Raw genomic sequence first — 72,089 nt, forward strand, 5'->3', positions numbered from 1 at the left:
AATAGTATGCATTCCACACTTGTTAAAATGTTAAAATTGCCATAATTTTATCCAGTAATATGTTCTGTCTCTGATCAAACAAAACAACTTTTATTAAAAATTTTACACAAGATTCTTTCATAAAGACAAAATTATCAAACACCGAGTCTGACTCAAGTTTTAGCAACCTCATTGTTGACAATAAAAATTATCCACAAGGAACTCACCTAAAATAACTATAAAATAAACTTAAATATTTATGTTAGTTAATTATTTCTTTTAAATTTCACATAACATTTTATGTAGTAGTATTTATTTGGGTATAAAACAATAATTAAGTGAAGTTAAAACAAAATATTTCTAAAACAATCAAATAAATCCTAAAATAATTTCATAACATCTATAACTATATATAAAGATAGTCTATAAATTTTGATTTACTGTAGAATTATGCAATGTAATTAAAACAAATTGGATGATAAATTTGGGAAAAAAAAAGTTAAAGGTTCTCCAGAATCTTCTTCACTTTTAATGTCTCATCAGCTGCTTTCATCTTCCACACTTCATCTTCCACACTTCATCTTCACTTAAGTTTTCTTCAAAGTTGTTGCTTCTATCAATGTGTTTTTCTCTAAAAACATCATTTCCTCCCAAAATTCTCAGTACTTTTTTCATTTTGCTACTTCATTTTTTGTTTATTTTAAAATACCCATTTCTATAATAATTTTTTTATTTGGTTGCAAGAATTTATGCTTTGTCTAGCAAAGATATCAAAGTGGATACAAACTTTGAAGTTAATGGAGCTTTTTGGCAAGTTTTGGGTACATTTTCTATTTATGTTTGCAATTATCATTTATTTTTTTTGTTTTTGTTGGCTACTGCATTGTGTTCATTTTTTAAGAAATTGATTGATTTTTTTTTTTATTTTGTTCTCTTTAGACAGGGCTTTCCACCAGTACCACATCAACATCTGACCAAAAAGGCAATTTTAGGACATGGTTAAAGATGTGGGGTAGCCTTTGGAGCTTTTTATGTGACCCACCAGTCAACAAGGTCTTAGTATGGGACTTTGTGGTTCTTGAATTCATCTCATATTGGATGGTGATGTTCTTTTCTTGGGCATTGGGTGGATTCTCATGATGTTTTTTGGTATTTGGGATTTGGGTTTTTTGTTTTTATTGCAAAGATTTGATGTTTTTAAGGTGAATTCTGAACAAGTGAAAACAATAGACAATGCTTGGAACAAGATTAATAACAAGAAGAAAGATGCTTTGTTGAAGAAAAGTGAACAAATTTGGAAACGAATCAAAATCTTGATAAAATTATGGAGTGGAAAAGATGAAATCATAAAGCAATGGTGTCAATTTAAAAAAAAAATTCCTTTTTTTTAGGAAGATTTTGATAAAGAAACCCTAAAACTAGAACAGAAAGAATTATTTAAAAATAATTTCTTCTTTGAGTGTTGAAAAAGATAATTAGATTTTGTGATTTCCAACTTTCTTTTTTTTTAGAATGGGAATATTTGTTTGAATGGGTAAAAAAAAATAAAGGTTGTCACTGAAAATTTTAATGTCAATGAAAATTTTAAAATCTACCTACATAAATATGTACCCGTAACCATATTATTAGTTTAATCAGGTTGATGTAAGACCATTTAGATATTTAAATTTTATTATGTCCAAAATACTAATTGCAAATGTTTTTGAAATTTTCATTGCATGCTAAAACTTGATTGATGGGGACAAATAAAAATTCTATTTAGATTTTTTTTTTAATTCCTTCCATCATAAGTATTGTCGATGAAATTTAAGTTTTTGATCATGCTATTAACAACTCATAAGTATTTTCTAATCAATTTAACTAATGATGTCGATTTCTTTCCCATGTCACTTACAACATTGCATAAATGTGGAGCATATACTCGGTTGATGAATGAGAAGGGTAAGGAGAACATGAAATGGCTTAAAGTATTCAAGTGTCATCTTCCCTATTCAATTTGAAATGGCTTTTTTTTTTACAATTGTTTTAAAAAAAATTAACTCATAGACTTGCTTTTCATAAAATCTTGACAGCAAATATGACCTCTACAATAAGAGCAAAGTTTTGGTTGATGTTGAAAAGGTCAAGCTATATTATGAATCCTTTATTATCAAGGTAACCTTCTTTTCTTTTTTTCCTTACTAGTTATCAACACTTACCTTTTCAAAGTTGATTAATTAATTTTTTTGATTGAAAATAAAAAAGCAATATTTCATTGCAAAGCTAAAATGGTGAACCTTTCAAAGCCTTAAGACAATAATACTATAGCTGCAATATTAATAGTCTTGACTTCTAATTTGATAAGAGATCATTAAGATGATTAGAGGAAATAAAATGTCAATTTAAGAATTATTTTAGTTTTAACTACTTTGTTTATTCAATTATTATTTTTTCTCATTTTCAATATATTTTCTACTATTTAAATAATTTTTTTCCTTTTTTTTTTATTATTAGTGTAACTAATAGGCCAATCCTTCCGAGATGCTCCATCTTCATGATGTTACACTTTTTTTACTTCAAATGAGGTAAAACTTTAATTCAAATACTATCAATTTGTATTATTTGCTTCATACTACCAAGCTTGAATCTGCCATCAGTTTTATTAATGGCTTCCTATTTATTTGTTTTTTTACATTTTATAGGCTTATATAAAGACTTTAGTTTTTAGATAAAGGTCATCACAAATTTTAGTGATTGTTAATTTTGGACGTAGTTAGAAATTACCCACTATCTATCAATGTATGAAATGTGGTTGATTGTTTTGGTTATTTGTTTGTATTTAGTCTTTCTAATGTGAAATTTTGACTTTTCTTTCTGTGAAATTTTGGCTCTTTGAAGAGTTTCTTCATTTGAAACCTAGAAAGAGGGCTACATTTGTGAGGACCAAAATGTGCAATTATATTAGATTTGATTTTTTTTTTCATTTTCAAAATTCTTTTGACAAAAAAGAAGAAAGAAGTGGAGCTTGCATCGACAATGGCAATGGCAAAAATATCGGACATTGTAGTGAGATAGTTTTGGTTTTGGTTTGGTTTTCTCCACTTGCTTGAATTTTTTTCTCTCTTTTAGTCTTGGTTTTTATGTGGGTTTGTTATTTCTCATTGTATTTTATCATTCATTTTCACTTTAGTTGCTAATATTATTTTAGTTGAGTTATAATCTGTTATCAATTATGACAATCTTCTATTGAAATTAGGTGATTTTAAATCTAACATTTGGTATTTATTTAAATAATGGCTTTTGCAGTTGCTGCTAATGAATCTGGCAAGTCAAACCTTTTTCATGGTAATTGTACTTTAATTATGGTACTTTTTTTCTATTTATTGACTAGTGTTTCTTGAAAACAAGTGACATTAAACTTTTTTTCAATTTTTATTGTAACTATTCATTTTGTTTTGAGTGACCTCTTTCAGAATCTGTGTAGTGAAAATAGGCATGCACTATTACAAGTATATTTCATAATACATTTCTTTTAAACTATTTTGATGTGGATCTTTTATTCTTTAATTTTAATATATGTCATAATCAAACAAGAAGGTGTAAGACACCAAGTTTTATTTACATTTGTAAAGATTATTTTTGATAATTTTGACAATTATATTTTGGTAATAATTTGCTACTTCTCATTTTTTTTCTTTAGTAGAGGAAAGTTATATGACACTACTTTAATTTTTTTTATGCATATGAATGTCTGTGATGTTCTCACATTCTATTTATTATCGTTAATGTTTATTTTATTTGGTTGTTAGAAAAGTTTGTGATCAAGATTATTGTTTCTTTTGCTTTCTTTTAATGATAGGACCACTTTATTTTCTTTTTCTTTTTTTTTGCCGTCATTCTATCGAATAACAATGCTCCATTGTTTGGACATCAAGATAAAGTGTTCTCTTTTTTGCAAAGAAAGACATTAATATTTTGAAAAATGATTAAATCTTTTAGATCATGATAATGACTAATGCTTTTGATTTATGTGTTGCCTATTTGGTTTTATTTCTAGAAAGAATTAAAGAGCATGAGAAAATAAAAATGGTTTATAGGGCTTAATGATGGAAATAATTGGTATATATATAAAAGTGGGAAGCTGGGCTACCTTTTCTCTTTTATTCTAAGAAGCTTAAACTTTTCAAGCAATACGATCTCTTACATAGTAAATTCATATGTTGCTTATATCTTAACAGTATCTAAAGGACTATTATACCAATAATGGTAATCCAAACAAATTGGCTTCCGTATCCTCTTTTTTTTCCTATTTTGTTTGTTTTGTTTGTCCAGGTGAGTTGCTTTTTTTCTTCATAGCTTAGCAATGAAATTACTTTTAAGCTTTGGTTTTTGTTTCTTCTATTCTTCTCGCTTTTTTTTTTAATGATTTTCAATGTTTTTTAACTTTGTTTGTTTTTTTTATTTAGGTAAGTTTCTTCTCTTCTTCTCATGTTTAGTTTTTTGATTTTTTTTTTGTTTTTTCATGTGGGTGGTTTTTTTTTTTGTCAATGTGTTTATGTTGGTGTTTTGATGTTGTTGTTTCTATGCCTGCTTGTTGTTTGATTAATTGTTTCTATTTCTTTTACATTATGTAAATTGTTCTTTTTATGTGGTTATAGGTTTTTTGGGTATGTGTTTTGTATTTGAATTTTTTTTTATGCATGGTTTTTTTTTTTCAAGTTAGGTTTATTTGTTTTGGGTTAGTAATTATGGATTGTGTATTAATGGAAGCTATTAGTTTTATGTTTAACTATTTTTTTTCTTGCATGTTATTTTGTGTGTTTTGAATTGATATTCTTGTGGTTGTTAACATTGTAATAGTTATTTGATTGTTTTTTGTTTGTGCATGTTGTTTTTAGGGTTTTGGGCTTTTTATATGATGCCACATATTTGGTATTTGAGTTTGTAATTACAATTTTGTTTTGATTTTATTCATGTTTTCTTGTGGTTTGTAAGAATTTGTTGATCTTGAAGTCATTTTGAAATTCTTAAGGTGAACATTGAAGTTAAGGTTCAATCATTCGTTGTTTGAATTTATCTTAGCTTTTAAGTCCATATTATTCTGGTTTTGACTTTGTTGTATTAAATTGTTAATGTTGTGTTTATTCTTTTTTTATTATTATTTGGCTTTGTCTTTATTGTTAATTAGGTAAACTTTTGGTTCCAATATCATTTTGATTAAATTAAAAACATTCCAAGTGATTTTAGTAAAATTTGAGCTTTATGTAGAAATAGTATTACACAGCATGGTTAGTTAATAGCTTTTATTTTGGTTTTCTTCTTTATTTATTTGTTAACCATACTAAAGTTATGCCTTGCTGAAATATTGTGCTTTGGTTTTTAATTACTTTGTTTTGTATTTTAACTATCTTGATCTTACATGGTTTGGACAATCTATATATTATTTATCTTTATTTCATGAGAATTTATCATAAAAAATAAGGTGGTTTGGTTGAATTTAGTAAACAAAAGAAATGATGGACTGATTTCTTACATTTACAAATTAATAGTGTGAGCTCTATTCATTCTTGATATGTAACCCTTGCTAATGTTTTTTGCATTTACAAATTAATAATTGAACTCTATTGAATCTTGATTTGTGATTAGACTTTGTATACATCAGTCACTTTAAAAAATACTTATATCTTGAAATTTGTTTTTCCTTTTATAATACTCACCTATCTGTTTGCTAAATTGTTAACTTAAAAATATTCTAATTGATTATGTCCTAATTGATAATTAATCTATATTGTAGTATACATTAATAAATGTGTACTACTATGATGTTTGGATTAAATCTTTGTTGTGCCTTACAAGAGAGTGTTGTATGTATCACATAAAAATAAGTGATGATATTTGTAAATTAAATAATGAAAAGGAACAAAATCCTTAATTACCTACTCTTTTATCTTACACTTCCACTTCCAACAAATCCACTTATTTGTAGGATGATAAGGAAATTTTGCATGAACAAATATAGGTACTTTAGTCCCAACACCAAAAGTGTTGGAATATCATTTTAAATGATTTATAGGGACTTCGTGAAGAAATAATTTCATGTTCTCTGTACTTTCTTAATTTTCATTTCATGATTCACCAAATCTAAGTAAAGTTGCCATTCTGTCTTCTCTTGAACACAAGTTATAAATGGTTTTGAAATGCATTTTTGGGTGAGGTGCAATATTTTATATAGTGGTGTTACTTTTCTGGAACTGTTACTTCATGATTAGTAGGCGTTTGAGTTCACCTATTTCACATAATGTTTTTATGGATAGCATAACAAGATATATGATTTTTTTTTTCAATTGATCTTGACGGATAGACTCAGATTGTTATTGAGGAAGCACTTGGCAAGGATTTGGACTTTGCAGAGCAATTGAGTTCCCAAATTGGAAAGTTGTTTGATGAACCAAAAAGTTCAGACAAATTCTATCAAGTAGCTTGATGATTAATTTGTGTAAAGTGTTCACAAATTCAAACGTAATATCTCATTTTTGCACATATCAAAGCAAGCATTTATGAAACCATGCATTAAATATTATAAATCATAGGCACATAGCATATATTTAATACAATTACCTCTATCCTTATCAAGCTATGTTGTTGTACTCACTGTAGTTGAGTGAGGCATTGAATCCTTCATTCTACATCATTTGAGCTAGTCTTTTATGTATTTGGGTTTGATTAATGAAAATGACATGCTTTGCTTGTTATACTTGAAATTTCAAAAATGTAGGTTCATTCATGCTCATTTCAAATTCTCTTAGTATAGACTTAGAAAAATTTCTTGATAAAGTATTTTCATTAGAAGCATTAAGAAAATCAATTAATAAAAATTATACCAATTATTAGAAAATAATTCCAAATTCTAAGTCATTATAGGCAAAAGAAAATTTATTCACTAAACACAAATTGTTAATTGCAAAGGAAATATATACTTAAGCTAGAGATCATATATTAATTTAAACATCAAATAGCACAAGAATGGCACTAAAGCAAAAATTCTCATATAATGTGCAAAAATCAAACATTTTTTATCATTCATGAACACATAATAGACATATTCAATAGTCATATATATTTAATAAATCACCAAGGAATACGTCAAAATGAATTTTAGGTCATATGAAAACTAAAAACTCCAAGAAAATATATTTATCATCAAAAACATATTCAAGAAAATTTTAGCACAAAAGCATAAATATGTCTACACAAATTATAGGCCATAATCAATAATAACTTGAACTAAAAATAAGCATCATAAGAAATTCATTTATTTAAGTCATGTTGCAACCATGTCAAGTCAAGAAAAATAACATTTATCATATATACACACACTTAACAAGAACAATCGATGAACCAATAACACATATCATTTACAAGCAAGTAGTTCATCATATTTAAAATCACAAATAAAGAGATATATCAATTAAGCACAAGATTCAAAATATTTCACAAAAAATAATAAAACATTTAAGCACAAAAATAAGTATATTTCACAAAAGTATTTCAAAAATTACAAAAAAAAGATAATTTAAGCACTTTCAAATCATAAGTATTAAGGTCAAGTTGAACCAATCATCATGTGAGCACATACCTTGACCAAAAACATAAATGAACAAAGAATCAACATATATATCACTTAAGCACAAGATGTTCATCAATTCACAAATCAAGAGTTATAAAAATTTAGAATATAACAATTAAGTTTAAAAAAAAATTCACACTATCCAAGTATTGAGAACAAATTGAGTAACTTTAATCAACATCGTCATATAAAGATGTTCAATAATTACAAATCAATATGTATAAAAATCACAAAAATCATTTTCATCATGCTAAAATCATTCAAATAAGTATATTTATGCAAAATACCATAGGATAAATCATTCAAAGCTTAATAGGTCTAGGATTTTGATTTTTGCACTTTAAAACTCATTTTTGCTTGAAAAATACCTTAATAAATCTCAAAACTAGTCATGCTCATTTTTAACCAACTTGAACCATTCCAACAAATTTCATATGACAAAACAAAGTTGTTCAAGTTATCATTTGGCATTAGAAACAAGGAAATCAAAAAGTCCACTTTTAATTCCATATTTTCTTTAAAAAGGCTATTAAGATGGGCAAATATGTTTAGACACACATTTAAGCTCTTCAAACCATTTAGAAATGTTTTATATCACACATTAAAAAAGTTCAAATGGTTTTTATGCCTATAAATGTTCAAAAACAAGATTTGATCTTTTAAGCTCTAAAATCCTTTAAACTTGCATGTAGCACTTATGAAAAATTAAAACCAATGCAAGTTCTCAAGTTTTCTTTGTTTGAGCAAGTTTAAATCATTGAATTCAAGATATTCAAATTCATTTTACAATAAAAAGCTTGCTAAAACAAAATTTCATATTTTAAGGCTTGACTTTAACAAAAATCATTTTCATAGCAAACATAAAGTCTCAAAATCATTAAGCTTTGAATGCTCCCCCTAAGTTTGTGCATAAATATAAAAATAATTTAGCACACAATTAATCACATAAAGCATCAATAACAATTTCACAAAGCATGTATGATATCATCAATAACCAAAATTCACGTACACAATCATTTACAAGCACAAGTTCTCAATAATGTCAATTTCAAAAATAATATTAAAATATCAAAAGCACATGTAATCCCACAAATTCATTAGAGCATTCATGAATTCTTTTAAAAACGCATCTCAAGCAAATAAATATTAAACACAATATTAACAAGCATGAGGAATATATTAAAATCATACATTTAAGAGAAAAAAAATGCATACTCAATTCAAGCTCACATATATAAAATAAAATTGATATATTTAAGATATATCAACAAAGCATATACCAATATCCATTAAGCATTCTATGTCTAACAAGAATAGGCAACCAAATTTTGCATAATCAATCAAGCATTAAAATTTCATCAAGAATAAATAACCAAATTCAAATCCTCTTCAAATAAAAGTTTAGAGGTTACCCATCTCCATTGTGTATCTAGAGTATTCAATCTTCAATCTTACATTGTAGCTCTTTGCTCTAGCACATCTACAAGAGACAATTTCATTTATTTTTAGTACCCAAATTACTTTGGGTCCTTGAGAGTTGGCTACTAAGTCTCTTGTTCCTTTTGGAACTTATACTTGCCTAATTTTAAGTAGGACTTTTGTTCTAATAAGACAAGTATGTATAGTATGACCATGAAATTTACAAAAATTGTATTTAATCATTTTATACTTAATGAACTCTTTAAAAGCTTTTTTTTCTCACTCATCAATTCATCAAATTTCTTTTTCAAATCAAAATTTTCTTTTTCTAAAAATTTATTTCTACTTTGAATGGTTTTTAAATCTATTTTCAACTTTTCATTTTCTTTTTCTAAAACATTTTTTGCATTCATCAAAAGATCATTTTCAACATTCAATTTTGAAATCATTTTCTTATGTTTCAAATACATATTTTCAAACTCAATTACTAAATCATTGTAAGCATCTTGTAACTCATCAAAAATATAAGAGTTTGAATTACAAGAGTTAGAGGTTACCTTTGGTTCCTCAATAGCCATGAGATATGATGGATGTTGGTTGAAAATTTATCTTTTATGTAGTTCATCCAACTTTCTTCATATCTCATTTGAGGTTGAGTATTTTGAGACCAAATTGAAGTTGTAATCGTCTAAAGCTCCATAGAGAATGCACTTGGCCTTTGCATAATCTATTATTTGCTTCATATATTTTGCATCTTTGGAATAATATTAAGCCATTTTTTCATCATATTCCATACTCCAAAATCTTGAGTCATAATGAACACTTTTATCATTATTTTTCATTCACAAAATTCAAATTTATCAACCATAGGAGCTTTGAGGACTTCTTCACCATCTTTGAAGCAAATTAAGCCATAGGATCTTTACTCAAAGTGGTTAAACCTACAAAAAAAAGACCAAAGCTTTGATACCAATTGTTAGCTTTTTAGGTGAGATGGTGATCCAAGAGGGGGTGAATTGGATCTCTCCAAATTCTTCTCAAACAAATTATTTCAATAAAATTGAATGAAAATTAAAACAATAAGCACTTTTATTGAAAATTTAATGCAAACAATAACAATTAATAAACCTAAAATCAAATATAAACAACAATAAATTGTAAGGAGATAGGGATAGGGAAATCAAACATAACGATTTATAGAGGTTCAGTCCTTCTCCACAAGGCACTTACATTCTCTCTTTTTGATTATCCACACCAAGGCTTCAATTCACTATTCTTGAATTGAAAATACAATCTATCTTTTTCTTTTTAAGGTTTAAGATAGAAACCTTTACCCTTTGTAGTATTTTACCTAATCTCACTACAAAGCTCTCAAGAGAATACCTCACATTTTGTTCTCTTTTACCCTTATATATCAAAGGTAATTTTGCAAACAATTAAACAATCTCTTTAAGGCTAAGTGTTTGCTAAGTTTAAGCACAAGAAAATGATGAATGAACAACAAATATGATTTTGGACACAATAAATACAAAGGTATAGACTTTAAAGCTCTAAAACTCTTGAGAGAATGAATATATGACTTGTTTGATCTTGTTTTCTTGATTCATCAACCTTTTTAGTGTTTTAGAGTGGCCAATATATAGAGAAATTAAATAACTAGTTGTTGGGGTAGGTTTGGAAGAAGAAATAGCTGTTGGAAGCATGAAAAACTAGCTATTGGAGAGTTTTTGCCTAGACCCAATCGATCCCTTCCATGAGGGGATCGATTGGTTCATGTTTTAAACCAATTCATATTTGAAAATAGCCTACCCGATCGATCCCTTTATGTAGGGGATCAATTGGTTAAGGAGGTGATTGATTCCTTCTTCATGTTTTTGACCCAAGGAGCTTTCTATATAAAAAAATCAATCGATCCCTTCTAGAGGGGATCGATCCTAACCATGTTGGGTAGTAGTCTCCCATTTTGTACTCTACTTATTAATTTGATCATATCTTGAGTTATACAAATCCAAATCACAAACTGTTTGAAGATTTAGAAACTAGACTTAAAAGGCTTTCTATCCATATAAAATTCATCACCTAATTCATTGTGTACGAATTAGTGAATTTTCAAAACTACCCCTTATGCAGTTTTTAGATAACTGCAAAGTGTCTAGTAAAAATTCAAAATCTTTTCTTAGAAAATTTGGATTTTTATTTTGTTTGATCCATTAGAAAGTAGACTTAAAGAGCTTTCCAACCATATAAAATTCAAATATTAAAACTTTGTGAATTAATACAAAAAAATAAAACAAGTTCAATATTTGGAAATTTGTTTTTGTAAAACAACTTTCTTAAGTTAATATATTTCGCAAAACTAATATTATTAAAATTGTATTAAGTCCAAAATGAATAAATTCACTTTAAAAGCAACAATAAGGCTTTCATTTAAGCTCAAATATAATCTTTAAAGATAGATTTGGTTTGAGAATTATGAAACCAAGAAAGGTTTGTTTAAACTTTGAAAATCATATTATTTATTTAGTACCAAAATACAAAACTTAAGAATATGAACTAAATAAATCTTTTTTAAAATCTTGATCAAGCTTATTTAGCTTAATGTTTTGTCATTTGAAAACAAAGATCAATTTAAAGCTAACACAATCCCAATCCGAAGTTTCTTACATTATTGGAATACATTTAATTAAGCATTTCTCATTTCTTAGTCTCAAGAAGTAAAAGCAAAATTGCTGGAACAATAGGTTTGAGGTAGCATAGGATACCTCACCTTCATTATAATAAAAAAAAAATGCCATCAAAAAAAATTTTCAAATGCTACGTAATCTTTACTTTTAATGATTCAATATACTATTTTTCACCAAAATCATTGTAAGGTTTTAAAGAAACCTGCAAAGGGGATTATTTCTTCCTCAATATCGCGAACCATAGCAACCACTTCATTTTTACAACAATGATGGGATGAACGGCATGTGCCTTTCTTATAGTTTCAGGGCTAGCTTCAGATAAACCAATGTACATTATTTTCCCTTCTTCCACCAACTTCTTAAGTTCTCTCATCTAAGATAAAAAGAATAAACACATATAGCTTAATTCTAGGTTCAAGCAACTAAACATCATAATACCACAATGAGCATTTAAACCAAGAAAATGTAGGATACTTTTTACTATAACACTTACAATATCTTATATTGGTATTATGGTGTCGACCTTGTGTTGATTAGGGGTGTAAATGATATATTAGTACTCGTAAGTTACTCGAGTTCGATTCGAATAAAACTCGAATTCGATTTGATTATTATCGAGTCGAGCTTGAGCTCAAGTAGCTCGAGTATTCTTATACCCGGCTCGAGTAACTCGTGAGCCTAATCAAGCTTTTATATTTAAATTTTTTTATTATTTTAATTAATAAAATATCTCGAATTTGAGTTTAAGCTCAAGCATAAATAATCGAGCTCTTGTCGAGTATAAGAATCAAGCTTATTTTAACATATTAATCGAGCTTAATCAAACGAGTTCAAGTAGGTCGATTTTGATCATGAATCGAGCTCGAACTAGAAAAATAAAATTCGATCGAGTTCGAACCGAGTATCGAGCTTCGAGTTGGAAACTGAGCTCGAGCTTCTCACTGTATCGACTCGACTCGGCTCGATTACACCCCTAGTGTCGATAGTAGATATCAATGTATTCGACATCAAGACGCTTCAAGCTAGCCTCCACAGAGGCACAAACATATTCAAGTGTACCATTTATTACTAAACTAGTATAATCTATTTTTGTAATACCAAAATTTGTGGCTAAGTGTACTTTCTCTCATGCTAACTACTTTAATGCCTAAAAATATTGGTTTTTCGAATCATGTTTTGCTTTTACAAAAAGCCATTTGTTTAAACTCATTTAAAAGCAAAACCAAGAAGCCATGGAAACTTGGAATTCATCTTGAAAGTTTACAACAAAACTTTATTTGCAAGCATGTTATTTTTCTAACCATTATTTCATTAGTTTTGGGTCCATAAATGTTTGATATATATAAAAAAAAATGATTTATTTGTCGAATGCATGCTTAATGATTGATAAACCAACATCTTTAAAGATAGGATCACTATGTATTCCTGTAAATGCCATACAGTCAAACCCTAACTTGAAAACCTACAAAATGATAGAGTTTACAACATAAATAAGTAAGAAGATATTATTTTGGGCACGAAAATAATGTAAATTTGATTGAAAGTTAAATTTTGATTGAGTTAAAAATCTTTATAAGAAAAATACAAAAAAAAAAAAAGATTAGAAACAGCTACAAAAGTTATCATAATTGAAAGCCTATCAACTCATAAACATTGCCATGCAACCTCCTATTGACTACTCTCAGAAGAACAAAATCTAACCTCAAATCTTTGGTTATTGAATGAATGCTTCACTTAATGCATAGTAACTGAAAGCTGTAGGAGACAAATAAATGTAATTGATCTTTGTGGTGTATATACTTAAAAAAACTTAAGACAAAAAATCAATCAAAAACAAAATGACAACTTCATTCAAATAGCATGCAAAACAAAATACTCCTTAAAAAAACACAAATTATGCATTGCAAATCTATGTTTCTATAAACAACAATCCGATTTTCATCCAACATTAGAACATGCAAAGAGAAATTATTCTAAAAGACATACAGTTGCAACAACATGCAAACCTAAAAACCACAAAATCCAAACCCCAATAGCAAAATCATCCTAAATAAACCCAAAAAAAAAAAATGCAGATTCAATAAACAATGAAAAATAGCCACAAATTTTACCCAAAAATAGTTGCAAAAAAAAAATAGAAAAAAAAATGAGAAACCTCACTTTCACACCAAAAACTCTACTCTCTAAAGCAGCAATAAAAACTTTTAAAAAAACCTTTAAAATTGCAGTTAAAACATAGGTGTCAAAGACAAAACAACAAAAGAAGACATAAATTATGTATTGCAAAACTATGTTTCTATAAATAACAATTTTATTTTCATCCACCATCACAACATGCGAAGAGAAATTCTTCCAAAAAAAGATACATTCACAACAACATGCAAACCTCATAACCACAAAACCCAAACACATTTTACAATCCAACTCCATTAAACAAAATGAAAATGTAACAACAAAATCATTCCAAGGAAACCCAAAAAATAAAATCCACATTCAATTAAACAATAAAAAATAACTACAGATTTTACCCAAAAACAGCTTAAAAAAAAATGAAAAAACTAGAGAAACCTTTCTTTCACACCAAAAACTCCACTCTCTAAACTAGTAATAAAAAAAAAACCCAAAAAAACTTCAAAATTACAGTTAAAAACATAGGTGTCAAAGACGAAGACACATGTATCCTCTTAAAGAACTTTCTAACTAGCAAAACCATAACTTGGTCCCAATGAGATAACAAAAAACTATAAAAAAACTAAAACAAAAAAGAACATGTGGCACTCCCAGATCCCTTAGGGAATTTTTTTATAAGGATTTATTGATTTGATCCTTTTTACGTACAACTACAAAGGATACCATGGACTTGCATCTCAAAATTCTAGAATTTACAATCTGTAACCAAAATTATACCTTGAACATTTCATTGCTTGTATGAGAAATGATCAATTTCTTGATCCATTAGTTGTAGGAGAGCTATATTAGAGTCAATCTTACATTTCCTCATCTAAATCACCAAGAATTCATCAAGATTCAATTTTTCTTTAACTTTTCCTACACATTGACAACATCAGTACATTAGGGGTGAAAATGAAATTTACTTTTTTTTAAGAACAATGCTAAATTCATATAATTAAACACTAAAAAGAACTTTATTTTATAGAATTATCATCAATTAAAATTTATTATGCAATTTATTAAATTATTAATTAATAACTATAATGATGGGGTAATAAAATTTTTGGATTTTTAATTATATATATTCACTTTTTAAAGAAATTTTCAAAGTTTTTGAATTTTTTGGATTTTTTAATTAAAATTTTGATTTTTTAAATTTTTTGCAAATTTGCTTTAATGTTGATGTGGTAATGGACCCATCAATGATGTGATATTTTATTGAATATTCATATCACATCAACAACTGTATGACAGAATAAAAATTTGGATATTTAATTGTAACTTTTATTTTTTAAGTATCAAACTAACAAAAATATATATAATACAAGAGCCAAATAAATATTTAACCTTAATATAAAAAAACCATAATTTTTTTATTCACATGATTTTAACTATTAATTAATATATTTATTAAAGTGAGGCAAATTTAAAAAATCATAAAATTTTATTGAAAATTAAAAAATTTTCTAAAAATTAAAATAATTAATTAATTAAAACAAATCCTTATATTTAAAAAATTGAAAAATTAAAAAAAATTTCCAAAAAATTCAAAACATCTAAAAAACATGTAAGAAATTAAAAAATGATTTAAAAAATGAGAAAGATAATTAAATCTAAAAAATAAAAAATCAATACATAAAAAATTAAAAATAAATTGTTAAAAAATACCCAAATTTCCCTTTTTTATTTTTTTATCCAGAATTTTTTCCTTTTTAAATATTTTTTCCTTTTATAATTCTTTTATTTTTTCTTTTCTAAAATTATTTTTGGATTTTTTAAATTTTTTTTTTTCATTTTTATGGGAGTTTTTTATTATCTTATTTTTTTAATTTTGAGGATTTTTTAAAATTTTTCATTTTTTTTTTGCATCTTCATTTTTTCTTATTGTTTTAATTTTTCACATTTTTTTCAAGTTTAAAATTTCAAGAATTTTTTAATCTTACTATTTTTCAATTTTTTTGAATTTTTAGCATTTTTTAAACAACTAAGACAAGAAAACAAAAGATATTGAAATTTATCACTTTACTTATTTGGAAACAAATCAAAGAAAAATAACTTGTTTGGGTACAATTAAAAGGATAGGGGCTTATATAAGAAAAATGAAATAATTTAAAGAATTTTTAGATACTTTAGCCAATTTAAAATTGTTTCAGATTTTTTTTTCATTTTTTAATATTTTTTTAATATTTTAAGATTTTTTAATTTTTCATATTTTTAAATTTTCAATTTTTTCCAATTTTTTTTAGATTTTATATATTTTTATTAATTTTTTGAATTTTTTAATTTCTTATAAATTCTTTTAATGCTAATGTAGCAATATATGATGTGACGATAATTGAATATTTTTTACACATACTTAGATTTTATTGAATGTTAATATCGTGTTAACAATTTAACTAATAGTGCTATGTGCTAAAATGCTCACGAAATACAAGTATGTAATTGTGATTTTTTTTATTTTTTGGGTATCAAACTAATAAAAAGCATAGGATAGAAAGATCAAATAAATATTTAACCCTTTTATGTCAACATGAATACTAAAATTAAGTTTTGATAACTTTTTTATAGGATTGAATTAAATCGATATGTATAACATGTTAATTACTTTTTATATCTTAATAATACAAGAATTTTAAAATACATATTACTTGTATTTTTAGCTTTAAATTTTTAAATTTTTTAATCTTAACAAATATTAAAAATTTGTAGAATTTTTTCTTTATACTACGACATCGCTGTTGTCATGGGCTTGTGAAAGTTAAAGTTAGAGTCACTAACGAGAAAATCTTTAAGAATTTTTCTATTAATCTATAAAAATCTAGAAAATTTTCCATTCCAAAATATTTAAAAATTCATCAGAGAAATAAAGAGTTTACACTATCCTTTTAAAATATATTTTAAAAAGTATAAATATAATAAAATAATGACATAACAATCTTCTAATCAGTTTAATTATGAAATTTAAAAACTTAATCGACAATATATAAAATGATAGTCTTTTCTTTATCAAAATTGGATTTTTAACATCAAAATAATTTTTTTAACATAATATCACCATTTAGTCGAAGCGATTGATTGGATTGATTGAATTGAAACTAACAACAATGATTTTATGAGTATCTTTTAGAGTAACTATGCCCAAATGCTTGACTAAATGGTTGATTTTCATGTTAAACAAATTAAGTTCTAATCTTCTTTTCTTCAAATCAAATAAAAAAAAAAGTTACTAATAATAATATATGTTATATTGATTACTTTTAATCAAAGTAATAGTAAAAAAATTATAGTACTAAATTAAAATTTTTAATTTTATTTTTTCTAATCAACTTTTTAGAATAATTCAAATTCTTTTGAGTGGAGATTGATTTGAGTTGTATTCGATTTGTTCCTTTTATTACCTTTTAGTGATCAAATATGAGCCAGTCGATTAGGGTATATTTGAGTTCACCAAGTTTTTCAAGTTCAAATTAATTTTACCAGCTCTAAGTTCTAAGAGAGACGGAATTATTACTGTTAAAATAAAAAGTGAATGGCCTCCCTTAGAAATGGCCAAAATAAATATTAAGGCCAAAAATAAGTTGAAAACATCAATGGTTTCTAAGCTACATGTCGCTGCAACCAGTGTCTAGCACTAAAACCAATTTAAATGACATTTCCGCAATTGAGAATGCTGCTACTCTTGTAACACACTAGCAACTCAGTTGGCATTACTTTGAGAGCCGAATATGTTGAGCAATGCCTAACCGGCCGGTCTCGAAATGTACCGTACCACCTCCCCTGCGGCCGTTAAATACGAGTTTCAGTAATCTAGACATCTGCCTGCCAAATTTATTGAACACATTCAGCATCAGATCAAATGAAAACAGAATTACATCCAATAAGCATTGAGAAAAAAAAAAAGAGTTTTTTCAAGCTTTAAAAGTAGTTAATCGGTTGAAAAGCATCAACTGAATACCTGTGAAATAGAAACTCAAAGTTAAGATTACCATAAGGATAAACAAGCATGGCCTTCCCGAAGCAGCAGGAGAGGTTGACCTATAGACAGCAACATTAACCGTGTAAAGAAAGGAACATACATGCAGTTAACCAGACTTCATTTGAAAACTGTCACTAATTAACGGCATCAAAAGATAGGCACTTCATAAAATGATTGAATATTGAAATTTTGTCAAAACAAATTTTCAAAAATTCATATCCCAAACAAGTAAAGCCGTATAAAAACAAGTGCTTAATAATTTGTTGAGTTTAAGCAAATGCCTCAGATTTGCAGAGAAACAAAATAATTTGTTGTCAGGACTGGAAGTTTTACACATTATTGGACCTTGCATGCTAATACAGGACATACTACTGCAGCGGACATAGGTCCAGCCATGACATGTTATAAGCTGGCTGCACTTTTTGTTTTGTTTTTTTTTTTTTTTTTTTTTTTTTTGTTAGAGCTGGCTGCCAGCACAGTTGAATGGAAACCGCTGCCTGTAGCATTCTCCAGCATCAGCAAATTTTGAAGCATCTACTTTTGGCTAAACATGCATGAGGAAGGGGCTGGGGAGAGAAAGGAGAAAAAAAATGGACAAACACAAGATTGTTTCTCATCTGCATGTGTAAAGCAAAGCTTACCATGGCAGAAGATTATACACATACCATCATTATTACCAAAATAAAAAACTGGTCAATACCTTGAAACAATGCTCGCAACAGAATCAGTTTTAAGTCCAAATCCAAAGGGGAAGAGTGGATCATAATGTGAATCCCCAACATTCATAGGTAGTTGGTCTACAGTTTTGAACCATGTTCTTGGAAGTTTTCCACTGAATCCATAGTCCCCGTAAAGGACATCAGTTATTCCATGGCCTTCAGTTCCAGGTAACCATGCTGCCACTAGGGCATCAATGGCAGAAACATACGGTTCAATGACAATGGGTCTGCCTGAAATGATAACAACCACGCACTTGACAGTTCCACAAACATTGTTTATGACGTTTGGGCCAGGATCTTCCATTGTAAGGATTGTGCTATCCCCTGCAGTCTCAGCATAAGGGGGCTCACCAACAGCAACAATTGCATAATCAAATTTGTTAGATTTCACAAAGTCGCCATCAGGGTTATCACGGTAGATAATTTCTGTGCTTGGATCAATGGTAGAGTTTATGGCATCAAGGATTGTTGTTCCTAGTCATGAAAAGAAATATTATTAACTTTATTGCAATTAATGTCTGTTATTGATTATTCTTTCCCTTTTTTTCCATTCAAGGGGGTAAACATGGATTACAATTCTGCTAATCTCTTAAGAAAGAATTCTTGCAAGCTACAAGCAGGAGATGTCTTGAAAGATAGATAAATAAAGTAAAGCATACCCCTTGTATAGTTATTGCCACTAAATCCTTGCCAATTAATTGTCCACCCACCACATTGATAACCCAAATTATCAGCATGGGTGCCTGCAACTAGGATCTTTGAAGCTTTCTTTGGAAGCGGCAGTAGCGGAGTAGTTCCATCTTTCCCATTCTTCAGCAATACAAGTGATTTTCTCACAGCTTCCCTTGCCAAGTCTCTATGTGCCTTAGTAAGTAATGTGATATCAAATTATTTATAGAATTTTTAAAAAGAGAACTTGGACCATGAGATGCAGAAAACATGAAAATTAGAAAGACGAAAAAAAAATAATTACAGAAAACATGGTCCTGGATATTGATTTTCACATCTATAAATCCAAAGAAAGCTGGATTCAGAAATGAAGATAATCAAGCATGTTATGATGCTAACTAACCTGGCTTCCAAGCTCGTGAACTAGACTAAGATCAGCCAAAGGGTTCTCAAAGAGACCCATTGTGAATTTGACTAGCAAAATTCTTTCCACAGCATCATCAATACGATTCATGGGAATAACTTTGCTATTAACTAGGTATGTTAGATCATCAACAAACTCAGTATGGTTGAAGGGGACCATGACCTGCAGAATACAGATCAAGACTCCAAGTCTTAGAATGCATCAATACTGTCAAGATTTGAGTTTTCCATTGATTATACTACTACAAGAAATCAGTGCTCTTCAATTTATTTTAACATATGTCCATACAGAAGCTACTAACCATGTCAATGCCAGCTTGAATTGCTGCTTGAACAGAGTATGTATAGTTCAAATGTGGTGGTGAGGTGATCCTGTCTATTCCTTGCCAATCTGATATTACAAAACCCTGAAAAATCATCAAAATAACAATTTGCATTAACATGAAAAGTTCAAATATTCTGTGGATATGGGTACTTTAGACAGAATCAAAAGCAATCGTGGTTCAGCATTAGCATTTCTTTGTGTAAGATTATATGTGCATGCACATGAGGAATGAATGTGTATTTTGAGCCCACGAAAATGAACTTGCAATCCCATAAGCTGTTAGAAACTCCTTTAAAAACATTATAAACGACCATGTCAGCAATTTGATAGTAGTTGTGTATTTATAGATAAATCCGGGGATTGAGCGAGAGAACAGAATATTTTGGTTCAATCTTTTTATTAATCAAAGAATTTAAATCCTGTTATAAATTTGCAAATCTTTTGGTACTGATAAAATGATGTAAACAATACTGAAATTACAAACCACGCTCCACCTTAAACTTAAGAGTGTGCTTGAGGAAACCAGTAATTAGCTCATGGTTTGCATGCATCTTTCCTCCATTCCAGCTGGAGTAGGAAACCATAATTGTTGAAACACCCTTGATAATTGAATCAGAATAGGCAGGCATGTACATGCTAAGCAACCCATGCATGTCAATCACAGTGTTGTTTTCATTGATTCCCCTGGTTGTCCCACCATCACCTATGAAGTGCTTTGCACAAGCAGCAACCTTGTCCCTAGAAGAATTTAAGAATAGAATGAAGGGAGAAAACAAGTTTTATAAACATGATTGAATAAGTGGACAAACAGTATGATAGAGATGGTATATAGTATTGGGGCATCATTGGTTATGCCATACCAAATATAAGCTATAAATTCTACAATCTATAATAACGAGAAGACGAGATCAACCAGTTATTCACGGTGCATCCAAGACAAATAAAAAGGGCAATAGTATACTTTAGGCTGTAATGCAAGACAGAATCTACGTATTTGTATAGGTAACTTAATTTGAATTGTTATAGCATCATGAGGAATGTTAGAGAGTATGAGAAAACCCATGGCATTAATACTAAGCATAGTTTTTTACTTCTAGACCTAGATGTTAGAACCATTAACAACAGCAATATGAAGTTTGTGTTAAACTTGGATAATTTTCATACTTTCCACCAACATAAGGAACCCCCTTCCGAGAACCAGACGGAATATCTCCTTGCAACCCAAGTATGATATCTGTCATCTCTTCCACAACTTTATGGTCCTCACTGTAGCTTTCATAACACCGACCCCACCTTGGATCTCTACAAACCTATAAAGACAAAGTAAAAAGAAAAAAAGAATGTTGCATAATGGCATGGTGAATACAAATGCACAACCATTTGACAAGTTGAAGAAATTATTGGAAGCAACTGTTTAAACTTATATATAGTATGTAAATTACCGCAACGCATGGAGCAAAGATGTAAGGAATCCCGGTAGCTCTCACTTCAAGAGCAGTTGCAGCACCAATTTTCTTCACCAGCTCAGGATCTCTGCATGTCAATGGTTAATATAAGATGCAGACAAGCAGTGCATTACAAAGGAGATTGCTGTTTAATTGAGGAGCAATGTTAGCTTCACTCTTTCTTTCCTTCAGCAGAAAGACAGTGGAGTTTCTAGAATGCAGATATAAACCTTACATCATTTAATTGAATTGAAACTGTTACTTATGTTTTCCTTCTTATTTTATTTTTATGGAAAACATAGACTTTGAGCTCTCAATTAAAGAATAGAAAGTTATACAAGGACAAAAGCACAATAATTTGATGATTCTATGACAAATATCAGCATACACCGAAATTAAGAGCAATGCTTGCCTGGTCGCTCCAAGCCCCACATTATGTGGAAATATTGTAGCATTATAAACATTGTTGTGTCCATGAACAGCATCAATGCCATAAATCATAGGAATTCCTAGACGACTAGACAGAGATCCATTCTGAAAAGCATTAACCATATTGATCCAATCCTCAGCACTAGCGTCTGGAAGTGGTGCACTCCCCCCACCACTTAACACACTGCCTGTGCAAAAAAAGATGATGTCCATTAATAACTGTTAACAGCTAGAAACTTTAGTAAAAAGGAAATAAAAAACCAAAAAAAAAAAGGACACAGAACAGGCCAGTCCCAAAGATTGCTACTATAAATGGCTTCTAGCATTACACAATGAACCAATATAAAATACCATACTAAACCAACAATTAAAGCATTATATAATTTGTTGAGCCAATATAATTTTGGCCAGAATGAACCAACAATTAAAAAAACCAAACTTAAAGCAATATGCTAATAAAATATCTTTAAAAAAGCTATTTTAGCAAAAAAAATTATGACTATATAATGATGAAAACGGCTAACTTTTTGTGGTATAATAATATTAATAGTAATATATTTGAGGTAACTATATCCAAATTGTGGAAGGCCCCATCAACAAACAATAATCAGAACCCACCAAAAAGGGGTAAAAAACATTGCCAGCAGCAGCCAGAACTAAAACAAAGAACAAATTGTTGAAAATATTACCAATGGAGTAATCTCTAACTATCTGTTCAGTACAAACAGTTCTATCAATCTGGATCATCTGACCAATCTTCTCTGCCAAAGTCATTCTTGACATCAGATCCTTAATTCTAACAGCTACAGGTTGCTTGGGATCCTTGTACTTGACATACTCTGCTCCCACCACCATTACCAACCACAAAACCCCCACCACCAGCTTCACTAAACCACCCCTTCCCATCTAAAAAAAAAAGGAAACCCAATATTTCAGAGACAATGAAAATCAAATTTTTAAAATAATATACTTTTGTTTTCTCGGCAGCCAAGCAGAACAGCTGAAAGAGTAGTTACAGCAGTAGCAGCTTAACTCAAAGAAACAAGAAGACAACAGCTGCATTGCCTGAAATAGGGAAAGGAAAAGGAAATCTTACATGTGAAATCAAAATAATGAGACCCTTTTTAGCAGAGAAAGTAATAAGTGAAGTGCTTAATTTATGGTTTTAAAAAGGTTGAAAAATTGCAGCAAAGTTTAGATATTGGTTTTTGGCATTTTTATTGACAGAGAGAGGGACGGTTTCATTTTGTTGTCGGTTTTAAAGAACGTGGTGGGCTCAAAACTGAAACGTGCGGTGGAGGGGAGTGACCATTTTTGTTGTTATAATGCGGTTGAGACTAGAGTGGGGTTCCATCATTCATGTTATTTCTTCAATCTTGTCTCTCCGTTTTGTTGACGTAGCAATCTTGAATTTCATTTTCAACCGTTCAATTAGTCCATGTACTTTGAATGCAAAGTACTATTATTTTGTTCAGACAAGGCATGGGTTTGGAGAAATTGAAAACGACGGTAAAAGTGAAACGGGTTACTATAACGAATATATTAAAATAAATTATAAAATATGTGTTTAAATTCAAAAATAATAATATGGATAAGATAAATTTTAGTAAGATTAAAAGATTATTATAAACGGTATTAAATAAAAATTTTAAATTATTTAATATTTATTAAATTATTAAATTATTAAAAATTATCAAATTATTTTATGTGTCATAATAATGTCTATTAAAAAATAATTAAAATAATAATATCTCAAAAATATTTTTATATTAAATTAAAAATTATTTTTAATTATTAAAAAAAATTAAAATATAAAAAATTTAATTATAAGAATATTTTTATCTTTTCAATATAATTAAAAAGCAAAATAGTAAAAAGTTAAAAGTTAAAAAGCCATTAGGCATTTATCCACCAAACCCAAAATCTCCGAAGCTCATTTTCATGTCGTAATATACTTCCAAATGGATATTTATTGGAATTTGCATAACTTTTCATGCTAAACATAATCTAGAGATGATAATTTCAAATACGATATAATAATATAAAATAATATAAAAAAATAAAATATATTTTAAAAATATATATTTTATGTTTATTTGTATAGATATAAATTTTAATATGATATAATTTGTATTTATATATGTTAACATGTCTAAATACATAACACGATATGAATAATATATTTAATTTAATTTTATCACACGAATATACATTTAACATGTTTAACACATTTAACACATTTTTATATTTATTTTAATTTAATATAAATATATAAAGATTATTTTAATTTTTAATTTTTTAATTATAATGCTTATCATATAAAAATTATTTTAAGCATTTAACTATGATACTCATGTAATAATTATTATAAAATTATTTTATATTAATAATATAAATACAATGTAAATATTAATCTTAGTCCTACATATTATTATTTTATTCTTTAATCTTTAACTTTTATTTTGAATTGCATATTAAAAATTAATATATTTATGTAATATATATTAAAATTTAAATATATATATTAAATACATATTAAATGAGTATCAAGTTTTTTTATTTTTGTAAACATATAAGTACTTTTATATTATTAATATGTCAAGTTTATTAAGTTATAAATAATTGATAATTTATAGTTATTTATTATTTTAACCGTATTTTTGTATATATTTATGTTAGTTGTGTCAATTCATATACTTTGTATTATTCATGTTATATTTAAATAGATTAACTATACACATATTAATTATATTTGTCACATATAACACGTATAATAATCATGTCATGTTAATGTTTAGAATTTAAACACTTATTATAATTCATATCATGTTCATATTTTAATAATTTGTATTATTATACATATCAAATACAACACAAAAATATGAATCCAAACCACCTAGTGACCATTTTCACAATTGAATATTTATTAAAAAATAGTTCTTTTTTTCTTTTTACTAAAGATAAAATAAGCTGATTTGATCATTGGATAAATTGACTTGATACCAAGATAGGCATTTTAAGCTTATAGGTTTGAAAGAGTTTATACGTAAAATATTCTTTTTAATTAAGTAAATATAAAGGTATGAAGTAGAAGAGTAAATTAAAAATTAAAGAAAAAAAGATAAAATAAAATAATTGATAACCAATATTTACAAAATTTATTATTTTGACCACCTAATTTTTCATAAATTTTTATTTTTACCATCCAACTTTGAAAATTCATAATGTGATCAACAATATTTGTAAAATTTATTTATATATTTGTCTTTAGTATCAATATGTCATTATCAACGTAGTATTACAACGATTTAGTTACCAACTTTTATAAAATTTAATATAATAAATCGTTTTATTAATAGTACCTATATATTAAAGCTATTCATGATCAAGCATATTTGAAAACATGTGTGGTGGCATTAATCATGATTTCAATGTAAATTAAGGCATCAAGTGATATATTTTAGGGTTAGTTTTAATTTTTAAATCATGATTTTTGTGGTTAATTATGTAAAAGCAACTTATCAATTGAGTTGTCCAGTCCTAATTCATTGAAGCTTTTGAAGATCAATCCCTATTGAGTCCTCCCAAGTCTCAACCTTTTTCTTCAAAGTTAAAATCTTCAGTATTTTCCAATCTCTTCTCATCTAAAGAATTTAGCTTTTCAAATCCATTTGACTTGCTTGATAATCTAAACATTTCAGTTGACCAACACCTTCTAGAACTCTAGCAATTAATTTTTTGCTTTGGTACTTTTATTTTCATTTTCATTTTAGTTTTTTTGTTTTTGTTTTTGTTTTAGTTTTATTTTATTTATTTTTTGTTTTAATATAAATTTATTAGTTTATTTATTCATTTGTTTATTTTTTTTATTTATATACATATTTAAACTTTTAGATTAGAAACATGTTTTAATCATTTGTCAACATAAAAAACATATGAGTTAGACAAATAAATTTATATTTTTTATAATTATGTTTAGGGTTAAATATAAAAATAACTCATATACTATATATTTTCTGTCAATTTAGTACATAAAAAAATAAAATTATCAACTTGGTACTCGAACTTTCATTACTTTAGACTAACACCATTAGTCAAGTTGTTAATGTGGCAAGAATACCCAATAAAATGCTAACACATGTTAAAAAGTCTTGTTAACACCATGTTATCAATTGTTGCATTAACATTAATAGAAATTTTCAAAAAAAAAAATTTAAAAATTCAAAAAACTTACTAAAAATTTTTTTAAAAATCTAAAATTTTTTAAAAATTTATAAAATATAAAAAAATATATAATTTTATTAGAAATAAAAAAATTAAAAAAATTTTAAAACTTAAAAACCTAAAAAAAAACTAAAATTTTCAAAAAATGAAAATAACTGAAAAATAAAATTTTTTAAAATTTTAAAAAAAAACTTAAAAAATTTAAAATAAAAAATGTAAAATTTTTTAAAAAATTTAAAAATTTCCTAAAAATTTTAAATTTTAGGACAATTCTTTAAAGCAAGATTAATCTTACATTTCTCAAAGGTTTCAATGCACTTTGGTTCATTCAAAATCCCTTTCTTTAATTCTTTTTGGTACAATTATGCATAAAATTGTACGAGTTACTTTCAAGGTTTCAATCATGCTCTAGACTACCCTTTCAGATTTTCTTAGTTTTTTTCTTTTTTTTTTCCTTATTATTCCACCATGCACTTAAGATATCAAAATTCATCCAAAACCAAATAATGATAATGATTTTTAAAGAAAAATTCTTCAATTTATATATTAACTTTTGATCAAAATGAAATTTTAAAGAAAAAGTTCAAATGGTTTTTATGCCCATAAATGTTCAAAAATAAAATTTGATATTTTAAGCACCACAATTCTTTGAAACTTGCATGTAATACTTGTGAAAATTTTAAACCATTGCAAGTTATCTAGTTATTTTTGTTTGAAGAAGTTTAAATCATTGAATTTAAGATATTCAAATTCATTTGCATTTAAAAACTTGCTAAAATAAAATTTCATATTTTAAGACTTGACTCTAGCAAAAATCATTTTCAAAGCAAAACATAAAGTCTCAAAATCATTAAGCTTTAAGTACTCCCCCTAAGTTTGTGTATAAATATAAAAATAATTTAGCATACAATTAATCACATCAAACGTCAATAACAATTTCACAAAGCATGCATGATATCATTAATATCCAACATTCATATGCATAATCCTACATAAGCACAAGTTTTTAAGAATGTCAATATCACAAATACTATTAAAATATCAAAATCATTTATGCAAGCCCAATATTTAGAACATCCTCATGTGATCCCCAAATTCATTAAAGCATTCATGAATTCTCTTAAAAATGTATCTCAAGCACATAAGTATTAAACATAATATCAATAAGCATGTGGAATATAATAAAATCATACATTCAAGAAAAAAATGCATACTTAATTCTAGCTTACATACATCAAATAAAATTGGTATATTCAAGATATATCAATAAAGTATATACCAATATCCATTAAGCACTCGATGTTCAACAAAAATAGGCAACCAATTTCATATTCGCTTAAAATAAAAGTTTAGAGGTTACCCATCTCCATTGTGTGCCTAGAGTATTCAATTTTTAATCTCACATTGTAGCTCCTTGCTCTAGCACACCTACAAGAGACAATCTCATTTGATTTTTTGTATTGAAATTGGTTTTAGGTCATTGAGAGTTAGTCACCAAGTCTTTTGTTCCTTTAGAAACCCATACTTGTTTAATTCTAAATGAAGCTTTTCTTTTAACAAGATAAGTAGGTGAAGTATGACCATGAAAATGACAAAATTTGCATATAATCATTTAGCATTTAAATTATTGACACTTTTATGTTTTTCATTCGTCAACTTATCAAATTTCTTTTTCAAATCAAAATTTTCTTTTTCTAAAAGTTCATTTCTACTTTGATAGGCTTTCAAATTCATTTTCAATTTTTCATTTTGTTTCTCCAAATCATTATTTGTATTCATTAAAAATTCATTTCCAACTTTTAATTTTGAAATCATTTTCTTATGTTTCAACTACATATTTTCAAACTCTATTACTAAATCATTGTAAGCATTTTGTAACTCATTAGAAGTATAAGAGTTTGAATCACAAGAGTTAAAGGTTACCTCTAGTTCTTCAAGTTACCTATGGTTCTTCAATAGCCATGAGACATAATACATGTTGGTTGAAAATTTATTTTCATGTAGCTTATCCAACTTTCTCTATATCGTATTTGAAGTGGAGCAATTTGAGATCAAGTTGAAGTTGTAGGAGTTAAAACCTCCATAAAGTAAGCACTTGACCTTTGTATCATCCATTGTTTGCCTCAAATAGTTTGCATCATTTGAACAAGTTCCAAGCCTTCTTTCTATCATTAACAAAGCTCTAAAATTTTGTGACATGATGAACATTTTCATTATCATTTTTCATTCACAAAATTCAAATTTTTTGATCATGAGAGCTTTGAAGACTTTTTCACTATCTTGGAACCTAAATTGAGCCATAGGATCTTAACTCGATGTGGTTAAACATACAAAAAAAGACCAAAGCTCTGATACCAATTGTTAGCTTTTTAGGTGAGATGGTGATCCAAGAGAGGGTGAATTGAATTTCTCTAAGTTCTTCCCAAACAATGATTTCAAAACAATTAAATGAAAAATTAAAATCAATATCAAAATATGATGCAAATGACAACAATTGATAAATCTACAAGTATATATAATCAACAATGAAAATAAAAAGATAAGGATAGAGAAATCAAATACAAAGATTTATGGAGATTTGATCTTTCTCCACAAGGTACCTACGTCTTCTCCTTTTTATTGTTCACACCAAGACTTTAATCCACTAATCTTGAGTTAAAAATACAACCCTATCTTTTTCTCTCTAAGGCTTAAGATAAAAATTTTTACCTTTTGTAGTATTTTAGCCAATCTCACTATAAAGTTCTCAAGAGGATACCTCAACTCTTGTTCTCTTTCACATTTGTATATCAAAAGTTTTTTTTGCAAACAATAGAAAAAACTCTCTAAGCTAAGTGTTTGCTAAGTTTAAGTACAAGAAAATAATGAATGAACAAAAAAAAATTATTTGGATACAATAAATACAAAGATATAGACTTTAAAGCTTTAAAACTTTTAATTTCTTTAAGAGAATGAATATATAGCTTATTTGATCTTGCTCTCTTGATTCATCAACTTTCTTGGTGTGTTGAAGTGCCTAATTTATAGAAAAATTAAAGAACTAGCTGTTGGGGATGGTTTGAAAGAAGAAATGTCTGTTGAAAGCTTGAAAAAACTAGCCATTAGATTGTTTCTAGGCATAAAGGATCGATCCCTTTTTTAGGTGCTCCATCCCTAGACTGGGTGATAGATTCCTTTTAAAATCCCGAAGCAAAATTTCATTCTGGATAAAAAAATCAATCGATCCCTTTTTAAGGGGATCGATCCTATCTAGCAGGGTGGTTGTCTCTTGTTTTACAATCTACTCACTAATTTGATCATATCTTGAGTTATACAAATCCAAATCAAAAACCATTTAAAGATTTAGAAACTAGACTTAAAGGGCTTTCTATCCATAAGAAATTTATCACCTAATTCATTGTATACAAATTATAGTGAATTTTCAAATCTACCCCTTGTTTAGTTTTTAGATAACTGTAAAGTATCTAGTAAAAATTCAAAATCTTTTCTTAGAAAATTTGGATTTTGATTTTATTTCATGCATTAGAAAGTAGACTCAAAAAACTTTCCAACAATATAAAATTCAAGTATTAAAACTTTATGAATTAATACAGAGAAATAAAACAAGTTCAATGTTGGAAAACTTTGTTCTTGTAAAATAACTTTCTTAAATTAATCTATTTCTCAAAATCAATATTATCAAAATTATATTGAGTCCGAAATAAATAAATTCACTTTAAAAACAATAATTGAACTTTCATTTAAGCTCAAATAAATAATGTTTAAAGATAGTTTTGATTTGAGAAATAAGAAAACATAAAGAAAAGTTTGTTTAAACTTTGAAAATCATTATTTATTTAGTACCAAAATATAAAACTTAAGAACATATACTAAAAAAATATTTTTCAAAATCTTGATTAAGTTTATTTAGCTTAATATTTTGTCATTTGAAAATAAAAATCAATTCAAGACTAACAAAAGCTGTTACAGGGAAGCTAGGTTTTGGTTCGGAATGGATTTCATTGGCAATGCATTGTGTGAGTACTGTTAACTAAGTTTAATCATCAATAGGGAGGTGACTAATTCATTCAAGCTGGCACAGGACTGCGATAAGGTGACCCGTTACCACCTTACATATTCCTTATATGTATGGAGGGATTATCATCACTTCTAGCAAAGGCCCATTTGGAAGGTGGCATGAGGGGTGTTCATGCTAGTGTTGCCGGACCAAGGATCACTCATCTTTTCTTCACCAATGACAGCCTTTTGTTTATTAAAGCAAATCGGGTTGAGGGCGAGAAGGTGAAAGGCTTGTTAAAGGTGTATGATAAGTTAGGCCTTTTCTTTAGCAAGAATACCAACATACACCAACAACAGATAGTGACGGATATTTTTGGCATATAAGTCATGAGCAGTCCAGAAAAATACTTGGGGTCTTCCAATGATTGTAGGGAGAAGGAAAAAGATGGACTTTAGAGAGATTATAGATAAAATGCGAAAGAAGGTGCGAAACTAGAGGATTTCAACTGACGGCAAAGAGGTGTTCATCAAATCAGTATTACAATCCATGTCAACCCACGCCATGTCTTGCTTTTACTTGTCTAAAGGATTGTGTCACGATTTAAATATGGTAATAACCAAATATTGATAGGGTCGAGACACCAATGGCAAAGGGATTCATTGGCTAATTTGGAAGAAGCTGTGTAGTAGCAAAAATGATGGAGGCATGGGGTTCAAGGAAATGGACTCTTTCAACCGGGCATTGCTTGCCAAGCAAAGTTGGAGAATGGTGAAAAACACATCCTCTCTAGTATATAAAGTTCTAAAAAAGAGGTATTTTTCTAAATCCACCTTTATGGATGCTGAATTGGTAGATGCCTATCTTATATTTGGAAGAGCTTATGCATAGGGCGTGAGTGTCTGAGGAAAGCTATAAGATGGAAGGTGGGATCGAGGGATGAAATAAAGATTTGGGAGGACTTGTGGATACCAAGGGAGAGTGCTTTTTTTCCTCGATCGAGAGACAATATGGTACCTGGAGTGGGTTGGTCAAAGAGCTCTTTAATGATACCACTCAACAATGGGATGAAAGAAGGTTAGAAGGGATGTTCTGCAAAGAAACAATAGAGGACATTTTAACTATCCCGTTGAGTAGTATTGAAGCAAAAAATGAAATGGTATGGCACTACAGTAAGGATGAAAATTACACGGTCAGAAGCGATTATAAACTCTTACTCTCAAGTGCAGCTAAAACCAAAACAGAGCAGAAACCGGGAGATGATAGGGAGGAAGCACAGATAGTAGGGCTTTAGAGAAGGATATGGAGGACCAATCTACCGAGCAAAATCAAAGTTTTTGAGTTTTTCCTAGCACTGAGATAAAACAAAATCTTTATTCTTTAATAGGAGTACTTTTAATTTTATTTACCTAAATAGGGTAATTCATGCCACATCATCATTTTTTTCATCTATAAACAACAGTTTTTTCCTTGTTGCTCGACTCCCCCTTCTATTGCCCTGTTATCCTTGGTTATCACGTTTAATTCCATCACTGTTTGTCTCATCTTTAAACTAGGGTGTCCCATCTTTATCATTGTCACCATGACTTACATTCCTTGTTGCACGATACCCTTTTTTTCAGAATGGTTTCTGCATCCCTCTTTGTCTCTCTTTTTTTTTTTTTTGGTTTTACTATGAAGTATTATATGAAGGAAAATAAAAATGTGAGATAGACAGAATGGTTTCTGCATACCTCATCTCAGTCATAGTTTTCATCGCTGCGAGCATAAAAAGAACATCATCAGTAGCGAGCTCAAAAAAAATACAAGCAAAAGACACCATAAATCTGCTAATGTTACGTATTTGGATCCAAAGATAACCTCAGGACAGTTATACTGCGCCTGATCTAAATATCATTTGTAAATTGTTTGTACGTCCAGCAAGCATTACCAAAATCAACCAATTTACACTTGAGATGAACTTCTGCTAGCAGTTTTTTCTTTGTTGCACGACTCCCCCTTCTATTGCGCTGTTTTCCTTAATTACCATTGTTAATTTCATTACTCTTTGTCTCATCTTTAATCACAGAACTCTTTGATTGTTTTTCACCATAAACTTATTCGATTTTGCATTAGTATTAGTGTCCTCTGTACCACCAGAAGCACGTGACAGAAGCTGGGCAGCGATGAATAAATCCAGTTTACCGTTGTTTCAGATCCTTCCTCCAGATTTCTCTTGATGAAGCTTGGTTTGGTTTGGTTTGATTGCACAGATAATACTTTAATAAAGATGGAAATCAAACACCTTGGATGGAGTGGGACACTTTTTTTGGAAGTTCGTTGAAAAGAACAAGAATGATGATGTGGCATGAAGCATTCCATTTAGGTAAATAAGATTAAAAATACACTTGTTAGGGAATAAAGATTTTATTTTCCCTTGGTATAGGAAAGCCTCCAAAGTTTTTGGATGGCAGGTTAGTCACGGGATTCTACCGATTTACACAAGATTGGCGGAAAGGAAAATTATAAATACAGGTACTTGCCCAAGGTGTGAACAAGATGAATAGACTGTAGTGCATGCAATTGTATACTGTTGCTGCATAAGTTTGGAAAGAGGCTCGACTGAATATATATGTAAAGGGTACCCAATGGCAACATGGAAAGGAGTGGTTGACCTAAATTATTACAAGGGTAAGCACAGAAAAGCTAGAGTGAATTATGGTCATTGTATGGGCAATATCATATTCCTTAGAAATGAAGCTATTATTAATAGCATCCATAAGATGTATCAAAGCACAGTGGCTTTCACCCAATGTTATGTAGTTGACTATGAAGAGGCTCAAGATAAACAGTTGACTGTAACCCAACAAAAGCAGGTGAAATAGAAGGCACCAAGGGAGAATGTCATAAAGTTGAATTTTGATAATGCTCTGGACATAAGAAACAGAAGGGGTGGAATCAAGTTAGTAGCTAGAAACTGAAAGGGAGAAATGATGGGGGCTGCGTGCAGGATTGCAAAAGGGTGTAGGCATGCGGGGATGGTAGAAGCACTAGCTGCGGCAACGGCTACCAAGTTTGCTAAAGAAATGAGTTTCCAAAGAATTGAGCTTGAAAGAGATACGTCGACTGTCATAAATGAAATACTACAGAAGGAGGGGAGCCTACTTTTTGAAGGTACTATTATTGATGAAGTGAAGTTTCATCTAAGCACCTTGATGGGATACTTTTGTCAGCATGTACGGTGTGAAGCAAACATAGTTGCTCATGCATTAGCGAAAACGGCTACGGGATACGAAGGGGATGTGTTTTGGGTAGAGGAGATCCAAGATGATATTTATGTGCTTGTTGATAGTGACAAGCTCTCTAATCAATAATGAAAGTTAGAATCTTTTCCTTTAAAAAAAAAAAACACAGTAAACTATTGAACTCCTTTTATGCTTAGACATGAACTAAACCTGTTACTTTGTTTCTTGAAAACAAATTGCTTGATTTTTCCTTTCTTTTCACTAGTACTCACCATTTTTCTTTCAGCTGAGGTGATTCTCAATATTATACTTCCATTACAGTTATATATGGCTACGATAATTTTCTTCATCTCCATCCTTGCAGCAAGCTTCAACCCATAATTTATACTGAATTTCATAACATTTAATGCCTAGTAACCAATTTAAGCTTCTAATGAATATAATATACATTTTAAATTACATAAACAAAGGAAGCACTAATACTAATCTTTTTTTAGGCTAAATACACATTTGGTTTCTTAATTTTTAGAGAATTTTTGTTTTAATCACTTAACTTTGAAAATTTATGATTTAATTATCTAATTTTTTTCAATACCTAAAATTTATTATTTTTAAAAATTATACGATCATATCAATAATATTATATATCATGTCAAATGATATGATCATGTCACGTGACAAATGTCACCAAACATTGAAAATTTTGGAAGTCATTTAATAAGGCATTAGGCCTTTTTTTTAAGTTTTTAATCTACTCTTAAATCTCTTACTTTACTATTTATCTGACTAAAAAAAATATTACAAATATAAATTCTCTCAAATTTGTAACATTCTATCGTCAACTCTAATAACATATCAATTAATCTAAGATTCAATCAGCTACCATTAACTTTTAATTAATAAATGATCAATATATTAAATTTCATAAATATTAGTAATCAAATTTTAACTCTTAATGGGCCTCATTGATAATGTGTAGATCATAATTTACAATCTTATGACATTTGGCACGTAAGTATTGGTTGATGATCTCATTTTTTTTATAAGGATGTTAAATTTTATATAAAATATCTAATGAAATGAAATTATTTAATTTTGAATTTTATTTTTATAAATATCAATGTGACAAAGGGATGTAATTTAAAAAGCAAATAAGTATTTAATCCCTTTTTGAAGACACATGCATTAATTGCTTATAATTTACGTGTAGACAATGCAAATAAAGAATCATGATTGTTTGAAACTTTAACTTCTCATTTCAAATTTCTAGAAAACAAAAATAAAATTTTTCAAAATATTTAAATTAATTGATTTAAACAGCCATTTTTAATAAACTATATCTAATAATTTTAAATTTTAAATTTTAGCACTCATAATTTTCTTTCTATATTTTTAAGTTATGATTTCTTTTATACCAAAAAATTAAAGTTTATTGCATAGCTTAAAATCAAATAAATCAATTGATTTTTTAGTTTCGAACCGATTTCAAGTAGTTTAATTTTTTGATAAAGGTATCACCAAATCCTACAAGTCATATAAAGCATATATATATATATATATATATATATATTTTAGTTTCGAATCGATTTCAAGTAACTTAATTTTTTCTAAAGGTATCACCAAATTCTGCAAGTCATATAAAGCATATAAAGCATATATATATATATATATATATATATATATGTGTGTGTGTGTGTGTGAAAGCCAAAGAAAAGGAATTACGTCTTGAAGAAATTATGCCGAAGGACAAATTCCAAAGGACAAAAATAAAAACGTCACAAAACCAAGAGAAGCAAAAAAGAATTGCTTAACGTAGTTGACAATCCAATCTCAAAAGTTACTAAATATATAGGCTTAAAATTTTGTCAACACCTACATTCCAAACATATTATTACACATATTTTTGAAACACAAAAATCAAAACAAGAAATAGTAAGAAATTTGGATACGAGCATGAGGCCAAGAAGTACTGGGATTTCCGGAGCTGACCGTCCACAACAGCAACCTGCTCAGACTTTCAAACCCAAATCAGAATGGAAGCATGAAGAAGCAGCAAGTTTTTTATTTGTTTATCTTCCTGGTATTTTTATTTTCTCTCTTTCATTGCATCATTTTTGTTTTTTTTGTTATATGTTATTAAATTCGTTTATGCGTCTTTTATGAGAATGGTTTGTGTAGGATCATCTCAAGTTTTACTACGTATAAAGAAGTCTAAGGTTTATTCTCTTTAAAAGTATTAAGATCAAAGGTTTGAATTCCCGTTCTAGATCTCTTGTAAGAATAATAACAGATCATACCGGATTTAATTTGATTATTTTGATTAATGCGTAATAATTTATATTTTTAATAAACAATTTAAATTCAATCTAAATTTTTTTTAAATTAAAATTTTAATTTTTTGTTGTTCCACAAGCACGATGTCCGTTTGTAGTTGATTATTTGGATTTTTACTTTAATGTTTTACAAGTACAACGAAAATTGTTTGTAATGGTATAACTATTTTCGTAAACTTCTGGTAAAACCTATATAAATACAGGATGAGTACTTTGTTTTAGAACAAAAATACTTAATGCGAAATGAATTATCTTTCTACGACCTGTATTATATATTTTATCTATGTTGTTACTACTATTTTAACATGAATTTGACAAACATTCAAATCGAGTTATTTCTCCATTTTTTTTAATACTTGAATTATAATATTTCTTTATGTTTGATAACTTATTAAAAATTTTTCTATCCAAAAATTAACAACCACAACGAAGCCAGGGCATTGTTATAGATATTTGTATAGGAAGATATATATAATTTTTTTTATCAAAACTTTTTAAATGCCAGAGGATCGATATTATTATAATATTAAATGGCGATGCAGGATTTACAATGGACCAATTAACAGTAACACCTGACTATTCCAACCGAACAGTAAAGGTTGAAGGCAGTCGTCGGCTTCCAAATAGCAGATTATTGCCTGTAGACGAAACTGCCAATATTCCTGAAGAATTTGACTTGCCTAAAATGGACATACAATTTGGACGAGGCGTTCTTATGCTTAAATTTCCGAGGAATATTGTTCTCCCTCAACAACAAACTACGGATGAAACAATGGAAGAGGCCCCCAAGCCTCAAGAAACAGTAGTTGACTCGATGACTCGACAGGATGATTGGACTGATCATTCGACCAAAACATCTACGACTGTTCTCCAGAAACAAACCCTAGATACAGCAGTAGTCGTTCCTCCGGTAGCAACTACCGTTGACGAAAAGAGTGCTATTACAGCTTCTAAAAGTGACGAAGAAAAGTTGGTTGAAAGGAAACTCGAGAAAGATGACAATTGGAAACCAGCTAAAGAAAGCCGTGAGAATGTTGTGCAGAATGATTGGGTGAATGAAGAGGGAAGTAAAGAACAAAGCAAGAAATCAACCATGCCTTCAGCAACGGCTGTTGGTAAGGTTGAAGAGAAGAAAAAGGAAAAGAATCTGAAATCGGCCAATGATTCTGCTGATGCAAAAGCAAAGCAATCAGGAAAGGAAAATATAAATGCCAAAGGCATGAAGGAACCGAATGAAGATAGGAAATTGATAATCAATATTGGCGCAGCAGTCCTGATCATAATGGGACTAGGAGTTTCTCTATTTTATACCTTAGGTAATAAACTAGGTATCTAGATCTTTGGAATCAAAATGCACTGTCATACTTCATGTTAACCATGTGGTGCAAGACACTTGGAGCTCTCTATTGCAATACAAGTCATATTTTAGATAGTCGAAAATTATTAATTCACTACTGGTAAAATAAGGTTTTGGCTATCTAAACATTTACCGTTTAATAATTGGTACATGCATGATGAATAGATCTGATATATACAATGACATGATATAAAAATGGTATTAAAAAAATAACAATTTAAAAAGTTTAGCAAAAAATGATATATGAATTCAACGAAAACCAAAAAATATATTTTTTGTTTGACATGTTGACAAGAAATGTAATGCAACAATCTTCATATTTTATATGTGTTAGATACGAAATAAATAAAGATACACAAATGACCAGGCTTAATTGACGGACGATGAAAGTATAACAATCTGTTACCATATATAAGTTGAAATTTAAATCCATACTTGTAAAAAGCCTTTTATAAGATAAAACCATGAAACTTTCGGTTCAAAACAGACAATACCTTACAAGTTGAATGTAAATTTTCACAAATACTATCAGAGCGAAGTGGAACAAAACCTAAATGCTACATCAAAATAACTAAGTACTACATGTGAAAACCACCTCTAAAACCCCAACATCCGATGTGATCTTAATTTTGTGTTTTATATGTTAAAGCCAACTCTAAAATCCAACATCCGATGTGATCTTAGTTCTGTGTTTTATGTGTGTTTTGGGTTGAATTTGACAAAAACATCAAACTTTAATGAGGGGAGCTTTTGACATCCCAATTGAATGCAAATCTTCATAAATGATATCAAAATAAATCCTCAAAATCTCCCGATATCATATTAGAATAAAATAATGCTCCTCTACCTTGATAAAGAACCATGATATTGAGTGACCTCTACTAGAAAAAAGCCTTAAGCTATTAAACTCAACTAATTAAGCAGTTAAACAATAACGAGAAGCCTAGTTAGGGAGGAAAATAGAGACAACACTTCTAATATACATGCTAATGATTGCTTCAAACTTTCAAGACTAACCTAAAATGGTAGTCATAATTCAAAAAACATATCCGAAGACCAAGATGCGCTATTGATAATATGAAAATTTAATCTTCATTATTACTTGATTAATTGACTTTGTTTATTTTAATTAAGCCTCTTTTTTTTTAGAATAAAAAGTAATTTGAGTAATTACACCAAATCCATTAGATATTTTTCTATCATGTATAGAAAGTAAATTACTCATTTGATTAGCTATTTTTTATGCATGAAAATCTCAGATTTTAAGGCTGAAAATATTCAGTCTGCTTATATATTTTCATGCAATTCTAGCATTGTAATAAAAAAAATATAAAAGAATAAAATAAATTTATTCTAGAGATTTCTTCATGGTATCAAAGCACGAACTGAACTTTTAAAATTTTATGCTCGAAGTCGAGCATGGCCAACGGAAAGGAGAGCCCGACGTCAGAGGTTACCTCTAACTTCGAAGCTAGCGTTTTTCAATCACTATAGAACCTTACCACTTTTATTCGAATAGGTTCTTTAGCACAAAAAGGTAATTTTCTAAGTGTCTTGAGTATAAAACTAGAAAAATCAAATTCATGGATTGTTGATTCAAGAGCTTCAAACCATATGATTGAGGCTGCATTTGTATTTAATAAATACAACTCAAATCATAAAAACTTCATAGTTCGAATTGCTAATGGGTTACTTTCAAAAGTAACCGATACAAATTCTATTTTTATTTCCAAAGAGACAACACTTGATTTTTTTTTTATCCCAAATCTAAGTTACAATCTACTCTTTATAAGGAAACTTACAAGAAACCTTAAGTGTATTACTAAATTTCTTTCAAATATGTATGAATTTCAAGATTTAGACTCGAGAAAAATGATTGGCAATGCTAAGATGTGTGCAAAACTCTGTATCCTAAGAGCAATACCTCTTGTGTGACTTTATCCTCTAATAATAATAAAGATGGTACTATCGTGTTGTGGCATTATCGGTTAGCTCATCCAAATTTTTTGTACCTTAAAAGATTGTTTCCCTCATTATTTAATAAAAATCCTAATAACTTTCAGTGTAAAGTCTGTCAGCTATCCAAATATACCCGCATCACATATCCTAATCAGCCTTACAAATTATCTCATCCTTTTTTTAATGATACACAATGACATTTGGGGTCCTTCCAAAGTAAATAAAATTACTGACTCCAGATAGTTTCACATTTATTGATGAGCACACCTAGGTTATTTGGGTATTCCTTATAAAAGAAAAATCAGAAGTGGACCAACTATTCCAAGACTTCAAAAATATTCAAAACCAAAATCCAATTGTTGAGAATCGACAATGGGAGAGAATACTATAATTCAATCATTGGGTCATATCTAATAAAACATGGTATAATTCATCAAAGCTCATGTGTCAATACTCCTCAACAGAATGACGCTGTTGAAAGAAAAAATCAACATTTGTTGGAAGTTGCAAAATCCCTCATGATGGCTGCCCATGTACCAAAACATTTTTGGGGTGAGGCTGTTATTACCACTACATATCTTATAAATAGAATGCCTTCTCGAGTCCTAAAATTTCAAAGCCCTTACCAATCCCTTCTCAGTTCCTATTCTTACCTTAGAATCATCTTGTTTATTCCCATTAAAGTGTTTGAATGCATTGCGTTTATTCTTACCAGCCAACAAAACCAAAGCAAACTAGTCCCAAATCCATAAAAATGCATATTTCTCGGATACTCTCTGAATAAAAAAGGATACAAGTGTTACTTACCAGTAACAAAGAAATTCTACCATTCCATGAATGTTACCTTTTTTGAAAATCAATATTTCCCAAAGCTACCATTTAAGGGGAGAATCCAATCACACAAAAATATTAGCTTTAGGAAGATCCTATTACCGAAGCACCAAACACTTCTCGAACTTCCTTTCACATCCAAAACATCCAACCAGATCCTCCAACTCCCTTTCAAATCCAAAACATCCAACCAAATCCTTTAACTCCCTTTCAAGTCCAAAACATCCAACCAAATCTTTCAAACCCAAAGTCCACACAAGGGAAAACAAATAAAGAATTGATTGTCTATTCAAGAAAACATAAAACTCAAAAGGATCTAAGAGAATGTACACCTTTAAAACAAAACCTAGAATCTAAACCAATTTTAGAGATACTTGAAACCAACACAAGTAACACTCTTACTAAATCTAATTCAATTGAATCTTTTGATAATCTTTATCAACCAATTGCTCTAAGGAAAGGTGAGAGATTACTTACTTAACACCCAATTTGTAATGTGGTTTCTTAAGAAAGTTTATCACCCAATTATCAGGCTTTTGTTATCACATTAAACAATATACAGATTCCCAATAATATTCATGAAACACTCGTGCAACTAAAATGGAATATGGCTGTTTTGGAATAAATCAGGCCCTTAGAAAAGAACAAAACATGGGAGATTTCAGAACTACCCAAAAGAAAAAATCCAATAAGGTGCAAATGGATTTTTACTATCAAGCACAATACAAATGGAAGTATTAACAAATTCAAAGCTCGCCTTGTTGCAAAAGGATTTACTCCATCTTATGATGTTGACTATGATGAGACATTTGCTCTGGTTACTAAATTTAATTCAATCCGGATGTTATTATCATTTGCAACAAATCTAGATTAGCCACTCCACAACAAGGTGTCAAAAATGCATTTCTTAATAGCGACCTAAAAGAAAAAGTTTACATGAAAATCTTTCTAGGATTAAAAATCCCAGACAATTCTGGCAAAGTATGTAAACTTAAAAAATCTTTATATGGTGTCAAACAATCCACACGTGCATAGTTTGATAGATTAACAAAAATGGTAAAGAAATATGGCTTTTCACAATGCCAGACCGATCATACCATGTTTGTCAAATATTCACCTCAAGGAAAAATAGACATTCTTATTGTCTATGTGGAGGATATTATTCTCACTGGAGACTGTGGAAAAAATTAGCAACCTACAGAACCCGCTAGCCAAAGAATTTGAAATCAAAGATTCGAGACACCTCAAATATTTTCCTGGCATAAAGGTAGCTCACTCAATGAATGGCATCTTTGTTTCACAACGTATGTCCTAGACTTATTAAAGGAAACCAGAATGCTTGGATGCAAACTTGCTAACACCCCTATGGACACAATGAAAAAGGTAGGGATAGGAGAAAAAACCAATAGATAACAAATATTAAAAACTTGTAAGGAAACTCATCTAACTCTCTCATACAAGATCAGATATCAGTTTTTCAATTAGCATGATAAGCAGATTCATGAACAACCCAATCAAATAACACTTGAAAGCTACGTATCAAATCTTAAAGTACCTAAAGAAGAGTCTTAACAAAGGGTTACTTTTTAAGAAGACATCATGCCGAAATGTTAAAATTTACACTGATACTAATTAGACTGGATCCGTTACTGACTGAAGATCAACTACTGGTTATTGTACCTATGTATAGGGAAATTTGGTTACTTGGCGAAGGAAGAAGCAATTTGTGGTGATTAGAAGTAAAGTTGAGTTTAGAGCTATATCTCATGGTATATGTGAGGGAATTTGGTTGAAAAGGTTGCTAGGAGAGTTAAAAGTCTCTGTAGAAGAATCCATGATATTCTGCGACAACAAAGCTGCTATAAATATAACAAAGAATCCTATTCATCATGATAGGACCAAACATGTGGAGATTGATCGTCACTTCATCAAAGAAAAGATAAAGAAAAGAATTGTTAGATTAGCTTATATTCCTACATACCTCCAAACTATAGACATACTCACTAAAGCTCTCTCTTTAAACAACTTCAAGAATCTGAGATTCAAGTTACGCATGGTTGATATCTACCACCCAGCTTGAAAAAGAGTGTGAAAATCTAATTTCCATTATTACTTGATTAATTGACTTTGTCTATTTTAGTTAAATATCTTCTTTTTAGAATAAAGAGTGATTTGGGTAATTATACCAAATCCATTAGATATTTTCCTATTATGAGTAGAAAGTAAATTACTCTTTTTATTAGCTATTTTTAATGCATAAAAATCTTGGGTTTTAAGGCTAAGAATATTCCGTCTTTATCTATATATTTTCATGCAATTCTAGAATTGTAATAAGAAAAATATAGAAGAATAAAATAGTTTTATTCTAGATATTTCTTCAGATAACTTCTAAATTGGTTCTTACAATTAATAAGAACTTTCAATAATAACTCAACAACATCATAACAAAACTAAATAACATCATGGTTTCATTCAGTTTCTTAATTCCTTGAAGACAACACCTAGTAAAAATAAAACTATATTCGATATAAAATGATTGCAACCAGATATATCCTAGCGATCTATACAAGCTCAACCTGGTTAACACCACTAAAATATGAACCTGACCTCGACTCAACCCACTCTACCCATTTAAATTTTATTTATTATTAAAATATTAAAAAATATTTTTATATCAAATGAAATAAAAGGACTAAAATGCAAAAACTTAATCACTATCATATGAATCAATTTAACTTTGCTTCTTTTTCTTATTTTTCAATCTGAATGAATGAACCAATCTAACTTGAGAATGAAAATAAAGTAAATAAATCCATCCAAGGCAAATCTTAAAGAGAACAGTGCATTCAATTACCATATACAAGATTCAACCAGTCATCTTCCTAAAGATAAACAAGTTTCTAAAACATTAACAACATCAGCAAAGGAGCAAAACAGGTATGAACTTCGAATCAAAATGACATTTCACATATGATGTTGTAATAAAAGTAGTAGAACTTTCACTCTTTTCAGTACAGGAGAGAATTCTTACCCGTTCAAAAATGGGAGTGTAGTCAAGATTGATAACAGATTCTGACGTCTATCGCATCTACATGAGCACCTTAATTGATAAATTCCATAAATATTGCCCTTAAAAGCTTATTTAAAAAAATTTACAAACAATGTTTTACAGATGCCCAAAAGTTAGAGACAGATGTTTGAAGAATTGGTCATTTATTAGAATATCAAGACCATTTCAAACTAGTATTTTGTATACGAGGATGAAAAATCAGTGCCTCACCTATCTCATCTACTCTCCAAGGCTGAAGAATCGCAGACCTTGAGCCTTCCCATTTGCTAAAGCAAAGACACAATAATTCAACCAAAGTAATTTAATTTCAAGACTGTGCCACACCATCATGTTGTATATACATATACGAGAGAAAGAATATCTAAGAATAGAAGACTATTTGAGATAGACCCAGCTATTTGAAACACGGTCCAATGATGCAACATGAAAACGATACAAAAAAATATAAAAAGATGACATCGTTTAAAATTTTAGCAAAAACCATATATGGGTTTAACAAAAACAAAATATATATATTTCGTATTTTACATGTCAACATGAATTGTGACACTTAATTTTCGTATAAAACATGACACATACACAAATTACCAATGTTTTACACAACACAACTATTCAAATTGTCAGATCTAATTTGAGAACAAGGAGTTACCAATCAAAGTTAGATTCTCTTTCAATACTATCCATTTGTAAGTACACTGCCTCTTCCCTACCCCCACCCTCACTAAGATCTTTTTAAATGAATAGTTACTGTACTTTCTGGCCTTTCCATGATCATCAGGTTTTATTTCCTAAAAAAGAGAAGACCCCTTTTGTAATACCCAATAATATATGAGATCAAAACAAACAGGGCTCAGCAATGTATTCATGAATGTTCAAATATTACTACATCTTACATTCATGTAAATCCAGAGGAGTAACAACTAGTTCCCCCTGAATTGGGGTAAAATAATTCTTATTTTGATTCTTTGCCACCTTGAGAAAATATTAGAACAAAATAGAACCTAACCAGGATAGACACCCTTTTGGCAATGAATCATACAACGATGTCACAATGACAAATTTTATCTAAAATATTCTGAAACAAAGCCCCACCCAAAGAAAATAACTGGATAATGTAGGTGCACATTCACATTACCCAGTCTTATATTCATATCATTCCGATGTTCACAGCTTAAAGGCATAAATGAGTCAAATTTAATATGGTATCAGGTAATGATGAAGAAAATTCAAATAGCAATTATTTACATGATATTTAAATATCATCATTTTTCCAAGAGATTTCCAAATGTAAGTTTTTAAGTAAAATTTGGGCTGTAAAGTTGTGAGTTCCCAACATTATGATCACCTTTTTTATTTTTTTCCAAAACTTGTTTTCTGTTTGACTTTTTCGAGAGAAAATATTTTTCCAAAATACCTTAAAAAAATCCACACATCACGCTAATCTTGGGATGAAGTGGATATGACCTATTTAAAGTTACTAAATGTCCAGACTGGTTGTTAAAAGTTATCTATACCAAACATGTGACAAGACAAATAGCCACCTCCATGTATGCTTGTGATTAAGATATTCAATTGACTCTTTACCCTGACCGTGTCTAATATCACCTAAAACAAGAGTTATCCTTGCTCTGTGCAGAATTTAGTCATCTAACTAGGTGAAGATATGCATCTATAGATAATAACGTCATTTGCAGATCCCTCCAAAAAAATTGATAAATAGCTCTAAGCTTTCCAGCTACAGGTTTTCTCATTCTCTTATTTTTTCTTTTTCCCTTCACCAGTTCAAATGGCAAATATGTGACAATTCTGATCTACTAATAATCATCAGAGCCATCATCCGCATATACACCATTGCCATAATCCTGATCAACAACAGATTTATTTTTTGTTTTTGACAACCTACCAGAAGACTTCAAGGGTTTCAAGGGCTTCCTGACCTTCTCTGCCTGTAACTCCAACCCCTTCTCTGAAGGCTTCCGTTTTCTTTTCACCCGTGTTCCTCCTGTGTCCTCTGAAACAATCAACAATTTAAACACATAAATCAAGGTCCATTTGGGAAGCCACCATAGAACATTAACAATCTGACATAACACTAGGAGACTAAAAGTTCATTTCAATCTTTAAATTTCTCATTAATGGCATCCATCAACGACTCAAAATACAGACACTGGGTTAAGCATTTTTCTCCCAAACTATAGAGATTTGCTTTTAAATTATCTTCAGCTTTTTTACTAAAATCTAAAGAAATCCAGCTTATGTCATCATCTGCAATAACATTCTCATATTTTCCATAACATCAGAAAGATAAAACATTACTAATTAGAAATCCAGGAAAAACTTAGAAATTGCTTGATTGCTGTTTTAATTGCAAAACATATTGACAAAATCTCATAAATGAGACAACTGAAAGCAATTTTTGACTCTTCCTATATATTGCACAAAAACTCTTAGACATCCAGCAAAACTCTATCCATTTGCAGAGTCACATGAATGAACTTGACCTATATTGCTAGAGATGGTCAAAGAACGTCCTTTCTCTTTGCTTAAAGGTATTGCATAAGGTGAAAAGATTCGGTTAAAATAATGTCTAATTCAAAAGCAATCTACTCAAAATGCATCAAACTCCCTAAGATTCCATTCCATTTTTCTTTCTTATATCTTCATAAACATCCATTTCAGTTCACAAATTGTTTCTATAATACGACAGTGATTTCTATCCTAAATAGCAGCAGGTTGAAACTTTAGCCAGGCCAAACATTCTCCCAGAACTATGCCAACCACCAATCCACTGAAGGTTTGGTTCCTTAAATATGCTTCATTTAATAAGAATCATCTTTAGAATTTTAAGGGTAGAACAGCCCAAGTAAATCGGAGTTAAGACAAAATACCAGCATCCTGACCCAACTCAACAACAAAGCTACATATCTGAATTCCCCTGGGAAATTGCTAACATTTACATTTATCACAACTAGGTTTCATTGACACATGAAATCGCATACGAGTGATTTTACACCTGAAAAGAACAACTTTTGAGTAGAAAGATTGCTTCCACCTCTATTTAGAAAATAATAACACTGTTGGGAAATTAAAATGAAATAGAAGAAAATCATCAAATATGTAGAGTCCACATATACTTGTATGATGTTTTCCTACATAGCATAATTAATTGTTAATAAAAATTAATTTAAATTTTTGTCATTTTCTTCTAATTACCAAAACAAAGATTCAAGAAAAGGTAGTGAAATTAAGAAATCATATATGAAGAATTACAAAATAGTAATAATAGATTACACAGTTTTTTCATGAAAAAAGTTCAATGTTTAAATAAAAATGATAGAATAGAAGTAAAACACAAATGAACAATCCTTTTTCTTGTATAATAGAATAACACCAAAATCTGAATCTAACACTACCAAAACCCTCTATCCATCCCAACAATTCAAATTAAGCCCAAGTGGCTAAGTGGCTTTAGGCTGCTTTTTTAAATTATACAGACTTAGATGTTATAGGAGATATTGCATAATCAACAAATAATAATTACATATCAAAACCTAAAGTTTGGAATTCCCACTTTCCACAAAGTTGGCATAACCACTGATACCTTTAGGAGTAACCAGAAAAATTGGCCAAAAACTCGTGGGTTTTAAACTCATTTGTTGGAACCTATTTTACAAAATAAGGACCAACAAATTTCACTGGTTTATGTAGCTAGCATATTATTCCTCTTAAAATGGACTGAAAGAATTGTTAAACATTTATGATACATTTGAGGGGGACAAATTTACCTTCAGGTGGACTTGAGGCATTGTTGGCTACTGGTCCATTCTGTCCATTCTCTTCCGAGAGAGGGGATCCAGAATGATTACCATCAATCAATTTTGAAGAACTTCCCACACACTTGTCTTGCTGCTCAGGAACATCTGGACAAGGAATGGCAGGCAAGAAGCATAATTCTTCTTGCAACATATCTGAATCACTGAAAGGATCATTCTCCACTGTCACAATATCAACTTCATCATCTTCATTTACATCTGACTCTTTCACCTACATCCATAAGAATATTTTAGAAACAAGAAGTTAATCAAAAGATTCACACACATGGTCTGTTTTGTCACCTTTTCAGTTTCAGGCACCAGATCAAATTCATCTTCTCGTTCTACATACTCCTCATTTTCCTCAAGCTCTTTGAAATCAGGAGCAAATGCACTCCAGTTTTCAGTGTAGTCTTTAGCCCAAATATAAACCAAGCCAGTCAAGGAAACAGATACAATAATAGGGTGAACAGGATGCCACGCTAAATCAAACACTGCTTCCTTTGGACCTTCAAGTATTTTAACAAGATGACCAGCCCTATCCCATATGTAGATCTTGTGCTCTCCTTTGCTAGCAGAAGCGGCTATTACCCACTCACCATCACCACTGAAACAAGGTGCTTTCCAATGCATCTTAGTGATTAAATCTTGGAACTCCCGAAAAAGAACTAAGCATTTGGACCCAACAGCCTTCATCTTCTCAACAGTATCCTCCTCTTCGATGGTCTTGTTAATGTCATCAAAAGCTCCAAGTCCATCTTTCAAAGGCAGAAGATTTTCATAAATCCTGATAATTCGATCATTTGAATTTGTAAGGAGATACTGCCCATTTCTGCTGAAAACAATGTTCTTGATCACAGCACCACCAGAAATGGGAATCATAGCAAGCATTTTAATGTGTTTGTGATCTATTATAAGTATTTCACCTTTGGAGTTCCCCACATATACCAGATCCCCATTCTTGTTAAAGCACGCAGCAGTTAGTGTGAAAGGGGTTCCATCAGGGAACTTGTTGCGTGAAGGAGGAGCAACACCATTGCCCGTATCAGGAACAGTGACAGGGAGTGCAGTTGTTCTTCCAGTACTTAAGTCAACAATCATTGGAGCAGATGATAGGGGGCAAGCTAAGCAAACAGATGGCATTGAAGAACCAGGATGCAGACGAGCTTGTAGAGGGGTTTGTTGCAGAATGATACGTGTAATCTTCTCGCCACTAGCAACATCCCAAAGTGTTAACGACTTGTCAGCAGCAGACACAAGAATTTGATGGCCATATTTCGACCAGCAGACGCTTGTTATAGCAGCAGCACAGTCTTTATCTCTAAGCTCCTTGGCAATGCCCCTGGTCTCAAAATCCCAGATAACACAACTTCCATCAGAGCATCCAGCTGGCACAGAATGCAAAAACCAGAATCATGTATCAGTTGGGAAATAATTTCAGAACACCTTGAGATTTATTTTCATGATTTTCTTAATCTGATTAAAAATAGTACAGAAAAGAAAATTGCGGATTCAATGGAAACATAACCAGAAGAGTGCATGATTTTGTAAACTTAGCAACAAAAACAATATCACTAAAGAAGTAGTAAAGTAGTTATCCTCACTCATTTACTTCTTTTTTAGTATTATTAAAATACCCATTTAAAATATTACATATTTATGGGATTTTCTTCTTTTTCTTCTTCAAATTTGTAAAGTTATTGACAAATATGTATGAGGTTTTGCTTTCTCCTCTTATTCTTCTTCAAATTTTTTTAATAATAAAAACCCATTAATTATTAACCTGAAGGGAAAAAAAAACTTATTGTTGCAACTCAAACTAGCTCAACTCTCCATGGGAAAGCTCCCCTTTTAAAAATAAGAATGAAAACCAGCTCTTTCATCATTCATAGTTGCAATTTTCTTCTTTTTTTTTTTTTTTTTTTGCTTTTGAAAATAGTATAGTAAAATGAACACACACACACACACAGAGAGAGAGAGAGAGAGAGAGTTACCGGCGAGAAGGGTGCCACGGCGATTAAAGGCAATGCACTTCATAGCCCCATGCTCCAAATATTCTTCTATCACCTCTGGAAAATCTCCTTGCAATGGATCTTCCCGCCAACCAAAAAAAAAAAACCATTTTTTTACATTAATCAGTAGAGAACCCAAAAACTAAAAAAAGACGTCTTACCAATAATTGGGGCATTCATCTTCACTTGTCGTTGGTATGCTTAGTTAGAGCCCCCAGTGAGACAGACACCCAAAGCAGAAAGCAATTTTGGAAGAAGTGACGCAAACACACAACTGAATAAATCCGTTTTCTATTCTTCGATTTCTGCTAACTAAACAGAAAGCAAAATCCGACGACTTCCCCAAAAGAAAATGCTAACCAATTTTTAAATTGTTTAAAGAAATAAAGGGGTTATAAGTGAGGGAAATCCCCTAAAAATAATTGAAAATTTCCCTGTTCTATTTGGGTTTCTTTTTTTTTTTTTACGCAGCCGTAGCCCTTAAATAAATAAATATATATATATTCATATTTATATTTATGCTAATAGGACTCTGCTTAGTTATATTTTTTATTTTGGATCTTTTGTGGCGAAGTATAATTGTTATTAATTTAATTTTGATTCAAAAATTAAAAAAAAAATTAACTCTTACAATAACGTAAGTGAATTCTTATTTTATTTATGTATATAAAGTAAATTCATTTATATTAATGTAATTCTTATACTTTTTTAATTTTTATATTAAAATTAAATTTATAACTCATTTGAATCAAAATGATACTTTTAAATTTAATAATTCTGATTTAAATATAAAAAAATAAAAATTAAATTTATTTAAGTGCAAGTCTTTTTTTTTTTCTTTAAGTTACACTTATAATCCAATATTATATTCATATAAATAACTAATTATTAAATAATCAATTAATAAATTATAACTTAATTAAATAATCAAACTCACACACAATAAGATTTAAAACTAAGATTTTAAGATTTTTAGACCTCTTCCTTGACATAAAGTTACGGCCTCATTAGCAAATTATGCCTTCTCATATATATATATATATATATAAACATCTTTAATTATAAATATAATTTTTAATTTATTAATATAATAGTACTTTTGAATAGGCATTTAATTAGGATGAAGAGGTCTCTTAACTGAAATTTTATATTTCATAATCTATTTTTTATTTTGGTTGAAAAACTTTTTTGCATTAAAAATCTTATATTTTCAACAATATTTTTAAAAAATAAAAAAATTAAAATTAAAATTTCTAATTGTTAGGGGTATTTTTTAGTTTAAAAGATAAACTAATCTTTTTTTTCATTAAAGATGGTCTGTATAGAGTCAGGAGTGCCCGATCTAGTCACCCTTGGAAGACAACTTGTAGAAAGACAATCAAGTTATGACGATATTGAGGCCTTCTCGGCCTCTTGAAAAAAAGAACGTGCACCACTATCCAACCTCTACCACTCTTACACCCTTATAACAACCACCATCTTAAAAATAAACAACCCATTCCTAAACCCTAGCAAAACAAAGATCTTGAAAATCAGATGTAGGTTATAAAAAAGGAGTTAAAAGGGAAAGTTATGACTTTTGAGTACAAACTGAAATTCCTAAAGACATCACCTTTTAGTAAGGAAATTCATAATATTATACCTCCAGAGGGATTCAAGATGCCAACCTTGGAGACTTAAAACAGTACAACTGATCACTTTGATCATTTGAAACTTTATAGAAGTAACATGATGATGCAGGAAGCATAAGAAGCTCTCATGTGCAAATGACTGGTAACCACTCTTAAAGGGGAAGCTCGGTCCTAGTATTGTAGTTTGAAACCAAGGTCTATGACTACTTTTAAGAAGCTTAGTCACAATTTTTTGTCTCAATTTGTAAGTAGCAAAAGAATTAAGAAAACTACTTTAAGCCTAATGCCTATCCATCAAGGTAGAAAGAGGTCTCTAAAAGACTATGTTAAGTGTTTAAATGTGGAAGCTCTACAAGTAAAAGATTTAGAACAAATAGCCATAGTGGCTGCCATTACCAGTGGACTCAATAACATATAGTATTATTTGAAGATTACTTTTTCCCTTGAACTATAAAAAACATTAACTGATTTGCTACTTGTCATAAAAAAATATATCAACGTAAAAGCTATAATGAAAACCAAGGTAAAAGAGGCTTATCCTTTTTCTCGGAGGTCAAGGTGAGAGAGAATCATCCTTCATTTTCAACCAAAAGAAAGGTAAAGAAATCTTCAATTCTCCTTCAAGGAGGCAATAAAGGTATTCTAGGGCCAAGAGCCTAAGCAGATAATAGAACTACACAATAGTGAATACCTCCAATAAAAAGATTCTAATACAAATAAAAAGGGACCCCAACTTCAGATGTCTAAAGCCATTAAGGTAGAACACCCGATGAGACCCTAACAAAAGATACACATTTCACAGGGATTTTGGCCATAACATTGAAAACTATATCAAGTGAAAAATGAAATAGAAAGTCTAATCAGAAAAGGTAAGCTAAATAGATTTATGGATTGACTAAGACAAGGTTAGGGAAAGCCTAAATACAAAAAAGGGAATCGAAAAGAAAAGCCAATAAAGATTCATAGGGGAAAATCGAAAATGAACTAAGATGGTAGAAAATAGAAAAAATGAACAGGCAAAAGAAGGCTAAGCTATAGATAATCGACCTATTGAAGGTATCATTAATGTGATAACTGGTGAGAGTTCCAGCTCAACTAAAAAAAAGTTTGATAAGGGGATAGTCATGGGCATTAGATCCTTGTTCAAGGAAAAAAATAGCTAGAAAGATGACTGATCTCTTTCAGTTCAAAGAATTTGGAAAGGATTCAGTTTCCTCATGATTATTCAATAATGGTCACTGTTACAGTACACAACCATGTGGTTAAAAGGATTCTATTTGATAGCGAAAGTTTAATTGATGTACTGTATTATGTTACCATGATAAGATGGGTATAAGGAAAGAAATATTGAAGCCATTCACCATCATTTTGATTAGTTTTGGGAATGAACAAGTACTAGTAAAGGGAATTATCAAGCTACCGATCACACTGGGCATAAAACCAAGTAGCTTCACCTAAGTTATCGAGTTTATGATGGTATATGTACCCTCAACTTTCAACATGATATTCGACTAATCTAGCCAATATATCATGCAGCAAATTGGCTCAATACTTCATTTAAAGGTTAAATTTTTAACTTCAAATGGGGTTGAAGAGGTTAGAGGACATCGATCCATGCACAACAAGGTTATGTGACGATAATGAGTGGTAAGACTGAAAACGGACTGAAAAGCTTTACCAAAATTATGAAACTAGAGAAAGCAGATACAACTAATGTAAAGATAAAAAAAAATGAAATAAGCAAAGCAAAATAACCTTGGTAAAGAGTGACATGAAACAGAGAAAGAAAAAGAAGCACGCTCTTAAGTCGCTTTGAGCTCTTAAGCTCTACAATTATGTACACTACAAATTTTTACAATTTTTGAGTAAACCCACAAAAGCCAAACTTCTAAGCTGGCATAAACACATGCATGACAAACAAAACTAAGTTATCAAGCAAGAAAGCATTTAAACTTGTGAAACAGAACCGAGCTCTTAAGCTGGTTAAAGAAAGTTTGAAATGAAATTCTATATTTTAATCAAGTTTTACTTTTCTACTAAATTATTTCACTGACAATCAACTAACTGTCACACCAGGATTTATCTTTCTCGTAAAAAATAATCTTGACTTAACCGAGAAAAAAAAATCATTGATTAAATATAAAAAATTAATGACAATTGACCCGAACATACGAAATCTCATCTTTGTACCATTCTAAAAGAATAATTCTAAAAGTGTATGCAAATTAAGGCAAAGCTTCACCATAAAAAACAACAAATTCACCTATTAAAAAAAATGTTGACCTATTTGCATGGACTTTATCTAATATGTCGTGTATAGCTTCCAAGGTGATGGTCTATCAACTGCACATTAATCTAAACATAAAACTAGTTTAGCAAAAGAAAAGGACTTTCACCTTAGAAAGACAAAAAGCAATAGAGAAAAAGGTTGACAAATTGTTAAAAGTAGACATCATCAATAAGGCATATTATCTTGATTGGATTACCAACATGATCATAGTAAAAAAACACAGTAAGAAGTAAAGAATGTATGTGAACTTTACTAACCTTAATAAAACCTATCTAAATGAAAGTTTTCCCTTTTTCCAACATTAGTCGGTTGGTAGATGACAGTGTATAACAAGACCTATTGATTGCTGCTTTTCATATAGAGCTTGTAAGTGCACAGATTAAGTAATAAAGTGGAGTATTATAGTATTATCTCCTCAATGATTATAGAAAAGAATATTGAGTTGCTTACAAATATCAAAGATGAAAGGCTAAGATCTTATAACTAAACAATTAAGAATTTAGGGTTTAGGTTGCAGGATCAAGTAAAAATTAAAGGTGATATGTAGACAGATATCTTGACTTCACTAATTGTCACTTGAAAAGTAAAAGATTGTTGCTAAAGACTAAATATAATAAAACAAAAATCATAAGATTGTAAACAAGAAATCTTAAAAATGTTGAATTACTTTTGTAGAAATAAAAATTGCAGGAAAGAAATCAAAGAACAAGAAAATGCATAATGGCTTAATCTTGCAAAAAAAAAAAAAACTTGGATCTTGAAAACTAAAGATTACTTGTGCCAAATTTAAAGAAAACAAGAATAAGAATTGAATCTTAAAGACAAAAAAAAGATCTTTAAGTGAAATATTTATTGATTGAAAAAGAATTTAAAGAATAAGAGCTTTTTTATTACTAAATTTGCCATTCAAACTAATAACTTACCTAAAAGAAAAAAAGAACTAAAGAAACTAAAGAGATAAGAAAAGTGAAGAGCTGAATGATAGAATGAGGGGAATGGCCTCCATATTTATAGAGTGAAATTCGACCAAGGGGATGAAGATTATAAGTTGTTAATTTAAATTCAAATGCTTCGTGATAGCTTAATGTTTATCTTCAAAAGAGGCATGATCGAATGAAACTCTTCTTCCTTGTGTATGTTTGGCCGAATGGGGTCTTAGAGGAGCAATCTTGGCCCTTCATCACATCTTGAAGTAATATTGATGAAACTTTCTCCCTTAAGTTTGACGAAGATAGATTTCAAAAGCTAGAATTTGAATTTCATCCATCTTTTAAAGAGATAAAGTTTTTTTTCAAGTAAAACTTTTCAATGCTAAGTTAAGTGTCATGATAAACTTCAATCTCTTCTTGGTTGAATAGATTGAGCATGTAAAGTCCAAGTTCTTATAACTTTTCTTTCTCTCTTGGATGGTTGAATATGCTAGAGTCCTTATACAATTCATTCTTTTCATAACTAAGCAAAATAAACATGCTTGTCTTAAAACTCCATTTTAGTCAAATATGGTGGTGTCCAAATGAACTTGAAATTGCTTAAATATGAGCCAATGTAGGTGGCATTGAGCTTGTATGGTCGAGCCGAATGTGATCTTTGCATGTTTGCATGAAAATGATTCTTAAGCCTGAAAAACCTAAAACCATGAAAACAACATTAAAAACACTAAAAATCATCCAAAATTTTAAATTTTAGCACCATTTTAACATATAAAAACTTTATATATTTTAGTGCTATCACACCCCCACACTTGAATCTTTGCTTGTCCTTAAGCAAAACCTCACATCAACAAAACTAAAGAACACTATAAAAATCCTCAAAGTAAAAAATTATACAAAATCTCCTATCATGTACTTTTGTATAATACAAAGTTAAGAATAAAAATAGTTACAAAAATGTTCCTCAAAAATAAGCTTTCAATATCTTATGCTATTCATATATATAAATATACTCCTTTAATTCATGTATATAACTTAAGCAAATAGAATGTAAAACACTTTATCACATTTTAATTTAAAGATAGAATAGGCTATATATAGTTCCCTTTTCCCATCCCTCTTCACTAACATTAGACTTACATTTTCAACTCAAGATCAAAAGATTTTTTAGGCTTGTAATATAAGACTTGGGTCAAGGTAGGAAAAGGAATATGAATTTTTAGGCTCAAAAGCACTAAACTTATTTTTTTTCAAAATTTTTTGGACTTTTGAACAAATGGGAGCTCTTTTTTGAAATTTGACTTATGAGGCATCACTTTCTTAGTTTTTGTTTTTTTGGCTTTTTTTTAATATAGCCATTTTTTGCTTTGTTAAACTTTGCCTTTCATACTTTTATCGATTTCTTTTTTCTTTCATTCTTTTCTTGCGCCTTCCTTCCTTTCAAAATTATAAATATGTTCATAATCACAAGTAAGCATAATAGATTAAGTCAACAAAAGAAAGAATAATAATAATAATCAAAGAAAGGCTTAGTGGGCTTGTAATATGGCTAAAATAAACAAAAAAAAAAGAAAATATTTCAGGCTCAAAGTAAAAGTACTAAGGATGCATTATCACATGGTGGCTTGAAAAAGGCTTAAACAGTCTAAAAAACTATCTAGATCATCTCTTGAGTCAAATACAGGTTAAGATTTTACCTCAAAGGTTAAGTAGGTGAATTCTAGAACACTTATTTATAGCTTTAATCTCATATAGGTCCACATCATACTTTTTTTCACAAAAATCATACATTTCATATAAAAAGAATAGAGATTCATGCATAAAAATCATATCCAAAGTAAAGATATGCTTAAGAATTCTTTTCAAGTTTTACTATATCCATACTTAAACTCTATATAATATTTTAGTCACCTTAAAAGAATTTGTGTAACTTTTAATTAAGTGAGGATCATAATGATATTTAGTAAGTCAATTTGGCTTAAAAGCAAAGTTGGGTTAAGATTTCAAAATCTTTTAAGTTCAAAAAATTTTCTTTTCCCCCAACACTTGAATTAAACAATATATCAAATAACAAGGGAAAAAGAAATACTCCCAAAATTTACTTCAAGGTCAAATTTTAACTTTGCATGAGGCATCATCCTTACTTCACTTTATTCCTATAAAAACAAACTAAAAACAAAAATAAACATTAAAAGATGCTTGTTCTAAAAAAAAAAATAAAAAAACATGAATCATAAAAATAAAACTTTAGGTTGCCTCCCAAACAACATTAGTTGTGGTCAAGCTTAACTATACCTTTTTCCATTGGGTTACATGATTAACCCACCTTTAACACTAGATCCACCCATTTAATGATCTTTCTTTTTAGCACTTTTTCATCAACAAGCTTTAACTAGTAGTAGAGCTCACTCATTGTGGTAAAATTTTCCACCTTTAGCAATGTCATTAGTATAGCTAGACTACAATAAATGGGTACTGGCTTTAGTACCAGTAAAAAAGGTACAATCATAAAAACTATACAGTTGGTTTCTGAGGTTAAAGGTTCCTCCATGGTAGGTTTCATTAGAATGACAGGTGTATTCTCATCCTTTTCCTTGGGCTTAATAGAGGTGTTTTGAAAGATTTAAACAATTCATCAACCAAACAACCCTCATAAATTAGCTTATCCACTTTATTCAATTGTAAATCATGATCTTCATAGGCTTGGAGAATTAGCAAAGATGGACTGTAAGTCACAAGTTCAACTTTAATGGGACTAATACTATACCCTTTTGAAGGTTCAGGTCACAAAATTGATTTTTCGACCTCAAAAACTACCATCTTAACAAATGTTGGCATATTAATCATAATAGACTCCTCATCATCTTGCTCTTTTTTAGGATTTTCCTTAATTTTATACTTTTCTTGTAGTTCATCCTTAACAGGTTGTATATTTTCTAAGAATGCTCTTATAACTAGCATCAACATCTTTCCTTTTTCAATCGAATTTTTCATGAACTTTTTAGGGTCTTCTTCTTAAAAATACTTATTAGGATCCTTCACATGTGTTTTCATAAGGCTAGGTAGGTTCACCACTATGGGCTCATCTATCAAGTTATCATCATCATCATCATCATCATTAACAATATACACCACTTCTTTTTTCCTTTAATAATCTTTTAATATGCATTCCACTTCACCTAACCAACTTAGATCTACATGTTTGTTTAGGCTTTTCAAATTGATAATTTTTTTGAGGAGGATGGCTTGATTTTATATGAATTTATCAAGTGAAGATTCTATTTCTTAAAGAAGAGATAGTGGGTTATATAAAGAAGGAGAGTATTATTGAGATAGATGGTTCATAAGGTAGGTTAGGGTATATATGGATGATGGCTTTTGATTGTTTCCCCATACATAACTAGAATCATCCTCTCAATTTTAAGTGTAGGTGTTTGGCTAAAAGTTAGTCTAGTTATTTTGACACCTCTCACTAACGTATTTCCCATCATAAACATGGAAAGTATCAAATGAGATTTGGATTAAATGTGCATAACTATAATTATGATTGATTTCAAGCACATCCACATTTTTAACTAAAAAGGCCAATAGTGAAATTATGGTTACAAAAAGATCTTCATCATATCTTACATTAGTGCTCCACAGTCTAGGATTTTAGAATGTTGGTTGGTGATGGGAGTACTCAAAAGATGGCTCGTCATAGTCCATGATTGTTTTGGCCTCATTGCAATAGAAGTCTAACATAATAGAAAAGACAAAGAGAACAAATTAAAGTAAATAAAAATAAAAAGTGTTTAAATTACAAGAGTTTTAGAAATCCTTATTAATATTAACAACACCACTATAATCTCTGGCAACGATATCAAAAACTTGATTAATGCTTTTCATATAAAGCTTGGAAGTGCACAGATCAAGTAATAAAGTAGAGTATTTCAATATCATCTCTTCAAGAATTATAAAAAAGAATACTGGGTTACTCACAATTACCAAAGGTGAAAGGCTAATATCTTATATCTAAATAATTGAAAATTTAGGGTTTAGGGTTACAAAGATCAAGTAAAGATTAAATGGGTTATGTAGGTAGAGATCTTCATTTCACCAACTGTCACTTGGAGAGTAAAAGATTGTTGACAAGCACTAAATATAATAAAACAAGAATAAAAATATTATAAGCAAGAAATCTTAAGAATGCCAAAAAGCTTTTGAAAAAATAAAGATTACATGAAGAAATCAAAGAGTAAGAAAATGTATAATGGCTGAATCTTGCAAAGAAAATAAAGAAAACTTGGATCTTAAAAACTAAAGATTGCTTGTGCCAAATTTAAAGAAAACAAGAATAAGAATTGAATCTTAAAAATAAGAAAATATTTTTAAATGAAACACTTCTTGATTGAAAAGAATTTAAAAAAACAAGTGCTTTGTTATTGGCAAATATGTCATCTAAGCCAATAACTTAACTAAAAGAAATAAAAAAACTAAAGAAACTAAAGAGAGGATAAAAGTGATAAGTAAGACGATTGACTGATCAAGCTTATTTAACTTAATGTTTTGTAATTTCAAAATAACAATTAATTTAAAGCTAACATATGTAAATATAAAATTAAATAAATAATAAAAAAAATATTTTTATATATATTCGGGTAAGGTCGAGGCTGTGCTACAAGTCACGAAGGAAATGAATGATACCCTTATGGTAAATTCACACCCAAAGAGATTGTTGAGACCAGAAAACAAATTCACCTAATGAAGGCATCGTAACTTGATAGTATGCATGTTTTGTTTTCCCATTAGTTTTGGCACATAACCAAACCGAAAGCCTTGATGAGTGCCTACCTATAGACAAAAGAAGGGAAGCTGGATTAAGAGACTTAATGATGTCCTTAGACCCCTAACTACAAAAGTTTGAGGTGACCATTATTAATTTGAGGGATTGATTTGAGGATAGGAAGGATCTTTGAATGAGGCATTGAAGGTGCTCATGTAGTAGAATGAGGCATTGGAGGCCACAGTGTCAACCTTGTGAGAGGAGCTAGCGAGGCTCAAGGTTGATCACATTATATTTTAAGTTGCCATAGTTGCTAAGATAGGCTTAAGACTTAAGGTGGTAGAGCCTAAATGTTTCTTAAATGGTTGAAAGTTTGAGGTAAAGACCGTGCTACAATAAAGTGGCATGTAGGAGTCAAGTCGAGCCAGTGTTGCTATGAAATCGAAGACTCAAGTTGAGTGCACCAAGTCTTGAAAGCCTAGGAAAAACAACTAGAGTGAGGGAGACATCGGTATTTATTCCTCAAGCGATGAAGGGGCTATGAAAAAGCTTAGATTTTGTAAGGCCAACAGTACTACCAGTAGGTGTAAAGAAAAGAACCTCTTGAGTTACTTTTGGTGTGACAGTCAGCATAGGGTCAAAGAGTGCCTAAGATGTGCAAAGTTTTCAACCATCAATCAGGCAAAAAAGTTGTCTATAGGCAAGATTAGTAATAGTAATGAGCACCAAAAGGAGCTTACAGTGATGTAACTCGATGTTTTTCAATTTTATTAAGAGGGTAGAACCTTTCTAGAAGATGAAGGCAAAGTGGCAATGGAGTGCCACAGTATGAGTCCTAAGGTGTCAATCCCTCTAAAAAGAATGTGCAGTGGGTAACTCAAAAAAAATGAAGGAAACATTGAACGTGTAAGTGAAAAGGACCAGTGCAGCATTGGGCTGATGATACTAAAAAAAATAACCAGTAGAGTACTTGTTTAGGTATGGGACTAACATAGGAAAAATCTAGTTCGAGAGGTAAAAAATAAAGTTGACGTGCAAAAGGGCATGCAGTCCAAGTGCAGCATCTCCTTGGCAAAGAGGCCATTGCTAGAATGAGTGAAAAAAATGTCACAATCTGTGAGAAAGACTAAGCCTAATAGTTCTCACTAAGACATGGAGTAATTTTAAAGCAACTAGGACCAAGTCAAAAAGCAAAGGAGACTAGGCCTAGAGGTATAATGAAGGTCATAGGGGCATGACCATGATCGAAAATGGGTGCACGAGTGCTAAAACGAGCATAAAAAGCTCAAGCCAGGAGATTTGGTTTGGTAACTTTCAGATAGACTCAAGTATGGGCACAGGAAGCCTAGGTAGGTAGAATCGAACTACGCACGAACCTAAAGAGAGGCCTCATGTGAGCATTGCTAAAGAAAGAGTCTAAACTGGTTTAAATTCTTTTATGATAGAGTCCATGTAAAATTAAAACTCTTTAGTTGTAATCCTTTGTAATGTCCTGTATATGTTGGACTCTTTATGAGCCCTAAGATAGGAATTATCTCAGCCATTGATTTAAGAGGGCTTTAGCTATAAATAAGAGATGCCTTCACCCTCATTGTACACATACCACAACTTGAGTAATTCAAGTTTACTCTTGCCTATCTCTATTATTCTATTTGGCTTTCTATCAAATAGTTTATGTACAGCCTCGTCTAGCAACAAATTAGGGCTGTTGACCCTGGTGGTTCGACTGTCCATGCATTATGCATTAGTGAAAATTAAAGTGCTCTTATCCTAGGTAAGGCTAATAACTGATAACATCATAGTGATATATGAACTATTGCATGCTATAAGGTTTAAGAAAAAGGGAAATGAGGGATGGGTGCTTTTAAAATTGGATATGAGTAAAGCATATGATAAAGTTGAGTAGGAATTTCTTAAAGCAATTATGGAGAGGTTAGGTTTTAGTGTAAGATGGATATCTCTTATTATGAAGTGTGTGAGATTTATCAGGTATAATGTGATTATCAAAGAAATTGTAACTGACATGATATATCTAAAAAGAGGGCTTCGATAGGGAGATCCCTTTGTCATTATGTTTGTTCTTAATTTACATAGAAGGTTTCTTAGCTTTTTTATTGAAGGTTTAATGTGAAAGCTCATTCAATAGAGTATGAGCTAATGTGAATAGGCTCAAGATCATTCACCTCTTTTTCTCGAAGACAGTTTTCTATTCATAAAAGCATACCAGATAGATTACGAAAGGGTGAGATACTTACTAAAGGTTTATGAGGAAAGATTCGAGCAAAAAATTAACTACGATAAAACCAAGTTATTTTTCAACAAAAACATTACCAAAGACAAGTAGGAGATGGTGAAGAATCTTTTTGGAATCCAAATCACACATAGTCCAGAAAAATATTTAGGCCTAGCTACTAATGATCATTAGAAAAAGGAAAAAGAGAGCGCTTTAAGGTATGGCAAATAAAATGCAGCAATGGGTGCAATGTTGGAGCCAAAAGTTTTTGTTTGATGGTTGTAAAGAAGCTTTTGTTAAAGCCATATTACAAGTAATGTATTTTTGTGCATAGTTATGTTTCATGTTCCCAAGGAGACTAAACTAAGAATTCAATAGTATAATGAGTAAGTTTTAGTAAAATCGTGAAGAAGAAATAAAAAGAATACATTAGATCTTATAGAGAAAACTCCATAGGGGTAAAGGGGACGATGGAATGGGCTTTAGAAAGACGAAATTTTTCAATAAAGCATTATTAGCAAAGTAGGGGTGGTGCTTATTACTTTAGTCTATTTCTTTTTACATTAATTATAGACGAGCTTATTGGACGTATCCAAGATAAGGTACCATAATGTATGCTATATGCCAATGATATAGTCTTAGTTGCTAAAACTAGTGATGATCTTAATGCAAAATTAGAATTATGGAGAAGTACATTGGAGTTTTAAGGTTTTAAATTGAGTATATCTAAAACTAAATATATGAAATACAAGTTTAATACATAAAAAAACGGGTACTAATGTGATTAAGTTGGATGATGAGGTAGTACTAAAGAATAGTCAGTTTTAATTTTTCGGATCAATTATTTAGAGTGATATTGAGATAGAAGCGGATGTTAAGAATAAGATTCAAATAGAATGAACGAGATGGTGAAATGTGTTGGGTGTGTTGCGTGATCGTAAAATGTCTTTAAAGTTAAAAACAAAGTTATATAAAACAATTATAAAGCTTGTATTGCTATACGAAATTAAGTGTTAGGCTGTTAAGAAGTAACATGAGAAGAAAATAAACGTAACAGAGATGAGGATGTTTAGATGGATGCATGGTAAGACTAGAAAAGACAAAATCAGAAAAGAAAAGATTTGAGAAAAATTAAGGGTGGTCCGAATTGAGAAGAATATGAAAGAGAGCAATTTGTGATGGTTTGAAAATGTAAAATGTAGGCCTAGCTATACACCGATTAGAAGAATTGAGTATCTAGATCTATGAGAGATTAAAGCCTCTAGAGGTAGACTATAAAAAACATGGAAGCAAAGAAAATAAAAATGATATGATGGTTAAGAAATTAGATGAAAATGTTGTTATTGATAGAAATGGGTGGCGCAAGAAAATTCAAACTATAGCCTAACATGATTTCTTTATTTAGTCTTTTATACAACTAATCTCAGAATATGTGATATAAGACTTAGTGTGTTGTTGTTGTTGTTGTAGGGGTGGTGCTTATTATAAAATAATTCATCATTAGCATATAAGGTGTTGAAAGGAAAATACTTTTTTACAACTTCATTTTTTTAGGCTGGTATAGGTTGGTCCCCATCATTCATTTGGCATAGAATCTGCAGAGGACGAGAAGTTTTGCAACTAGGAGTTAGATGAAGGGTAAAAAGTGAGAAGATAAATGTTTAAAAAAACCCATGGATACCAATAGGAGATAGCTTTGTCCCAACCCCAAAGATAATGTGGTACCCACGAAAATTAAAGTCAATGATCTAATTAGTGTGACAACTAAAAGTGAGAATTAATGAGACTAGAAAGCTTATTTACTAGTGATATTGTAGCAGCTATTATGGTGATGCCACTATGTAGCACGAGAGGTTAAGATGTATAAATATGGCATTACAAAAAAGATTGTAAGTATAGTGTCAAGAGTGGATACAAAACTACTTGTTTATGAAAACTTTTAGAAATATGAGAACCAGTTGTCAAAAACGGTGGGGAGAATGTAGGAGTAAGGCAAACGTGAAAGGGGATATGGATGATAAATTTTCCAAATAAGATTAAGGTTTTTGTATGGCAGATGTGCCACGAGATTTTTCCTGTATATACAAACTTGATGAGATGAAGGATTACGGAGGCAGATACTTGTCCAAGAGGTTGCCATAATGAAGAGACGATAATGCATGCCATAGTAGAGTGCCTGTATGCAGTAAAGGTGTGAAAGGAAGCAAAAATGGACATGGAAAAGGAAGGACAACAATGGTAAAATATCAACTACTGGTTGAGCATGACGTTAGTAGGGGTGGAACATGAAATGGTAAAAAAGGTGTTCACCTTAGCCTAGGCCATTTGAGTAAGTAGAAACAATGCAATTATAAATGAAATATTGAGAAACTATCAGGACACTGCAAAGTTTGCAAATAATTATCTAGAATAATGTAAACGAGCTCAACTAAGGAAGGGTGAATAGGTACCTAACCAATAAAGTAGGTGAAAGGCACCTCTAGTGAATAATATCAAGCTTAACTTCAATTAAGCTTTGGACTCAATTGAAAGGAACGGAGGGATACGGGTGGTGGCTAGAAATTATAAGGGAAAAGTGGTGGGGGCATATGCAAAGATGGCTTTAAAGACATAATGGGACAGCTCAATGGAAAGATGATTGTCCATAAAATTTATATGTATTTGTTGAAAATGACAAGATTGGTATTTGAGTAATGAAGATTCTATATTTTACTTTAAAAAAAAGTTTAACATATATATAAATATTATAATAACTAAAATTAAACTAATAAATATCCAATTGTAATTTTTTTTCAACAAAACTTTTTTTGTATTATATTCTTTATATATTTAAATTGTTACATGCCAATATTTAAATATTACAACTCTTTAATTTGAGTTTATTTATTATAAATGATTATCAATTTAAAATGAATAAATTTGCTATCTCTTTGTCTAAAAAACATATAAATTTAAATTTAACATATACACGAGTATTATAACAACTAAAATCAAATTAATAAATATCAATATTTTTCTTTTTTATTTGACCAAACTTTTTTCATATTATATTCTTCATGTTTTTATTTTATTTTATTTTAAATTATTACATGCCAAACTAATATTACATGCTTAATATATTCATTTTATTATACATATATATACATATTAACATATTTATAATTATAAGTTTTATTTTTATATGTGGTATCTAAATTTTTTTCAATTATTAGTAGATTTGATATGTTTTGATAAAAATAAAAATAATTTATTACATAAAAATATTATTTCATGTGATTATTTGATAACATTGACTTTTTTAAAGATAAAATAATTTTTAAATAAAGTTTATAATGAAATAATTAACGGATGAGTAAGAAAAATATCTAATTATCTTGTGAAATTGAAGAGTTTGAGACAAATTATCTATTTTTTAAATTAATGAATTTTAATTAAATCATGCTTGCAAAATGATGAATCAAAGGCTTCCTGCACACGCCGACAGAAAATAAAATTAAAAACTATCAAAATACATTGGAAAAAAATTGAAATAGAAAAAATAGAGTCCTCCTTTTAGGTTTCAAACACTTTTGACTACGCTTTTCTCTTTTCTTGCTGCTCCTTCCCCTTTAGGAGACAGAACACTGACTGTAAATTAAAAGGTTTGAAAGAAAAAACCTACGCTGCTTTTTTTATGCAAAAAAGAAAAAAAAACCTACACTTAAAAAGAAATAATAGTAATTCCCTGCCTTCATTTGGTAACCCTTTTAACTAATACGAGGTTTTTACACGTGGATACTGTTTGGGTTATGGGTGAAATTTCTCTTTGCAGATTGTTTTGAGAAGGCGAAATCCCGAAGAAATTGAGTTTGTTGAAGCATCAGATATGGTGGGTTTCCCCTTTGAACTCCCAAGTGTTTTTGTTCCTTTCAAATTTTAAACATACAACTTTGGATAGTTACGGTTTAAGGTTTTTTTTTTTTTTTTTTTTTTTGTTTCTGCCTTGTTATTTAGAAACAGTGGATAACACCCTTTCTTTCCCTTACATTTTCAAAAGAAAAGGCGGTTTCTTCCCCCAATTATTTGTTCTCCAGCAAGAATCAAGTAGGATTTAGGGTTTATATGTGAAATGTGATATTATTTAATTATATTGGGAATGAGGGTTTATATGCAAAATGTGATATATTTAATTTTTTTGCATACTTTTTCTGTTTTATTTATTTTTGACAATGGACTTTGCTTCGGTATTCATGGTCAGTCGGATATTAGGAAGTGGTTTATGAAAGCGCACGATAAAGGCAAAGGCAATGGTAATGGCAGTGCCTCAAAGCCACAAAATGCGGCGCCAACTAATACAGAGTCTGTGAGTATATCTTTTTTGGTCCTTTTTATGTGTATTTTTATTTCTTCCAGTATAAGAATTAGGCATGATTTTTTTTTTCTTAGAATTTTGATTATAGTGTTCAAAATTGATTGAATTCCATGTATTTCCATCTGGTGATTCTGTTTTGGTTGTTTCATAATTCTGGGATGAATTACTGCTACTCATTGTTTGGTTGCTGAGAGTAAGAGTACGCTGAAAGAAGAGGAATATCATTTGATGGTATTCTTGTTCCATAAGGCCCAGTTGAGAGCTTATTTCTTATTTTGTTTCCTGAATTAGAACTTTTACAACCAATTTTAATAAATGATATATAAAGAAAAGCAAAACAAAAGGAGCTTCAAGTGATATGTTTTCCCTGGCTTCATAAGCAACCAACCAAAACTGCAGCTTTGGTTTACCATTTTAATACGAAAATAAGCATTTGCATTACCAACATGGAGATGCTATGTGTCACATGAGATAAGCTTTATTCTTTTCAAGGAGCAAGAACAGGGAGGGGTTTGCATGAATAAGCGAAGGCCCCCTATAGGGCCAGCCAAAATTCTAATGTTTGGCTCAATATATACATAATGGGCTGGCTGCATGTTAACTCTAGTACTTAGAGGAAAATGAAATCGAAGAAAGCATAAATGAGCTGATATGAAGCTCTCTATTTCTATGTTCTTGGCCCAATATTATCATGAAGATGTCTGTGTAACTTAGTCTTAAATGATTATTTATTTATATTCTTTTTTTTTTCGTTGCAATTAATCAAGGTACCTGGAGGCCAAGAAAATTCTGGCAGAAGAAAAACTAGCAAATATTTTCCTGCAGAAAAACAAAAGGCAAAGGTTGAACAGGGAACAGCTGAACTTCCAGCTAAGAGAAAAGTTCAAAATGACAGTATTGAAAAACCCTCACCTTTGAAGAAACCAAGCAGAGCTGATGTTGATGATGACTTTGTTCTGCCCAAATCTAAGAACTCTGTGGATGTTACTCGGAGTAAGAAACTGAAGAGTGTTTCTGGCAGGGCTGTTGCACAAAAAGCTGTAGATGTTTATGACAGTGATGAAGATGATGCTAAAGATTTGGAGTCTCCTGTAAAGTCTGGTGGAAGGGGTCGTGGTGGCAGGGGTGCATCAGTGGGACCAGCTAGCGGACGAGGCAGAGGTGGTGGACGAGGTGGATTTATGAATTTTGGAGAAAGGAAAGATCCTCCTCATAAAGGAGAGAAGGTGAAGATATAAAAGAAATGTATGATTTAATCATTATTGGTGGTGTATTAATCTTGGTTAACGCAGAATTTCTGTCATTCAGGATGTCCCTGAAGGTGCTCCTGATTGCTTAGCTGGTCTAACTTTTGTAATTAGTGGAACACTTGACAGGTATCTTATATGTTATTAATATGGATATGTGTATGCTTATTCCACTTGCTCTCATATGTAAAACTATTCTCAATGCACATTCTTCTCTTCATCATGGAGCAATAAACCATCTTTTTCTAGGAAGATTTTTATTATTATACTGCTTGTGGTTATTTTTTTATGTTTTTATATTTTTTTTTTATGGATGATTTTCCTTGATGGTATTGGTCCTTCATGCTATCACAGTCATTGAACTTTGACCTTACAGTTTAGAAAGAGAGGAAGCTGAGGACTTGATCAAACGCTTTGGTGGTCGTGTTACTGGATCTGTCAGCAAAAAAACGGTTATTCCATAATTCTATCTGACAATAGCTTCACTTCTGCCCAATTTTGGAAATTAACATTGTCCATTTGCAGAATTATCTTTTATGTGATGAAGATATTGGAGGTCGAAAGTCCTCTAAAGCCAAAGAGCTTGGGTTTGTTATCTCCCTCATTGGAAAATTTTAGTTTTGAGTTTTTTATGCCTTGTTACTTTTGTTTATGTGTGGTTTCTCTTTCTTATTGTAGCACTACTTTTCTTACTGAGGATGGATTGTTTGACATGATCCGTGCATCAAATCATGGAAAATCTCATTTGAAAGAAGAGTCAAAAAAATCTGCTGTCAACATTGCTACTTCTCCACCTAAGAAGAGCCCCCAGAAAGCGGAAGTGAAGAGTATGCCCCAAATGTCTATGCGCTTTTAGATTTGGTGCATCTTTTTTGTGGTCAACTACATATACCAGTATATGTATTTGTTGTAGTATGGCTATTAATTACATGAAGCGAGATGGTGAATTTTGACTACTTTTACTTGCCAAAAGACTTTTATTCTTGCCAGGGCATGACTATTACTTACAAGAAGCGAGATGGGGAATTTTGACTACTTTTACTTGCCAAATGACTTTTATTCTTGTCAGCGTAAACTTGGGATGAGATGAATTGTCACTGTTAACAATTATTTTATCATGTGTAAAATATATTTTGAGGTTATGACTGGTGGTTTGATTGTGGGTGTGAAATATGGAGTTTGGCATTTGCTATCCGTATAAATTTGCCCTTTTTGTACCCGTCCATTTGTTTACTACTATGGCTCAGGCTTGATGCCAAAGAATCCACCTTTCTTTTGTTGCAACCCTTGTCCTTGAGTTTTAATATTAGATAATATTCTCATTTTATTTTATATACTTGTATTCTGTGCTGTAATATAATGGATTCTGGAATGTAGGCCTTCTTGTTCCTTTTCATACTTTCCATCCATTAAGTCTTAGCAGAATAAGATCTTTTAGAGTATTGACACAGGAAAATTAAAACATGCCAAACTGCAACTAGATTAGAAGGACATATGACTATTTGCTGACATAAGTTGATAAACTAGTTTTTCTATTTTATCATGATTGTGCAGCACTTATTAGAAGTTGATGTTCCTTGTGTTTGGTTAAAATCCTTTGACATGAAAGTTTTGAAGACAGATAGAGAATCTAGGGAATGGAAGAAAAAACATTTATCAAGTAGTTAACAAGTGTAGAGTGAGTTGTAATGCTATTTTTTGATAGCTGCTTATGTAAACTAGCTGATTCTTTAGATGAGCTCTGATGCACATTAGCATTTTGAGTTACATAAATGGCGTTGAAGACAATTGACTTTGAATCTGGAGTTTTTACTTTCTGGTGCATTTTCTGAGCTTTTACTTTCATTGTTAATATTGCATGCCTGCTCCTCAATGGCAGTGGTTTCTCTACTGTGGTCATACTGTCGCTTTCTGCTCTTCTGGTATCCATAGTTAAGCCAATCTATCTATTATATCCTTTTTTTCTTGTTTCTTTCAAATTGAATATGAATGTTTGGCCACTGTTGTATATAGCTAGATTTATATTCAATTAGTCCATGATACTAATATATTGCCGACCATTTTTGTCCTATGTATTTCTCTCTTTGAATTGCGTATATAGTTGCATTTGTATGGATGGACTTTGAATGCCATTAATTTTAGTCCCATTTTCGTCAACTTATCTTGCATATTCCATTGGCAATTCTTCATCTCAGAGTTATCCAAAAGTCCAAGCAAAAGTGTCTCATCTGCAAAGCAGAGAGGTCAACCAATCCAGCATTCTTCTCTGACATGGACTGAAAAATATAGGCCAAAAGTTCCAAATGAAATCACTGGGAATCAATCATTGGTATGAGTGTCTACCCTATCATCCTTTATTATCATACATTTTTACATTAGTTTCTCTCTTCAGAAGACTAGTAGCTATGTTGCTTTTTTTTCCTAAAGTACTCCTGGTGTAGACATATATGATGCTTCAAAGTGGCCATTGCCACAGGGTCTTGACCTCCAAATGAGTAAAAACTTTCAAAAAAAATTGAATGCATCCCTGTTACACACAAACCCATGTCCAAGAGTACCGAGTCTGAGCAATATATACTAGAAGCTTTCTCATTATAATCTCTTTCTGTCATGGCTGCAGGTTAACCAGCTCCATAATTGGTTGGCACATTGGAACGAGCAATTTCTTGGTACTGGAAGTAAGGGAAAGGGTAAAAAGCAAAATGATACTGGTGCCAAAAAGGCTATTCTATTAAGTGGAACACCTGGAATTGGGAAAACTACATCAGCAAAGTTGGTTAGTCAGATGCTAGGTTTCCAGACCATTGAGGTGGAGTTTATTTTACCTAAAGCAATCTTGATTATGAGTTTAAATTCAGATTACCCTGCAGAAAACTATATGCCTGTTCTTGATGTGTATCCTGTATAGGTAAATGCTAGTGACAGTCGTGGAAAGGCTGATGCCAGTATTTCTAAAGGAATTGGTGGAAGCAATGCAAATTCAATAAAGGAACTAGTTAGCAATGAAGCCTTGAGTGTTAATATGGATCGGTTTGTTTTTGTTCTTATGGAATCTTGGATCATTGCGTAGGCAATTTATAAATTTTTTATATATTTTCTCTCTCAAGTTAAATTTTTTCATGGAAATTGCAGTTCAAAACATCCAAAGACTGTCCTGATTATGGATGAGGTGGATGGCATGTCTGCTGGTGATAGAGGTGGAATAGCTGATCTTATTGCCAGCATAAAGATTTCCAAAATCCCAATCATTTGCATTTGTAATGACCGCTACAGTCAGAAACTGAAGAGTCTTGTAAACTACTGCTTACTTCTTAGTTTCCGTAAACCTACCAAACAGCAGGTAATCTTTATTATTTCTTTTAGTTTTTCCTTTTGGAGTTTTCATAGTTGTTTCCTTTAACTTCTGCCTATCTTGTGATTGGACTCAAATCAATTTACTTACTATAATGTGGCTTTTATTGTCCTATTTCTTGTACTTGCTGTTGTCTTGCCTTTTCTGTCATGCAGTAACATGTGAATAATCAATTGAAAAACTTTCATGTCTTTATATTTTCTGCTGACACTTGTATTTGTTCTCTTGCACCCTTGAACGAATCAAGATACAACAACAACAAGAAGCAGCAAGAGCAAAACCTCTACACACTGCATAGATTAGCCACAAAGCCTTTCTCTGATCAAGATATTTCAGTAAAACTTTTAAAAGTGTGGGGTGTTTTTGCATCCAACCTTTCAGATTTTTTCCTGACTTTACTAGTTGATTTGAGCTTGTTAGAATCTCGAATCTAGCAAATGAAGAAGTTTTATTCAGGGATGTACAGTTTTTGTAGGGCCAGTATGTGCCATTTTTTTACTAAAACAAGTACAATCAAGCCTATGTTTTATCTTGCTTTCAGCATTGGACTGTGCAAGTGATTTCAGCTTTGCTGGTTCATTTTTGGCAACAATGGCTGAAATCTTGTGCCTGCCAATACCAAAAATTCTTATAATGATACTGAATCATGGATTCAACCCTAGCTCTAAACAAAGTCTTCATTCTTACAAGTCACAGCTTTGCTGGATCAAAGAGTCAAATACCTGCTATCATTGAAGCTAAATAGTAAATGTTCTGATTTTTATCTTGGACTTTGAAGTGCCTTGATTTCTAATTTGATGAAGAATTGGAGTACAAGGAATGTATTATCTGAAGCCTTGCTCTAAAGATCTATCACCAGCTTCAAGCTTTGAGTAGCCATGACTCCAATAACCCTCTTCTTTTTTGGTTTTTTGGAATGCTCCAATCACCGTCTTCTCTGGAATTAACACAGAAAAAGAGACCCATGCTTCACTCAAGAGAGATACAGAGATGGATTGGGTTGATGTTAATGTTTAATGATGTTCAGCATTCAATGAATTAATTATGAAATCTCATATGTTTGTGTTTGTCTGTGATACAAATGAAATGCAAATCATTCTGTTTTAAAGAAGATACTTGAACCATAATTTGGTTTTGCTGCTGTATGTGTTATTTTTAGTTTCATGGAGCTTCAGATTATGGTACCTATTGACATATGAAGAGTTCAAATATAATACATAGGAAATGCAATTTGATCAAACTTTACTGTTATTCATGTGGATTAACTTAAATAGTTTCTGCTTATTAACTACTGTTTTAGTGCAATTATTGTTGTTGAGTCCTACGATCTGTTAAATGAAGATAAGTCTCAATTACTTAAATGTTTGTGCATTTGTATCCCTATATGGATATGGGCATGGATTTGTGACAACAAATAATATATTTGTAGTGCAATTTTGTCTATTGAAACTCTACCACCCTGCAAAAAAAGAAGGAAAAATAAAATAAATAAATAAATAAATAATTAATGCAGTTAGTATGACGTTCCATTTCTACCTATCTCTGTCTTCCTTCTTTTTGCAATTGGGGTGGGGGTTGGATTCTCTCTTCTGAGAAAAATATCATCATGCTAGTTTCTAACTCTGAATTTTGTGCATGGCAGATGGCCAAGAGGTTAATGCAAGTTGCAAATGCAGAAGGCCTTCAAGTTAATGAGGTAAAAGTCACATGGAGGGTATTGCTGTTCCGTGGCTGTACATGTTCTTTTCACTATTGCTCTTCTGAATGGTTTATATTATGCTTCAGTCATGATTTAGTAATGGATTTTCTTGATTCTTACTTATTAAACACCGAACACCTTGTTTCTCTCTCTCTCACTTTCTCCTTTTTTTTGGGTGGTGAGGTCATTTGTTATCTATTAAGTTTTTGGAAAAAGTGTAAGCTAATTGAATGGAAGGTTGTCTTTTTCTCTCTCTCTCTCTTTTTTTTTTTTGTAAGTTGGATCAATTTACTTTTTGAAGCTCAGCAGGTTTTTTCTTTTTCCTTTTTGTAACCTTCAGTAGTCACTTTTAGGCATAAGCTGCAGATATTTTTCTTATGATTAGTCTTTTGTTAGTGTCACTAAAATCTTTTCTGGTTTTCCCTCCCCCTCTATCCTCCCCCCCAATTTTTTAAAAAAATATTTTCCAGATTGCTCTTGAGGAACTTGCAGAAAGAGTGAATGGAGATATGCGAATGGCCCTGAATCAACTGCAGTACATGAGTCTGTCCACGTCAGTCATTAAGTATGATGACATAAGGCAACGTCTCCTTACCAGTTCCAAGGATGAAGATATTTCACCCTTCACGGCTGTTGATAAGTATGACTTCAGAGATTATAACTTTTGCTGAATGTTGCTGTTTTATTGATGTTTCCTGCTGATGCTTCTCTTTGTGTTTTTTTTTTTCTAAAATATTTATAATAAACTTTAGGCTCTTCTAGTTATTATTTCTCTCTCTCTCTCTCTCTCTCTCTCTCTTATTGTTTGACAATGTGGGGGAATGAGATGTTATTTTTTTTTTTTAAGATGTTTCTAAGTCATGGATCAAGCACATCCTATTTCTTAGATAGTTTTTCTCTTAATATTTCTCACCCTTTTCATTTTCA

The 72,089-nt window shown here is 30.4% G+C and overlaps 4 protein-coding genes and 1 pseudogene across 9 annotated transcripts in view; 2 read left to right on the forward strand and 3 right to left on the reverse strand.

The window, feature by feature from the left end:
- Nucleotides 1-11,867: 11,867 nt before the first annotated feature.
- LOC149513463 (putative aldo-keto reductase 1) lies at nt 11,868-14,100 on the reverse strand (annotated as a pseudogene).
- A 3,273-nt stretch (nt 14,101-17,373) lies between these two features.
- Nucleotides 17,374-23,124, reverse strand: LOC111309915 (Glycosyl hydrolase family protein). Of its 2 annotated transcripts, XM_022908936.2 has the most exons (12): nt 22,943-23,124; nt 22,536-22,752; nt 21,830-22,034; nt 21,415-21,505; nt 21,137-21,282; nt 20,467-20,710; nt 19,950-20,054; nt 19,628-19,810; nt 19,215-19,419; nt 18,537-19,029; nt 17,816-17,895; nt 17,374-17,679 (listed from the first exon to the last, which is right to left on the reverse strand). In XM_022908936.2, the coding sequence occupies exons 2-12, from the start codon at nt 22,750-22,752 to the stop codon at nt 17,660-17,662; spliced, it is 1,989 nt and encodes a 662-aa protein (XP_022764671.2). In that variant the 5' UTR covers nt 22,943-23,124; the 3' UTR covers nt 17,374-17,659. The 2 variants fall into 2 exon arrangements, with proteins under 2 accessions (XP_022764671.2, XP_089604721.1); XM_089748595.1 differs by lacking the exon at nt 22,943-23,124 and having other exon boundaries at nt 21,830-22,030; nt 22,536-22,664.
- Nucleotides 23,125-35,146: 12,022 nt separating this feature from the next.
- On the forward strand, nt 35,147-37,064 carry LOC111310425 (uncharacterized). The gene is made up of 2 exons (XM_022909872.2): nt 35,147-35,371; nt 36,167-37,064. The coding sequence occupies exons 1-2, from the start codon at nt 35,245-35,247 to the stop codon at nt 36,958-36,960; spliced, it is 921 nt and encodes a 306-aa protein (XP_022765607.2). The 5' UTR covers nt 35,147-35,244; the 3' UTR covers nt 36,961-37,064.
- Nucleotides 37,065-44,493: 7,429 nt separating this feature from the next.
- LOC111310426 (protein RBL-like) lies at nt 44,494-49,147 on the reverse strand. Its single transcript, XM_022909873.2, has 5 exons — nt 48,827-49,147; nt 48,648-48,746; nt 46,957-48,041; nt 46,627-46,885; nt 44,494-44,852 (listed from the first exon to the last, which is right to left on the reverse strand). Exons 1-5 carry the CDS (start codon nt 48,843-48,845, stop codon nt 44,656-44,658), a joined length of 1,659 nt encoding a protein of 552 aa, XP_022765608.2. The 5' UTR covers nt 48,846-49,147; the 3' UTR covers nt 44,494-44,655.
- A 14,920-nt stretch (nt 49,148-64,067) lies between these two features.
- RFC1 (replication factor C1) overlaps nt 64,068-72,089 on the forward strand; it is a 14,738-nt gene continuing 6,716 nt past the window's right edge. For 4 of the 5 annotated variants that reach the window (XR_016330403.1, XR_016330404.1, XM_022909875.2 and 1 more), the window contains exons 1-13: nt 64,068-64,381; nt 64,751-64,855; nt 65,632-66,090; nt 66,173-66,240; nt 66,488-66,563; nt 66,637-66,698; nt 66,790-66,938; nt 68,307-68,440; nt 68,732-68,920; nt 69,020-69,141; nt 69,244-69,451; nt 71,106-71,159; nt 71,633-71,802. Coding sequence is in view for 3 of the 5 variants with exons in the window: in XM_022909875.2 (XP_022765610.2) it covers nt 64,379-64,381; nt 64,751-64,855; nt 65,632-66,090; nt 66,173-66,240; nt 66,488-66,563; nt 66,637-66,698; nt 66,790-66,938; nt 68,307-68,440; nt 68,732-68,920; nt 69,020-69,141; nt 69,244-69,451; nt 71,106-71,159; nt 71,633-71,802 (1,799 nt within the window). In the remaining 2 variants the exon portion in view is untranslated. The remainder of the gene's footprint in view (nt 64,382-64,750; nt 64,856-65,631; nt 66,091-66,172; nt 66,241-66,487; nt 66,564-66,636; nt 66,699-66,789; nt 66,939-68,306; nt 68,441-68,731; nt 68,921-69,019; nt 69,142-69,243; nt 69,452-71,105; nt 71,160-71,632; nt 71,803-72,089) is intronic. The other variant, XM_022909876.2, reaches the window with a different exon arrangement.

Source organism: Durio zibethinus, chromosome 19 (genome assembly GCF_047325235.1).
Source record: "Durio zibethinus cultivar Kanyao isolate XHJ-2024 chromosome 19, ASM4732523v1, whole genome shotgun sequence".
NCBI classification, from domain to species: domain Eukaryota; kingdom Viridiplantae; phylum Streptophyta; class Magnoliopsida; order Malvales; family Malvaceae; genus Durio; species Durio zibethinus.

What these genes read in the sequence shown, in the direction of transcription:
- LOC111310425 (XM_022909872.2), top strand. Translation starts at nt 35,245, where the DNA reads ATGAGGCCAAGAAGTACTGGGATTTCCGGAGCTGACCGTCCACAACAG. An exon ending in TTTATTTGTTTATCTTCCTG is followed by an intron (nt 35,372 to 36,166) that starts GTATTTTTATTT and finishes ATGGCGATGCAG; the next exon opens with GATTTACAATGGACCAATTA.
- LOC111309915 (XM_022908936.2), bottom strand. Translation starts at nt 22,752, where the DNA reads ATGGGAAGGGGTGGTTTAGTGAAGCTGGTGGTGGGGGTTTTGTGGTTG. An exon ending in AGTTAGAGATTACTCCATTG is followed by an intron (nt 22,035 to 22,535) that starts GTAATATTTTCA and finishes TTTTTTGCACAG; the next exon opens with GCAGTGTGTTAAGTGGTGGG. An exon ending in GTTGCGAGCATTGTTTCAAG is followed by an intron (nt 17,896 to 18,536) that starts GTATTGACCAGT and finishes TGCTGTCTATAG; the next exon opens with GTCAACCTCTCCTGCTGCTT.
- LOC111310426 (XM_022909873.2), bottom strand. An exon ending in CCGTGGCACCCTTCTCGCCG is followed by an intron (nt 48,042 to 48,647) that starts GTAACTCTCTCT and finishes ATTCTGTGCCAG; the next exon opens with CTGGATGCTCTGATGGAAGT. An exon ending in TGCCTCAAGTCCACCTGAAG is followed by an intron (nt 44,853 to 46,626) that starts GTAAATTTGTCC and finishes TGATTGTTTCAG; the next exon opens with AGGACACAGGAGGAACACGG.